Raw genomic sequence first — 72,089 nt, forward strand, 5'->3', positions numbered from 1 at the left:
AACACAACAAGGGATTTGATGAATTCTCCTTATATATATATATATATATAATTATTATTATTATTAAAGAATCTTATTCATATAGCAGCTGGAAGTCGAGGACGCTGCCGAGGTCTCACAGATCTGAGGAAGCTTTTCTTCTTTGATCTGCAGAAAGATTGTCCTTATTGATTATAAAATGTAGGAGAAAAAGTTCACACATCTTCAGAGACAGANTTATTATTAAAGAATCTTATTCATAAAGCAGCTGGAAGTCGAGGACGCTGCCGAGGTCTCACAGATCTGAGGAAGCTTTTCTTCTTTGATCTGCAGAAAGATTGTCCTTATTGATTATAAAATGTAGGAGAAAAAGTTCACACATCTTCAGAGACAGACAGCATTCAGCTTTACAGTCGAGTCAAGTGGCTTCAGACCTGAAAGATGTGGATGTTTCTCTCTGCTCATTCTTATTTACAGATATTTTCTTTAAGTGCTGAGTATTTTCTATAAAACCACAGAGGTCCATATTCTTGGTGTTTTGGTCTGAAGGGAAACCTTGAAATGAAATATAGATTTTAATAAAACAGGAATAAGGTCCAAACAACATCTAATGACCACCGACTCTGTCTAAATAACACTGGTCACAAATATTACAGGGGATGCATAAAACAAAGAGATCTCCAATTTATTTGAATTATTTGGAGTTTCATATTCTATTTATCCCGTGAACTGTTCAGTTGTAATTTTGTTTCTGATCATGACGATGTAAAAAGCCCTCTCCATATAAATACATGACTGAAGAAGAAATGCTAAAGAATTTATTCATTTATTTGTTGACTTGTTGGCTTTAAAATAGTCAACTTAAAGTGTGTCTACGCTTGCTGAAATCAGCTTATAAAATAGAAATAATATATACATATATTTTTAATTGATCAATTTAAATATTAGAGTGGAAAAACCTCCAAAAAAATAAATGAATAATACTAGGACATGATGTCAGTGGAAGCTACAGCCCTGAGAAGATGTACAAGTCAAAAATATTCGAGGAGTTTAGGAGAATATGAATATTTCATGTCAATATCAGAAATCACTTAGAAAAAACACTTTAAGTTTTAAGTTTCTATAACTTGTGACACTTACATTACTATAGAGTTAAACAATCAGATGAGGAAATACCTCATAACATAAAAAGCTGAAACACTTTTAAGTTAAACTAAATGAAAACATGGCCACCTTTTAATGTTTTTACCATTTACCTCATGTAAAGAGTAATGTTAAATACAATGTCAGTATTTATAAAAATTAACTGTAGCCTTCTTTAAATGACTATAAACTACCAAATTCCTAATAGAGAATATGACCATAACAATGTTTATCTTCTGACCATTTTAACTGGATACCAAAGAATATTTTACAACTCTCTACAAAAAACCATTAACCTCCACACCTATTATTAAATAATATTAAAACAAATTATCCATTTATCCATCCATCTTATAAGAGTTAGACACAGTATTTAGCATTAATCAAACAGAGAGTTAATCATTATAGAACACCATTAACACGCCATAACTATAGACACATAATGTCAAGTATATTATGAGAATTAAAAATGCTTCATTAAGTCACTATGGGGATATTATGATCATTTAAGACATTAAAGGGTGGTCTGTATAAAAAAAAACTGCAGGGTAAGTAAATACATTTGTGAATAATCAGAGGCACCATTTACTAATACAATGATATCAAATGATACATTATAAAAGTTTAAAACTCCATCAGTGTCAAAAATTCATCTTAAATTCATAAACAACCTCAGACACATTAGAAGTTGGTGTCAGAACTGTCTCATGAGATCATTTAACGTTTCATGAAGTCAATAAAAAGTAGCAAAGATATATAATCAATCTAACACTGTAGAGGTACCACACAGTCTCTGTAATATTATCCCAGGCTATTCTGACTGCCTGGCAGTATAATTCACCTTCATCTGATTATAAACTACCACAAACACATTCTTAGTCCTTATAGGGACATAATGATATACTACCATGATTAAAATCATTTAACAGTAGCATTAAAGTTGATTTAATACTGAGATAAAGCAAGAAACCTGAAAGCACTGGAGGCAACATGTAGTCCCTGCAGGAATACAGTATCACTGGCTTTGTTATCATAAAGCATGTTATGAGAATTAAAACAGCTTTCAAATTTATCAGTAACTCACTGGACGGGATGTAAGAGATATTCTAAATCTACTACGGAGACAACATTAGAAAGACCATAAAGTGACTTATTTATAGATATTATAACCATAATTACGCGTAATATATTCACCTAAAACTCTCCAGAAACTTCCCCACAACCATTAGAGTCCCATTCAGGAATATTATGATACTGTAAGAGTTTAAAAAAGCCTCTTTAAATCACCATAAAGTTACTGAACAGTAAAACATTATAAATCTGTATGACAACATAATATAGAGGCAGCAGGATGTTCCTTTAGTGAGATATTTTAAGAGTTAAAACGTATTTTAGCAGAATTAACCCTTTGAAACCTGGGCAATTTGGCTTGATTTCTTTCAAAAGTGGGAAGAAGGCAATGAGCATTAACAAAAAAATTACCCAAAACTCTGCAACAAAAAAAAACAAAAAAAAGGGGGGGTAGCAATTGTAAAGATTTACAAGAAAAATTACTAAAACTACTAAAATTGTAGCGTGTAGCTATACACAAACAATCTGTAACATAATTTTACATTTTATAATTTGAATAATCATAAATATATCTTTCTGAGCAATTTTACAATTTTTGGGATTGTTCTAAAACTAAGCTTCTCTCTCCCTCTTTCTTTTTAAAAACAATTTTCAGATCGTTTGTCCTTTCCGCGTTTTACCAGTTTCTTGCTCATCTCCTTTTTTTCATGGTTTTGAAAGAAATCAAGCCGATCTGCTCATAGTTTTCAAAGGTCTGTTGGCGAAAGGCATCTGCAGCACAAGAAAACTGATGTCGATCCAGCTTTCAAAGGGTTACTTCACCTAACACTTATTATAAATTACCACAGAGATATTTAAGTCAGAATATTATTTTTAAAAACTGTTTAAAATGTCATGATAAAGTCATTAAACAGAAGCTGAGACGCGTAAGTGTACAACAATGTAGTGTTAACATCTGAAAACAGCAGAGGCAACAGGATGTCCCTTCAGGAATGTATTATGACAGATAAAAAATTTTTCGTAGAATTAATTCACCTTAAACTCATTAGACAGTGAGTCACTGTGGATAACAGTTTAAAAAGTATTAAGTTTCCATTTAACAGTAGAGATACATAACTCTGTATGAAAAAATCCAAAAATGTAGTATTCCAGAGACACTATTTTGCAAAATATAATAAATAATAATGATGATAATTTAAAGGCCTTTCAGCTGTAACTAGTTCACACCTAACTTATTACCTATTAAACAGCCGGAAAAGCGAACATCATCAGCGCCACATTAACCGCACAAAGCTAAAGCTGTTGTCTCCGGTGTTTCCGGTCCCGGCAGGTTACCTCTGTCACCGGCCGCAGCGGCAGCTCTGAGCCCGGGGGTGAAGCTCCGGTGTGGTCCCGGTCCCTCCCGCTGCTGAACGGTTCACCGGAGAGCAAAAAGCGATGAGTCGTTTTTAATCCGCCGCCGGAAAACTACAAAGAGCACGTGAGGTGACGCGACGCTGCAGGTCAGCAGGTGATTGGCTGCTCGGACTGTTCACGCTGAACTCAGCGGCGCCGTTTAAAGGTGCATCATTATCAATCCTTTAAGCAGGAGAATATATGCAGCTGTTTGCTCAGAAAATACAGTCAGAAGTGGAAAAAACGTTTCATGTTATTAAAATTCTGTTGAGAAAAAAAATGAAGTATTTAGACGAATGATTAAAGTTTAAAAAAAAATTGGAAATTATTGAATAATCTGCTTTTTTTTCCTGTTTTCCCTTCCTCACTAAGATCACTCGTTTCTTTCCTCTGTGGCTTGTGACTTGTAGTCTCATTCCAGTAATTTATCTGAATTTGCAGGTTGAAATAAAAAGGGGGAAAATAATTTCAAGCAAATAAAATCTTTCGAAAGTCAATAGTTTGACTTTAGAAAAAAAAATCGAAATGTTTAGTTAATCTAAACTTTCGTTAGAATTAAAGAGACATATATAGAAATTAAACAACTGTATACATTTTGTAATATATTTTCATAAAAATAGCAAAGTAGGTTTGGTTAAGAATAAACAAAACAGAAAGAGCCTAAAATTGTGTTGTATTGTATAATTATTGTTACTGTTGTATTGTGTGTTGTTGAGTTACATTCAACACCATGAAATTTTTTGTTTTAACTATATGCTCTACAAGCAATAAACATAAGCTACTGTTTGTTTTTGAGTCATAAATTATTATAATTTACGTCACACAAAAAACAAAAAAGAGAAGCAAACACCAAACAAAAACAACAACAACGAAATCACTGTAAAAACTAAACTAGCAGAAACATAATTAAATTGGATCTTTAAATAAAAAAAAGATATTCACATTTAGTAAAGTAAACAAATTAAGCTTTCTATTTGTAAAACAAGAAACAAAAGGATTTGTCCTGAGGTTAAAGCTGAAGGGTGGAAGAGGTGTTAAAAAAAGACTTAATGTAAAGAAAACAGCTCTGACTATTTCATAGAGTTTAACACTTAAAATAACTCACGAGGGTTAACAGCAGGAATTTAACAGCAAAACATTCATGAATGAAACTTTATCTAAAGTCAGCATCGAGTTACAGAATGTAATTGCAGCGTTCATTCAGATTTGTGCGTCACTGAAAATGAAACTGAGACAGGAGACCATACGCAGGCACGCACGCACGTACGTATGTATGCACGCACACACCTTAAACAGACAGGTGATGGAATAAGTTAGGTCAAAGGGGAAAAAATCCAAAATCTTTTGTCCCGGACAGCCAGTTTAACCTTAAACAACCTAATTCTCCCTGTAAAGTTTTTAAATGTAAATAGCCTTGACTGTAATTTTGACAACTTTGATTTTACCTTTTAAATAAAAAAAAAATCTAGAAAACGGACTGCATTGAAAAAGGTAAGAAAATATAACTATTAGTCTTAAGTTGTTTTGTTATGTATAACTTATTGTTAAATTAACTTCAAATGTAGTTACATTTAGGCTACTGAATTATGTAAGGTTGTTGCAACTTAAAAATGACAAGTTTAATTGCCATGATCTTTCTAAGTTTTAGCAACTTCAGTAAATCTGGTTTACTGACTTCTATCTGCACTCTGATGGCTGCAAAACAGTCTTTTTTTGTATAAACATGTCAGCGAAACAGAACTTGCAGATCTAACTTCATCATTAGCAAAATCCTCTTCATCATGATCAAGTTTGACTAACTTGATTTACTGAAGTTGTTTTCACGTAGAAAGAACAAAGCGACTCCACATTCTAAGTTTCAACTTCGCAAAATTGCCTAAACAAGCAAAAATATAAGAAAACTTAACATTTAGATCTGAATTACACTTACGATTAATAGTTATATTTAGCAATCTTTTCCAAGGCAACCAGTTTCCTTTTTTAATTTATTTTTTCTTAAGTAAGATAAACTTGTATTTTACAGCGTAAAACACAAGTTTATATCACATCACATCAGCTGATCAATAAAAGTGATCCTTATTCGACCAGTTTTCATCATTGATATGTTGTGGAAATATTAAACGAGATAATGAATGTATTTCAGTATTTGAACAAAGTAAATTCACCAGAAATTGAAGCTCGTCTGTTACTTTAAAGGAATTTGTGCCTCCGCGTTCCTGTTTGGGTCAAACCTCATAAACCAAACAGCAGCAGCAGCAGAAAGTAGGTCCAAACCATTTTCTCCACTTACCTCTGTAATGTCAATTGCCATTGTTGGCTGCTGTGTCCGCGGCGCTCCGCCCCTCCATGTGTTGGAGTCTGAGTCCGGCGGGATAAGGGCAACTCGTCTCCTCCTGCAGCCGATCAGCTGGACTTCTTCCCAGGGAGACGCAAGAAGCAAGACGCCGGAGGGAGGGAGGGGGACGCAGGCAGAGAGCCGCCGGACAGACCCGACCTCCACATCCAGCCAGAGCACGGGGTGTCCGCACCATGTCCTTCAGCCCAAAGCACTCAACCCCCTTCTCAGTCACCGACATTTTGAGCCCGATGGAGGACAGCTACAGGAGGTTTGGAGGTGTGGATCCCGCCGCGGGGAGTCTCGGGTCCCAGCTGGGCGCCTACCGGCAGCCGCAGGTCTCCCAGCCCGGTATGCAGCACCATCAGCACCACCACCACCACCAGGCGCAGCAGCAGCATCAGCCGCCTCATCTCCATCACCATCACCACCACCATCACCATCACCACCTGTCCTCCTCTTCATCCTCATCCTCCTCCTCTTCCTCAGCTTCGGCCACCGCAGCAGCAGCCGCCGCCGCTCTGGGACCCGGCGGGCCCTATCATGTGCCCCACGGGGTGCCGCAGTTCTCCGGGGCCGTCGGAGGGTTCTGCAATGGCGGCATCGGGAACGTGGGAGACCTGCCGTCCTACCAGGAGACGGTGAGGAGCGGAGGTGCGGCAGCGGCGTGGTACAGCAACCCGGAGCCCAGATACCCGACAAGTAAGAGAAACTTTAATTAAAAGTTTGCTTTTTTTTTCAAGTCGGAAAAGTTTTAAATGTAGTGCTCCGGCCTGCTGCTTTTGAGTGTCTTTTCTAACAATAAATAAAAATGCAATGGCCTGTTAGTGTTTCTTTTATGGTCCCTAAATTTATTCTATTATTGATCTCTATTAGGACTTTCTATAGGCCTTCTCAGAATCCAGTTTTGTAACTTTAAAACACTTAATTCTTTAAAAGATTATGGTTATTTTATGTTTTTGTGGCGCTCAAACAAGATTTAGTAAAAACAACAGCATTTTTAAATTCCATTTACTCTTTATAGTGCTCCATAATGTTTAACTGTTGTAAAAAAAAAAAAAAAAAAAACAAAAAAAAAAACTGTTGTAAGTCTTCCATCTCTTAATATAAGCATTAATGTAGGCCTGTTAAAATAATAAGAAGCTCATATTTTTGCTTTGATAACAGAATATAAACCTAAAATTAAGTATGAGATGATTTAGCACAGCGCAAGAGGTTTACTTGTTTTCCACTGAACTTTTCGGCTGATTTTTTTTTTTTTTTTATTTTTTTTAGATTTACTGATTTATTTTTAAATCTTTAGTTGCAAGATATTATTATTTCAGGATGTGATTAATGATTTTTCTTGAGTTAAATTAAGCAGTGAGCTCTTTTGTCTGTCCTTTTTAAAAATTAAAATGTTGATTTTTTCTTCGCTAAGTTTCCAGATTTATGGGCCCCTCCGCCGGGATGAACATGTCCGGGATGGTGGGCAGTTTGGCCGGGATGGACTCCACCGCCAAGTCCATGGTAACGCTGCACGCGGCGCCGCGGAGGAAGCGGCGGGTGCTCTTCTCGCAGGCGCAGGTGTACGAGTTGGAGCGGCGCTTCAAACAACAGAAGTATCTCTCCGCCCCGGAGAGGGAGCATCTGGCTGGACTGATCCACCTCACCCCGAACCAGGTCAAGATCTGGTTCCAGAACCACCGGTACAAGCTGAAGCGACAGGCCAAGGACAAGGCAGCTCAGCCGCTGCAGGACGGAAGCGGCGGCGGAGGGAGCGGTGGAGGTCTGTGCGCAACGACGCATCGCTCCACCTCAGTGTCCCCGGTTCTCTCCAAGAACGGTAAAAGCTGCCGGAACGACTCCAGCGGCTCCAACCAGACCGGAAACCGACAGAGCAGCTCGGGGGAGACGATGACAGCGACCCCGCAGCAGCAGCAGGTGAACCAGCTGTCGTCCACGGAGGAGCTGGAGGATTTGTCTCCAAGTCCGCCGATGGGACTGCACGGTCAGATCAATATGACGCAGACGGACGCGGCGCTAATCGAGTACACAAACAGCATGATCGGCTCCAATTTACTGTACGGGAGAACTTGGTAGGGTTACCGGGCAGAGGCAGACGGGAGCGGGCCTGTTGAGCATCATTCCCGTGTTGGATTTTTGGAAGAACCCGCTGGAGGACACAAAAAGCACCAGACTGTTTTTTTCCTTTCTTTCCGTGCGTTAATGTTTTGCTTCCTTTACGCACGCAGGGACTCAAAAGACACTCGGTGGTTTTGAGCAATAAGGTGCAAAAATAAACTGTATATTAGAGCCTTGGTCTGAATGTTAATTATGTATTTTCACCCTATTCAAAACAAATGTTTGTTAAGTCTTTTTTTTTTTTTGTAACTGACAGGTGTGACTGCTGCTGCATTTAAACCATAAAATCTAATTTGTGGAGATTCAGGATGAGGCACGCGCACTGTGCTTCCAACGACAAATTAAATTATTGCAGGTTTATATATAAAGTGAATACAAAATGAAGCAATAGAAGAATAACCCTCGGGCGGAGATATGTGGCCGTTTACTCGTTTCGGAATTAAACGAACTCAGAAATATTTTCATTGGAATAAAATCAGCAAATATTCTTTGTCACAATTTGTTTCAGGAATTGAATAAATCATATTTTCAGTTTGGACATTTCGATGTTTTTTTTTGTTTGTGGAGACGCAAAATCCTTTAGTTGTTAATGTTTTAAAATGTATTTTGAGCAACGGCAATTTTTGTGGGTATAAACGGTGGTTTACTGCGCCACTTTGACGCTTCAATTGCAATTGCAGTTAAATTGCAGTTAAATCCAAAAATATCACTTTAAAAATAAGTGATTTTTAAAAGTGTTTTTGCTGATTAATCAGAGTCAAATATAAGAGTCAATTTGAAAAAAAAGTATTAGGAGATAATTCCCGTTTGACAAATATAATCCCAACGTCACTGCTATTCTTTTATTCCACGTTTTTGTTGCTTTTTTTTTTCAACACATTAACCCATTTGGAGAGATTTGTCCCAAAAATAAGCACAGCAGGACACTTTGTCCTTGACTCACTTGTATTTTACAAGTTTTACAGGCTGCTTGTCTTAAAAATCACAAGTTACATAATAACGTTTTTTTTTTTTTGTGTAAGCAGAATAAAAAGGAAAAAAATTGTACAAGAAGACAATAAAATGAAAAAAAAAATTGACATGTCTGCCCCAAAAATAGTCACCCGCCCTAAAAGTCCCAAAGTCCAACATTACTTTGAGTCTAATTCCAGTTGTATCGTCTGGATGGAGGAGGAGGAGGGTAACCTCTGCCAGAGCTGTAGCCCTGAAACACACACAAGTAACACAGTTACAACAAGTCCTGCATTAAAGAGACACGGTTTGAATAACAGAACAGCTAACAATAAATAATTAATATAATAACCGGCACACTCGCATTTGGAAACAAATGTAACTGAATTAATGTTCTTTATTTCTATTTAATCTTATTTCCTTCAAATGATTCAAATAGAATATGTTTGAACTTTAAAAGAAGGTTTTTATGTTGGATTTAAAAAAAACAAACCACATAAACAAAAACAAAACTTGAATTTACTGACTAATAGACTTTCAAGAAAACAAATGACCACATTAAGTGTGTTATTTTTATGCTTCCATCAAAGCTTTTCATGTCGTGTGTTGAGTTAGTTTCAAGGATCAATAGGAATTCAAAACAATAACAACAAAAACAAACCTTTTGTCAAACAAAGCAACAAACTACTTTTGTGAATGTTTTTCTTCATTGTGATGAGCAATTCTCCACTGATACATTTCATTTCCTACAGTCAAGTCTGTAGGAAATTCAGATTATTTGTTGTTGAATTATGAGATTTTTTTTTTTTGTAAGTATCACAAACTGAATTCCATTCACGTCCATCAGTGTGAGGTGAAACCTCAGAGACAAAAATCTAAATCTGGAGTAATAAATCTCTGCATGATCAATGACCAAGTTACATATGTGAACTGACCCTTTAAAGCTGCCGTACCACCGTTTAAGACCACTGTTCCACCACAAACAGGCTTCAGCTTTATCCACATAAACCAAACCAAAGAGAAATGTTTTAATGTGATCCTGAATCTCCTCTCGCCAGTTCATTTGAAAGTTTTATACGAAGCAGAAAACTTTGAGGAAACCGCTGACACAACTTCTAAGTACAAATGTTAAAACTAGTTCTACAAAACGAAAAGTAGCAGTTGACCAATCAGAGGACAGCAGGATGTGTGTTGATTCTAACTGTTGAGTTGTTTCGGTGAGTTTTAGCGTCTCATTAAGGTCAGATGCTGTTTGAAACACACTGAAAAGTGAAAATTTTGTTTAGATTTAAGAAAACTGCATCAAGAAAACCTTTAATGGCAATGGAGCAGAAATTATTAGTTGATAATTTGTAAAATGACAGAAAGTTAATCAGAAGTAATGTTTTGATAATTGTTTGAGTCATTTATGAAGCAAAAATGCAGAACAGTTCATGCTTTGATACCGTTTTACGTGATTGTTTTGAATTGAGCATCTTTTAGGTTTTAAACCGTCATTTGGCAAAAACAAGCATTTTTTTATATTCTGCTGACATTTAACTGACTGAAGCGATGAATCATAAAAGTAATCAACGGATGAAATAATGACAAAAATAACATGCAGCGTAAATATAGCAAAAAGAATCAAACTTCTTACGAAGTTTAAAACCAACTTTACATGATGCTCTTTTAAAGAACGAAAATCAAAATGACAAGAAATGGATTAAAAGTTAAGACTGAAAAAATTACTTTAAAAATCCACACTAGCAACAAAGACACATTATCTCAAAGGGCTTTCATTTGTTTCTTAACAAGTTAAGGGAACTGGGAGGACTGGTTCAGCATCATCAGTCAGCAACAGCCAATCAGATTTCAGCTCTGAAACAAAAGCTGCGCAGATACCAAACTTCAGCTCTTTACAACTTTTATCAATAAGACGACAGGAAATGAAAGTTCAAAGATCTGAATTTTTGTGATTAACTTTATTTTAGTTTTTAATTACGGCCTGCTCCCAACAATGTCATGTTGAACATGAAACTGTAACTCCGCCCACAGCTCGTCAGCACAGACGTGATGCTTTTGAAGCGACTCGTAGTGAAATATCACCAACAGATCTGAAGTGTTTACCTGATGCAGTTGTCCCCGGTTGTCCCTGCGATCATCTCTGCGATCGTCCCTGCGATCGCGCCAGTCGTCTCTACGATTATCGAAGCGCTGCTGGTAGCTGCCTGCCGCCGCCCCTCCCTGTGCGCGGCTCATGTTCTGCTGGTACGCCGACTGCTGTGCTTGCGTGGCCCGATCCCAACCGTGACCCCTGCTGCCCCCGTACGCCGGTTGCTGCTGCTGCCTGGAGACACGAACACATCAAACCTGTTTTAGTACACTCCTGACAAGGTCGCAAATCAAAACGCGTATTTTAAGAGCTGCGTTTTTGTCTGAAGTGGAAACAAAGACCTTGGAAAAAGAAGAAGTACCTGCAGCGGAAATTTAAACACCCCTGAATATGTTAAATCAGTTCGACACTGACTTGAAAGTATAAAATAAAACTATATAATGTGAGATTTTCAGGTAACCACAGAAATACTTTCCCACAGATGGTTATTTCAGAGAGAATGGGGCCATTAGAAAGTGTTACAGCATGCTGACATAATTCACTTGCAATTTATTTCTGATAAATATGGGCTTTTACTCGAGAAGTGACACACGCTATTGGCTGGACACTTCTAACCAACATGGATTAATAGAACCAAGAGTGGACGAATCAGAAAGGACATTTTTTTGGCTTATGCCAAAATAAAAACCTCCCCAGTGCTTACATTTTTTGACATGCCTCTCCCATTGTGCTCCAACCCCTCCTCACTCCTAAATAACAAACGATTGGATTTAAAAAAACTAAACAAAATATCGCTCAAACTGAGCAAAGTTATCATTTAAATCAGGAAAGCACAAAGTAAAGCGGTATCAACTTTCCCTACTTGAATCGTCTTTAACATTTCCCATCCTTAACGCTCTTAATCTCACACACACACACACACACACAGACACACAAAACAAAAACAAGTCTGATTTCAACACTTGTGAAGTTTAGATGGTCATTTTAGGGGGAATTTCCCACCAACTGATAAAACGCTGGACCTTGTGATCCAAACAGCGAGGTGGTGTTTAACTCAGCTTTGAAGTGACCTCCCTAAAATCCCCATCGACAGGCGTTTACTGAGGGATCGAGCTCTCGAAGAGATAAAACAGCCTCTCCTCTCAGATGACTTTGCAAAGATGCACATGAAAGAACAGAGTATGAAATGAACCATATTCACATATGGCTCGGATCGCCCTCATCCCTGAAAATGAGGCTGGCCGCATTGCGTCCGTGGGACCGAGCGCAGACTCGGCACGCCACGGCCCTCCAAACCCACCGCCGGACAATGTGTCAATGCAACAGTGATATTAAAAGTCTCCTCTTAGTAACAATGAAGAGAGAAACAACTAAGAGCAGCAGCTCCCATCCCTCATTACTGAACCATGTCACACTCTGGCCAGCGCCAGACTTAACCGATAATCCCCTCTCCTCCAAGTTCCTCCTGCGTTTCATTCGGTCCGGTCCTGAGTAGTTAAAGAAACTGTTTTCAGTCCCCGCTAATAACTACTGACCTGAGGTGACACCGAGCCACAATGGGCCTGAAAAAGTTGAACTAGAGAACCTGATTAGGACTTTCGAGAGGGGTCTGGAGCCAGAATCAATAGCCGGACTGTTGCGGCGCAGGGAACGACGCAGCCTCCAACAGCATTAGTGATGCCTCATTAAGTTGCACAAACCTCCTCGAGAGAAATTTGTTTTAGAGCGACTGGGAGAAATCTTAATTCAGCAGCAGCAGCAGCAGTGGCGGCAGCGTAGCCACTCGATGGAGGAAAGCAGAGTGAAATCTACAATAACCACAAACCTTGACATCTTAAATACACTGTGACTGGAAAAAGGAAAGACACAGAGTGAAGTTTGAGGGAAAGGATGTGGAAATGTCCTGCAAAGTTACATTTAAAAAAGGCACAATATCAAACCAACATTCAATGGAGGGGTTGATAAAGTCCTTGGTTGACAACATTACAAAGACTTACTCATATTTCAGAGTTAAAAGATAAAAAATAGTATATTTCCCCCTTTATTAAAAACTGTGTTTATATCCAATGTAGAAATGCCAGAATGCTAACCATGAACTTCCAGCAATAATCAGAAAATTAAGCAGATAAGGCAGCCTACTCACCTTGGGTACTGTGGCTGGTGGAAGGAGGGAGGCCCTCCCAGCAAACTGTTTTGTCTGGAATCTGCGGAGAACAAAAGACGACATGTTCAGAAGTGGTTCTGCTGAGCGAAGTTTGAAGTTTAGGAAGCAGCAGTGAGGAAAAAGACTGACCATGGATGAAAATTTTTCCACAATTTGACCTTTTAATACACTATTAAACCAGCAGTACCAGAAGGTCGTTCTTCTTTTGTATTTCTCCTCAAACTTTAACATGAGATTCACTTTAAACACTCAACAGGATCATAAGAAAAGGAGAAACACTTCACATTCACATCATCAGAGTCAACTTTTTAGAGTTAAACTGTGATGAAACCTGAGAAAATCCTACAGTTTCACTGTTTAGAAGCCAGAACTTGAAGGATTTGACATTAAACATGGATACTAATTAACCCAATTCAGGCCAGCTTTAACCTTGGAGATTAAAAAAAGAAAAGAAAAAGAAAAATACAAACTATTTCATTTCTGTCATGGATTCAGAACGAATCAGTTGTCATGATAAAATTAAGCTCTTTCAAACATCGAATTGCGGCGGCTCTGGAGGGTGGAGGTGGAGGGTGGGAGACGAGGGAAAGCGGGAGCGCCACATTTGCATTTTTTGTTCAGAAAATGAAATAAGCATTCAGCCGGCAGCATTGTGGACACCTCAAGTACCCTGGTTCCATCGCTGCAAGCCCTTCACAAAGACACACTTAAAAAAAAAAAAGAAAAAAAAAGAAAAAAAGAAAAAAAAAAAGGAGCTAACAGCTTCTTCCAGATTCACTGTTGCCAAGGCGATGACCAGCTGCGAGCCGCGGACTTGTTTGTTTATAGGGGCAGGCCTGCTGAGTGGCTCAGCTCAGGGTGGGTGAAGGGTGCCATGAAAAGGAACCCGAGGCTCAGAGTTACAAACCTAGGAAGGAGCCGGTGTAAAAATTAGGATTTAGCCGATCGGAGTTAACAGAAGCCGATACTGAGTGTAGATATTATCAGGCTGGGTGGTATGACCAAAAATTAATTTAACAATAATTTCACGTATTTACAACTAGGGATGTGACTTATTGTTTTCTTGATTGAATTATTTGTTTAGAGCTGAAAAAATTAGATTAGTCGATAAGTCGTAGACAGAAAGTAAATGGTTTGCTTTCCCTTAGTTCCTGACATATACACATAATATTACAGTGATGGATGTTCGTATTAAATGTGGCCAAAGTTTCAAATAATGATGTAAACCATTCTGAATACTCGGTTTCATAAGTTTTTTCTCTAATAAACATTTTTTTATGTTTTTATTAACAGTCTTGTATCCTCCTCAGCTGCCCTGCTGTGTGGAGTTCCTCAGGGGTCGCTCCTTGGACCAACCCTCTTTTCAGTGTACCTGCTTCCTCTGGGTCATTTGTTCAGCCACTTCTGAGACGTGTCACATCACTGTTTTGCCGATAAAACTCAGATCTATTTCTCCGCCAAACCCGAAAACCAAAGACTGGATGTTTTATAATTTCCTCCACTTAAACCCTGAAAAAAACAAAATACTTTCTATTGGTCCTGATATGTTTACCTCAGCAGCTGATCGGTTCATTGGTCCACTACACTCTAAAATCAAACCTGTGGTTCGGCATCTTGGTATCATCTTTGATCAGTAAACGAGTTTTGACCATCATGTCACTAAGCTTGTGTAGTCCTGTTTCCTTCAGTTACGAAATATCGCAAAAATCAGATGTATGTTGTCCTCCAGGGATCTTGAATTATTAATCCAAATAGACCGGGAAACACTGACCAATGAGAGCTGACTGGGCTTTTTCGGGAGGGGGACTTACAGAGACAGGCGCTTAAATGGAGTGTCTCAGACTGATGGCAACGACAGGTGTTCGAGCAAACACAGTATGTAGAAAATAATGTGTTTTCTGAATCTTGAAGCATGTAAACATGTTCTACTAGAAAGCCAAAATACAAGTATGACCCTGAAAAGGAGCATAATCGTTCCCCTTAGAGTAAATATTCTGTTCTCAGCTTGCTTCTGGTTCTTCTGCAGTCAGGTTTCAATATAAAAGCAGCACTAATTTTAAAGAAAACCTGCAAACTAAAATGCTAATTAATGCTCATTTCCATTCACTAATGAGAATATTAGGAGTTGAGTGTATTGACATAAATAGTTGGGGGAGCTAATTCCTCTATCGGGGCCATTGAATCACTGCAGGAGAAGAGGACCCAGCAAGATGAGGTCAATTATGAACTCCAAACGCCAAAGCTCTAACTATGAAAAACAACAATGGAAACATGAAGAAAATAGGACTTTTTCATTGGTTTCATGTATTACTGTGAAGAAGGTCAGTCTCCTCATCGCTCCACACAGATCTGAGCTATTCTGTGACGGTTGAAGGGCATGCTTCCAATGCATCATCGTTTATTCACCAGGTCTGTTTCCATTTTGTTTTCAACAGAAATACACAAACTTTCCCACCTCAGCTAAGTGTTTGAGTGTTTTCTTTGAATTTCTGTCTTTTTCACTTGGTTTCTCAAACAGGTGGATGGAAACGCATTTAACAACAGTCAGCTAAACATCTTATGGTTTTGGACTTTTGGGTAAAGAAGATGTGAAAATGTCACACTGGACTCTGGGAACATTTGATAGACCAAACAATTAACTGATTAATCTAGAAGATAACTGGCATATTAACCGATAATAAAATTGATCAGTTGAAAACCTAAATCTGTTGTTCTTTTTCAATTCATTTGTTCTGTGCATAAAACATCTTTTGTTCAACCAACAGTAAATAACTCAAAGAGACTCAATTTGTTGTCATGCACAACAAAGCTGATCATTTGAAAAAACTGGACCAACGCACCGGAGAAAAATTCCTCTGAACATGCTTACAGGAGAGAAAATCATGACTGTCCTGACTATTTTCAGGTTTTTCATCCAGCTGGGAACCAAAACTGAATCTGCTTGATTGATTCTTTGTGATGTGATTGAACTGAAGGTCATTTTTTTTTACATTAATATAATTTCATTTATTACATGTGACACATTTCTAGGATTTTTCCAAAACTTTTAATGATTTTTTATTGCTCCATGACTTTTCCAGGCCTGGATATTGTGATTGTAAAATTCCATGACTTTTTCAGGTTTTCCATGACCGTGGGAACACTGAATGACATCCCTATCAGCCTTAGCTGTACTTTGTGTGAGGTGCTAATTAGCTAATGTTGGTTTGCTACACTAAGATGGTGAATATGGCAAAGATTATCATGCAAAACTAATTAGCACAAAGCACTGTCGTCTCAAAGTGTAACCTCTAAGAGTTGCTAGCATGGCTAAAAACCCTTAGACTTGTTTTTTTCGTATTGTCCAGCTTTGGTCAACACTTTTCCTGTTTGAAGTCAATCTTATAAAGCTAAAACAGCTCATTTTGACATGCGTACTGACATTCAAAAACTGCAAATGCTGAACCCAAAGCAACACGTTTCCAACCTAATTTGTTTTCAATAAATGAAAGTTTGAACATCTACTGTAGACCATCATGGGACACAAAAATGTGCCACTGAAACTTGTTTTAAGACTAGGTTTTATTTCCATTTCAATATCTGAACCCAAAAGAAAAAAACTCTGGGCTACATTATTATCCTATTATCTAAAACCATTACAAATAACTAAAGAAAAACGTAAAGTAAAATGTCCTATGTGAAAGGAACCTGGATCACATCGAATTTTTGATTCTTATAAAATGTAAAATATCAGAAGAGTCTTAGTCACTCAAGGGAGACTTAAGTATTGTGGAAGCCATGAAAGTAATTAAAATGGAAGAAAATATTCAATTAATCTGTTTTATGACCTGATAACTGATAAAAGGAAAGTGAAGCAGGAAATATTCCAGCCGTCCTCTATAACAAAAAAGTAGCAAACACACAATTACCAACCAGCAGGCAGACTGCTGTCAGCACATTATCATTTTGTTTTTGTCATTCAGTTTTCATGTTTGATGATCTCTTCCACCAACAAACTTTAAGTGGACCACCCAGTTGGACTCCAATTATAACTCCACAACACTCTGGTCTTCTTTTCGTCATCGCCAGCGATGACTCAAAAGAGAGAATTACAAGTGGACACCTGTCAATCTTCTTAATTAACAATGATCTGAAAGTGTATAGACCTCCAGTCTGTGCCGGACAAAAGCCAACAAAGGATTACGCTTTAAATCCTTAAAACACGCTGTGTCCACTGTATTAACGTGGGGATTACAACCGCGCTAAACAACTAAACGTCTCTCTCCACCTCTTTTCAATTAGTTGAACGACTATTTGACTCAGCTCCCACACAGCTGGTTCAGGTCCAACAACAGAAGCAGAACAGTAACTTTTCTGCACACAGACGGATTCACAAAACTTCGTCTGCCACTGTTGCTTCACAAACCCAATATACGTTTTAGAAAAGATTAAAACCTCTGAATGAAAGACAGCTGAGGGAGCTATGGCAAAATCAGAGGAATTCTCTTGTATCAACATATACCAATAATCATTTGGACCATATGATACCCAACCTCCTGTTTAAATTAAAAAATCGGTCAAAATTCTAACAAGCTACACTTCTTAACTGTGTTGAAGCTGTACATGAGTTCTGTCTGAAATAAGCAAAATGTTGATTTAAATCAGGAACTGCTAAGTCAAATAATAAACCCCAAAGATCTAGAATTCAACACTATGGACCCATTTTGTTCAGAACTCAAAAAACCTTGATGCATCAAGCCTTATAAATCACAAAAAACAACAACAAAAGATGATGTACAATGCATTTAACGTTGTTTGACTCACAATTTATATACAACGAAACTATTCATACATGTTAAGTTTGTAAGCTTCAAACTTCTATCACCTATTTCTTCATTTCTGATCACATCCTTGGAGTCAATAAAACTTGATTTGTTGTCAATTCCTGTAATAAGTCCTAACCTCCTTCAGTAAATGTTTGAGTTTAAGTCCTGATGCGCCATTTTTAAGCTGAATCTCTGAGGTTGCAGAGTAGGGCTGAAATGGTATGAGATTTTCATTGTATGATAACAGTCTTACAAAATATTGTGGTTTCACAATAATACAGAATTATTATTATTATCTGTCAAAATGACCCTTAAAGGAATGAAAACAGAAGGGCTAGTTTTGGCTGAACAAATGTTTTATCACTATAATCAAGACTTAAAACTATTTTTTAAAATTAAAGTATGCATAAGAAGTTTGAAAATAATTTTAATAAAGGTACCAGTATATTGCTACAACCCTACTGCAGAGCTTGTTTCTGAGGCTTCAGTAAAAGAATAAGAAAAGAAATGACGAACATAACATGGACTGTTTCAAAGTTTAAAAATGTTAAGATAATGCTTTATAAAACATATCTGAGACTTTCTTCCTGACAACAGAGCAAAGTTTTGTGAAAATGCAGAGAACAAGACTCCTGTCATCACCAAGGTCACGTGTATGCGAGTTCTAGTTACTGAAGTTGGTCCATCAGCCAGAGTGAGAAGCCATTTATGTGCGATTGTTATTCTCAAGTGGTTGGGGAGTCTGGAGGCTTATCAGCCACTGCGGCCGCTGGATCAATCCGTTACTTTGCTGCCCTGGTTAAAATTTGGTGTCACTGTGTGTCAAAGACAATAATGGCCACCAGCAGAGACTCCCTGGCTGGTTATTAAACACCAGCTGGTCCGGCCGCGGCGCACAAAGCCCTGCAGCATGTTGCAGAGGCAGCGTGTTGACACATCACTGCAGGAGGTAGCAGCGCCGTCAAAGGGGGAAGTTAACTTTGGTTTCAACCCTCTTCAGAGCGCATCACACACCAAATCAAACGGGATCCTCCCGGATGCTTTTATCAGAGGGGCCACTGTGTCCAGCCGAGACACTCGACAGTCTCATTACCAGCCCAGGGCCCCACAACGCTAATCAGCAACCTCCCCCTTCTCCCACAAAAAAAAAAAAAGAAAAAATCACAAAAGCCCGGAGCAGCAAAGCCTGCAGTGATTACTGGCCCAGCAGAGGATTGGCTCTGAGAAAGTGTAATCTGGACAAAAGCAAGTCTCCGGCCTCCTGCTGCAGAATTAGACCACTTGCCTGGATAATAACATTCTTAGGGATGCCAATATTATGGAAGGTTAAATCCAGATTTTCCCATTAATGTTAAACAGAAACTAATAATAAAAATATTAAAACAAGTTGAATAATTCCAGCTTCTGATAGTTAAAGTCTTATTTTTAGATCAAAGTTGAGCATATGATGGTCATTGTTCGAGGGAAAAGATTTTCAACTTTAAACATCTGAAATGATGCAGATACCAAATCTAATATCAGTTGGCAATGTCATTGAGGCACCTAGTAGTTATCATAAACCTGATATGATAAAAATCACCTGAATCAGGCTGTGAATCACAGACGAGCCACTCTGAACATTTACAAAGATTCCTATTTATTAAAGTAATAATTTTCCCAACGATGATGGAAAAAATATAGAGATTAAAAAAAAAAAAAAAAGACGAATATCCTGGACCGCTAATTAGCAAGTTTAACATTAAGAACGAGCGGCAGAGGCCAGGGGAGGTGCTACCGCAATCCGGAGGAGCCAAAACCCCCCATTTGCATCAAGTGCCACCAGAATAGCTGTGACTCCCCCGCACGCCATCAGTGGGCAGATGAGATTATTCATCTACTTGCAAATTGGCACATCAAAGTCAAACTGGAGAAGAGCTGGCAGAGGACCACGGGGCCGAGGCCGAGCACATGCCGTGATTAGGAGAAAGAGATTTTGCTTCCACATGTAATGACGTTCAACTGTCCCTCACATGATAAACGGAGAGCAGGAATTTAATCATATACACCAAGTTTATTTGCATCTTAAAGCCAAAATTAACCATCTTTTATGTGGTTGTAGGAGCAGAGTTGAGTATAAATCATAGACTGTATAAAAATAACGGACGTAGCCACCGTGACTTTGTGGACTCCCATTTTGAAGCCTCTAGTTCTGCATCGTGGCTGTCACCATCTTGCATTTTTGGAGCCGGAAGTGACCATATTTAGACGAGAGGGTGGAGCTAACCATAACACTAGTTGCTAGCTTGGCTACCACAGTGCTTAAGTTAACTGTAATAATGAAATGCAAAAAACAGGCTTAAAAATATCAAAACAAAATGTATTTACCAAAAAAAACACCAAAAAACAGAACACCCAACTCCTTAGTTAGTTAGAGATTTACATTACCTGACGAAGGTTGTTGCCGTAGTAGCGATTTGTCAACAGACAGCACCCCCCCGTCACTCAGTCTGGCAACGCTCTAAGGTATATGTAACTTTAAGTCTTGAAAACATATAAAAGGATGAAAAATTCACCCTTTATTGACTCGGAGACAGCCTTGTTTCGTTCACAGTATGAGCGACACACCAGCAGGCTACAAAACATTTTCATTGGAAGTCAGTAACATAAAGTGTAAAACTGACGCCCGACACTTGTCGCTGCGGACGGGCGTGACGCACTACGTACAAATAAAAGTTGAGCTGGCTTCAACGATGATATGCTTTGTTTTTAGCTGTGGCACTGTGTTATCTCGCTTAGTTAGCTGACACGATGCTGGCTGTCTGTGGCTCTCGGCGTACACAGCGATGACACGGAGCGATACATTTGGTGTTGAAATGGGGCTCCGACACTGATCATAAGCGTATTTTTCCGACAAAATACAAATTTAGCTGACGTTCAGTCGAGATGCTTTGTGGCAAGCAGCAGGCACACACAAGCCCGTGACGACGTAACTATGGTAACAAGCGTATGACCAACACTTAAATGGAGATGCATTAAGTGGCCATTCAAGGATCTGCAATTTTGGGCACTTCCATGTTGGCTTCATTTTTTAGCCCGAGAGGTCTATAAATGCAGTCAATTGTAGCAGTAACTTCCTCAACACATGCTACAACGACAGAGAAAGCTGAGTTCTCCTGATCACAAAGCCATACTGGCTGTGGCTTCATGTACCAGGGTGCATTGCGCATGAGCTTTGTGGTCAAAAACATAGCATTAGGGACACACTTTGTCCTATCTTAACAGCCCAATCAGTTGATTTTGATGGTTAATATTGGGTCCAAACATATACATATACATATATATATATATATATATATATACACTAGGGCTGCACCTAATGATTATTTTCTTATCGATTAATCTATCGATTATTTTTTTATTGATCTAACTATTATTTTTTTATTAATCGATTAATTTACTGAAAATAACATTTTAAAACGCCGCAGGGCATTATTCCCCCCCCGAAAAAATAGCCCAGTCTTAACTGGTAATCTGTGTTTTACAGTCTGATATAAAGTCTCTCCAAAATAAAATTAATGCAAGAGCTTGTTCTACTCAAGTAAAATGAATGTAGTGCAATCTACATTTAGCAATCAAACAGCAAAATGAATAAATCAATATAAAATTCACTTTTAGGAGAAGACAGTTATTCTTTGTTAAAGTAACAAACCTCAAATCTAGCAGTCCAACAAAACACCTTACAGTAAAATTAATGCAATTTGAATAACACTATAACTTTTCTCTAACAGAAATAATTATAACTAGTAGATTCTTTCTGCATCTGCAATACTCCAGCCTTAACTGGGCCTTAAGGCATACCGCTGACTGCTGATATGAGTGCTGTATTTTCATATTTATAAGCACATATTCCTCTCATTTATGAAGTTATGCAAGCTCCTGCACAGCTGACAAACTCATCCTGAAATGTTTCAAAATAAAATGCATTGTATCAGCAACTGATGGCATTCTGTCCACAGAGACACAGTCAGATAGCTTTTGTTTTGAAAGGGAAGCAAGGAAGTTGAGGTAAAACAAACATCTTTGTGAGAATCTCTCTCTGTGACAGAGAGAGACTTTAAACCACAGTATAAAGTGGAACAGAGTCAACTAACGTGAGCGTCATGCGTAAAAAAAACGGAAAACCACCATTTCTCTAGTTGTGCTTCAGCTGACACGCAGCTCAGATGCGCCTGACAAGCGCTGCTCAGGCGAGCAGTGTGCAGGCTCTGACTTGATACACAAGCGGTGAAACAAAAACAACATGATCAGCGCTGCTCACGCTGTCATGGTGGGCGCTGTGTGAAATGGTGCAACGCGTTGACGCACGTTGCATGAAGACTACTTCGATTACATCGACGCCTCGAGTCCAGAGTGCAGCGCTGTAATGCCAGCAGGCTGACATGACAAAACATGGTAAAGTTCAGGAAAAAGATAGTGAAATATTGAAAAGGAACAAAGGGAATGCACAGAAACCACAAACATGCAAAATGTATAACATTGTAACATTTCTCATGTGTGATTCAAAAAGGAAAAAAATACTTTCACAAGCTTCACGGTGAAGTCCCTTGAAGGACAGGTGGGAGAACATTTTCAAAAGGAAGATATTCTTCAAAGAGATGTTTTAGCTGAATTTAGTAGGACTGACATAATAAAGAGGGTTGTAATAATAACAATGAAGAAAATAAAACTGCATTGTTCAGTACAAGGCTGAAGCTGCAAATCCAGCAATTTATACAGTTTCAAAGATCACCCATGACCTTGGAAGGAGCAGTTTGACAAGGTCCACTTGATTTTTAAACAAAACTTTAAAATATCTTTTTAGTTAAGTTCTCTTTGGTACCAGAAAAAAAGTTTTTTTTAATGAAATGGCAGAGTGCTGAGTGATTATTTGTAAGTACTGACATTGTTTACATTTTTCACTCCACTGTAGCTGAACATTTTAAAGATTTCGGGTCTTTTAATTATGATCGAGAATAAGTGTGTTTTCCTGGTCTTAAATGCTGCAGTGCAGGGAACTGATCCAACTGTCCTGAGTTAAGTGGACATCTTTATCTGACAACACATCCACTAATAAATTTTCTCAATTTATCAAATTCTTCTTGTGTAAAATATCCTCTACAGACACCAACAGTCATTGTCCGTCCCTCACTGTATCTGTCTTCCCTCTGTCTCCAGTAAAACACAACAGGCGATTTATACAAGAATGAGGCATTATGATCTCAAAAAAGTAAAGGTTAAAACTGCCTCCTCCAACCATGGAGTTGGAGTTTACATCCATGTCTGTCCACACTTATGATATATATGTAGTGAGGTTTGAAGGAATTGAATAAAAGCTATTAAGTGTATTTTTGCTTCACATACATCTTAAGATGAGCAGCACAGAAGATCGACTCAATCGCCACAGTTTAAAGGCAGGCATCTAAAATCAACATGGGGAAATCCTAGCCTGCCAAAATATTTTGGACTGAACATAATGGTCTTGCTTTCTAGCTTTTTTCCCTCTTCCCTATTTATTTTCTTTTTTCTATTTATTATTATTTTTTTGTTTTATTTTTTACTCATCTTTATTACTATTAAGATTCGTTTAACGACTTTACACTTTTCAATTTCAACTCTGTGCTTCTTTTGTGGGATATGTACTGCCGGTGGGGAGTTCATAAACAATAATAATTGTTGATTGAATGAATGACTGTAAATGGAGCTTTGTGGTTATGTGGAAAACCATTAATCAAATTTAGGAAAAAAACATGGGAAAATCCTCTAACAAATAGGCAACAGAGTCCTAACCCATTGCCATTAGAGCAGAGGAGTATGCCTTCTGTGTTTTTTCTTTTTCTGGTGTGTCATGTTCAATGTCACAGATGGGCTGGACAACAGGTTAGTAAACAGTAGAATGCAGCATGGAGGCCAGTGAAAATGTTTAAGTGGTTATATCTATTTCATATCTCTTATTTATTCAGTTTCTCTTTCAAACTCAACGTCGATTAATTCTAACAATATTTGAGTGCTGCTTGAATGGAGATGGAGAGTATTTTGTGGCAGCCACTAGTTGCCTCGTGCTGGGAAATGAGTTCAACCATGTGTGCAAGTTAACATTTACACCACTTCTGAAGAAATTCCCTCAAGGTTTTCCTAATAGGACAGATGGACGGACTGACAAGCTGAAAACATGCCTCCAGCCACAGCTGTCACTGACACAAATGCATAAAAACATTCAGGGGGAAACTTTTTCTCTCACTATTAGACTTATTATTAGACTAGTCACTACAAATACTGTCAAAAGAGCCAAAATTAGTCTTATATTCCTTCTTTATTGATGCAGTTCTGGAAATAACATGCTTTATCTATTTCCAAATTGAGCTCTGCGGACATTTTGAGAATGGGTAAAATGAAATTATAGACTCGACAATTCATCATCACCGCATCATTAGTTAGCAGACTGGGAAAATATGATCTAAATTTGGGACTTAAAGCTTACCTCACCTGGTACATTAATTTCAGTAAAGACGCTGATCACCACACTGATCATTCCAGCCAGCCACAAGTCGACTAGACCCACAGGTCAGCTGTAAGATTATGGTTTGCTTGCTAACACTTACTCTTGCTTGTTAGGCGACGATTAGCTTATTTCATCTGTTAGTTTTGTGATGAGCTTGTGCTGTCCGAGGCTGTCTGGGTGGGTAAGACCTGTATGTCTTACAGAATAGGAGAATTGACTTCTTTACCTCAACAACACCAAGACAGTCTATTTTACATTATTCAACCACAGAAGCAGCTTTGTTTTCTGCTGGGGGTGGCTTTGGTCACAGCCCATGATTTGAGTTGCTTTCTTCTGTAACATTTGGTAGCTTCGTTGCAGCAACCAACAGCAGCACGACAGGTGCAGGACTGCCTGGCCTCAGCCAGGTATTCTAACGCAGCACGTGCACGTGAGTGTGAAAAGCAGTGTAAGTCAGTGTTCGTGACGGAAATAGAGATGAAACGAGTTCTTACGTTGGAAAGGCTGGTGGTGTGGAGGACGGTAGTTTCCTTGTTGGTAGCTGCCCGGCGGTGGGGTGTTGCTGTACTGTCCTCCGCCATGTTGGTTTCTGTTCAGACTATGACTGAGGGAAGAAAGAGAAGACGACATGCTGTAAGAATCTCATTAACAGCTAAAGATTTGTCACATTTTTATCTTATTACCTTGATCTTGTTTTTATCCTTATCCACACCAGAATTCTCGTCAGAGCGCAAAAGCCTCTTAATATGTTTTAAGTCACATCTTGAAAATGTAGCAGCGTTTTAACAAACTTATTAAACAGGTGCTTATTTGATGTGATTGCTTTTTAGTTTTGCTATTATTTTTGCATATTCAGTTTCCATTTTATTTTTGTATTGCTGTAATTGTCAGATTTTGATTTCATTGCAGTCCTTAAATGGTTTTGTTTCGGTTAAACCATGTAAAGCACTTTGCAACTTCGTTTTGAAAAATGTTGTACAAATAGTTTATTACTACTACTACTACTAATCCATAAATACAATTATTTTATGGCCTAAATAGTGAGAATGATTTTTATCTAGGGATACTGCTATTTAAGATACTGTTGAAAAAATGATATTAAAGATATTTTTAGATTTTTCATGGACGCTGACAACCTGGAATAAATACGTTAGAGAAGATCTTTCAAGTAATACACAATTGTAAACCTTCTTCTGGAACTTAAAACTACTATAAAACGTGTTTTAGGTTACTGATATTTTTTATTAATTTAAGGACACAGTCCTGCAGATTTATATGACTTGAAGGAAGGCTGTGGGTCTGCAGGTAGAGTGGGTCATCCATTAACTGATAGGTTGGCAGTTTGATCCCCAGTCAATGGTGTGTATGTGTGAATGGATATAACTGCAGCCCATGTAGATTATAATACCTTCAAAAATATGTATCAATTTTTTCTACTGTAGCTGTTTTCAAACATGAACCTCCATTGTATCAAAGATGTACAACAGTCCACTACTGGCTTCATGCCTCAGACTGGACTGAACACAAACCCCTCAGTCAATGACTCTAAAATCAAAGCTAATGAAGATCCTTTTCTACAATTGTCTCCAGGTTTTTCTGCTAACCATCCTCCGAGCACCTGCCTGTGTGGCCCCATCAAGGCACATAACAGCCTGAATTACTGAATTAACGACTTGGTTTAGCAGCAAAAAGAAGAAAAAAATTGGAATACATTCTGTTTCTTCAAATCCGTGCATAATTAATTCCCAAACACGCCACAGTCGGACCCAGCCAGATGTTCAATTATTCACATTTCCTTAATGATAATATCAATGTGTGGAGGAGAGAGCTTAGATCATAATCAAGGATGGCTGGTTAATGGGGAGTGTTAGGGGGGGATACAAACATTTAAACACATTTTCCATTTTAAAATACTGTACTCTTCTCCCAAATCTGAATACTGAGTCACGGCAGAATCAGCATTCATTGTTTATCAGTCGTTACTATAAAATTATATCATCACATCCTGCAGGGATGGTTTACAAGCAGGTGTGTGTTTCTGCCCATTTATTAAGCTGTGGAAAATGGAAAAATAACAAGGGATTTAGAATCTACTATTGTTTGTCTGTGAGTATTTCATAAGAGTAATATGATGTTTTACACTGAAATGTAAATGGACAAACGAATAACTTTTAAATCTGCTTTTGGTGGATATTTCCTTTTGACATATAGAAATTGCACAGGCCTTAAAATCTAACTGCCTGTCTGCATATGAATTATATGAAAATTTACTGAGAGCAATTGTATTGTTTTTGTGTTATTTTCATGTTCTTCACCTTTAAAAAAGAGAAACTTTAATCCAAATTTCTCTTTCACTGGTCAGAAAGCAAATATAAAAACAGGAATCTTTCTATCAATAATGATTTCATAATTTCATCAGACCCTGTTGAGGGAGATGTGACTTATTCTATAATTTAACCAATTTAATGAATAGTAACAGAGAATCTTACCTCAGAGCCCGGAAGCCGGACTGGTCCAGGTGAGCCTGCTGTCTGTTTGGGTTGAAGCCCAGCTGGGGTCTCCATGGTTCCCTGTTGCCTTTCTCCCAGTCCCCTGGCTTCAGGACCTTATTGGGGATCCTGACAAAAAAAAGATTTTAGTGAGAAAATACAGAGAGAAAATAGCCATAAATGAACAGATACATAATAAGTACTCTGATTATAAAAGATAATGAAAATATTCAGATCATTGCCCCACACGTAGCAAGTGTTTTTGCACGATTGTTAATTCAATCATTTTTAACAGAAGACTTAGTGTATTTTGGAGAAACCTTAACCCAAATGAGCATTTTAAAGACCAGTTAGTTTCAACCAAGTAATTTGACTGGACATGTGACATTCCACAAGTGCTGCTACAGAGTGTAACACCACTGGGACCCTCAACTATGCACATTATATAACAGACATCAGAGAACTAGCAGCATGAAAACCCCGACGGCATCAACTAACATCACCTGTCTTTTCTAAAAAGTTGCATATGAACACACCGCTTAAATTACAGTCAAGAGCCAGCAAGCACATACGTTCTGCAATTGCGTCAAAGTAAATACCCCTGAATACCAGCAGACAGTGGCAGTTTGTAACTGGCCAACTAGTGTCTTGACGCTTTCAGCTGAAAAGCTCAGTGACTAAAGAAAAACAGTCTTACCTTATATAACACGGTTGTTTCCACCTCACTCTCTCCTGACTTTGTATACTTTCCTTACTTCTGTTTCTCTTTTTGTGTGCTGGGCTGAAGTGTCAGAGTGATTTCACTGTCGCTGATTCATTATGTTAAATTGGCAGAAAGAAAGCCCAGTAATTCTGATGAGGGCCAGTGATGCAGGACACACAGCAGCAACTAGGGCGACAGATGCTCACCGACAGCCCAACATTTACCAACAGCCGACCGCTGGCTTGGTGTGTCAGGGCCTTTACAGATGTTCTAAACCACTTAACGTCAATTATATTTAATGGTTTATTAGCTTACATTGACAGTCGTCATAACAAACCTTGGATTTGGCCTGAATTTCGGTATAGCAGCAGTCCCTCTTGTATGACATAGGGAAAAAAATCCTCTGCTGACATTGTCCAAAGGAAGTGATGTAAAAAAAGTCCTTTACAGTAAGAGTCTTAACTGCATTTCAAAGCAAAAGCCACTGAGCAAAACTGGACTCACCACTGACAACAGTGAATTTTTGTGATTGTCTGGTGATATTTTATATTCATGGTCGACAAATCCCATGAAAAAAACAACAGTGAATGTATTTAATGACAAGTATTGCTTGTGTATCTAGGCCTGATGTATTTTGCCATAGAGCTCCATTGTTGTCCAAAAACTATAAAAACAGTCAATGAGCCTCGCTGTTACACTGGGAAACATGTTCCTTCATTACCATGAACACACACTGTAGTTTATTTTGACTCAGTCCTACAAACTCCGCCCTGTGGCCTCCAATACTCACAAGAGCAACAAATGTGGATTATTCTGCCGCTGAAAATACTCCCAATCAAATGTACTATATATATATATAACTATATATTTGTTGTTATTTTTTGTTGAACTTGGTTTTAACAATAGGAAAACCATAAAATATAACTAGCCTTTAAAAATGAGAAGTGCAAAATTAAAAACTCTATCCAGAAAAGACATAAGCTTTAATATTTTGTAAGGTATTCCTGAGTTAAAGTTTAGTAAAGCAAAAAGCCTCACTTGGCTCCGGAAAGGAGGACCGCCTTAAACACAAAGCCATCTGCATATTGGGGATCCTTGAACTTCACTCTGGAAAGGAGAAGAAAAATCACTTTCAATTGAGGACAAACAGAGTTCCATTAGCTCACATTTTTACTAAAAAGGGACATTTTTAAGAGCAGAAACCTCCCCTTCAACACTGAGATCCTGAGGTTGTGATGTTTGATGTTCAAAGCTTATACTTGTGATGGAGTATTGTCATTTCCAACCTGCCACGGCTACTTCACCCTGTCATTTTCTACATGTTCCTGGACGTCTTTTCTCTCTCAGAAAAAGGCTGCACACTTGTATTATTCTAATGAAGGTGGGTGTTTAGGTACACAGCTCAACACTGTGATGGCTCTAAAAATAATCTGCTTTGGAGCTGCGCTGCAAATATCTGGATGGAAGCGAATCACAGTGACAAAATATACAAGACAGGGGGAAAACATGAAGATATCTGCCTGAGATGGTTTGTTTACATAAAGTATATGTATGTGTATATGTACACAGAATACTAAGTACTGCTGTCAGTTGTGACTCCTGCACTGTGATTTTAAACTACATACAAAGGTTTGTTGTGTTTATTTCTAACTTTTCACTTTGTTTCAGATTGCAGCTTTTCTTCACACAGAAGGGGTGGACAAAATAATGGGAACACCTTAGCATGTATTACAGTTTAAAGGAGCAGTGTTTAGGATTTATTAACATCCAGCGGTGAGACTGCAGAGTGCAGGTGGTTGAAACTTTTCCCATGTGCCAAGTGTGAACTCCCGATTAGAGATTCTTTACTGTTCACTGTTCAGGAGGTTTTTACCAGGAGCTGAATTATCTGCTGAGGTCAGTCCTCTCCAAAACAAATGGACCAGGTGATTTAAACTGGTAAAAACACTAAATAAAGCAGTTTTAATGAAACAATCAGTGTTTCTCTCATGCTGTTTGGTTGGTCGCAGACGGGGCGCTAGTCCATCAACTGGTAATGTATGCCCACTTTTTTTTTCCTCTGATAACTTAAGATCCAGATGTTCTGTGCCTATTAGCTCATCTGGTAGAGCGGGCACCCCATATACTGAGGCTGTGCGTTTGCCACATTGGCTGTGGGTTTGATTCCAACCTGCGGCCGTTTGGTCCATGTCATCCCTTCTCTCTCCCCTTTTCACATTAAAACTATCCTACCTAATGAAGGAAGAAAGCCAAAAGGAAAATTTAACTGAGTTTAACTGAGAGCCAAATTATGCACAGAGGGGGCTTCCTCTCCACAACAAACAGAACAGGTGAATAAAGATAAAAACCCCATGACGTGTTCTTATGACGCCCTTATCGAAGAGGGGTTGTTAACTATGGTGGCATGGCGGGCTCTGTGGGAGAGGACCCACTCCGAATGTAGATTTTTTTAAAAAAAGCTCACTAAAATGTGATGAAATGAAGTCCATTCTTATTTTCAGGAGTTATACACTAAAGATATACGTATACTTATGATACTAAATTCCATTTCTGCCAGTTAATCCCACTAAATCCTGCACACTGGTCCTTTAATACAACACCTCCACTGCAAACTACAGCTAAGAAATCACTACAGAATTCAACCAACAATAATGCAGTTAAAGCAAAACCGAGTGTTTCAAGCAGTACTTAAACAATCAGTCAACTCATCAATGAGTTGATCAAGGGGAAACTTTGATGATGATTTCAGGCATTTCTCAAGCAAAAATGCCTAACTCTCTGGTTCCAGCTTCTCCAGTTCTGTGATTTTTCTCCCTTTTATTAACATGTTAATCTGAAAATATTTGAGATTCAGACTGCTGGTCTAACATAACAAGATATTTGAAGAAATCATCTTGACCCCAAAGGGTTATATAATTAATTGAAAAATAATGATGAACAGATAGAAGTTTCAGTTAGAATTTTGCTGTTTGGCTACTGCATCTGACGATTACATTTACAGGTGTTCCTCTTATTGTGTTCACATCCTCTCATATTTGACTTCAGCTCTGTCTTTGTTGCATTATCCATCATCTGAACATTTACACTCCAATCGCTCTTTATTCCAGTCATACAAATATATGCAGAGCCAGAGTTCAAGTACAAGCATTTGGAAAAATAGCAGCATGACTTTCAATATAATTTATGTATAAATACAGAGGAGCGGGCCTGTGAAGCTGCTCTAGTATCTGAGCACGTACCAAAATCCAACACAGCCCACCCCTCTTTTTTTTTTTTTTACATTCATATCAATTTACAATGTTTATGAAGTGCATTCTAATGTCAAATACCTCAACCTGGAACAAAAATACTCCAAATATGACCCATTTTTATGCTCTCTGTGTTTATTCCTTTTGTTAGCAGACAGTTAATGTTGATGACGGACGGTTCCTTACCCGATCGCAGTGTTCTGTGAAATATCACGCAGCATTGGGATGGGTGACATCACTGACCTGAAGCATAAATATCATAAAGACAAGTAAATAAATAAGCACGTCAGAGTTGTCATTCTTGGACAGCTCTTCCTTCAGAACACTGTTTTCAAACATTAAAACGTTCAGACAACATTTACATTAAAGTGATAATAAAGCGGTGTTTTCTTACTTATCTGGTAGAATTGGGTCGTCATCAAGATTTAATGTACCTTGGATTCCGTGGCACAGCTCTGCGGGGATCTCAGTGCCCTAAAGGAGGTAAAGGTGGAGTTTGTATCAAGTGATAAATGGTGATTTGATGTAGGGTGTCCGTGCAGCAGCCACGGAGAAACAGCATTTACTGACCCAGTCATATTAGTTACTAAACTCTGTATTATTAGATTCTGGAAGTAAACCTAAAGGCATTTTTGTCCTGCCACCAACAACGGCATTCTTACACTTTTGCCATGAAACTCCTTGATTACATTTATGTTCCCCAGAGGATGAACTCCTCCCATTTTGGATTTTTGATAATCTGTCAGCACGGCATATAAAATATCTATAATCTCCCAACATGCCTACAGAGGAGGTGTTTCAGTCCTCTTCACTGGCCCTATAGGTGTGTAACAGTGACCTGAATTTTATTTTTATGACCCACGTCTATTTTCTAGATTCAAATTATCAGTCTGAGACCCTTCAGTTGACGGAGATGCTTAACCTTCTTACTGTCAAGGTTACAGTCTCTTTTATCACCACACGCAGATATGATGTTTTCGCCTGCACTCAATTCCCAAAGTCTGTTTCCACTGCATTCTCACATTTTGCTTTCATCACTACACAATCTTTTCCACCTCAGAAAACTTGTCTGTGATATTTTTGATTTTATGTGTTTTTATGCATGGATTGAAAAGGTAAAACCTTGATCATTTTAGCAAATCTATGACATGTTCTCTAATGCCATCATCAGGACAAACTTGAGATATTTTGCTCTATTAGTAAGTCTATCAAACAGATGGATCATCAATATGTTTTTGGATCATTGTATTTTTACTTTCGGTTTTATGCTGTGCATGTCTATGCACTATTATTGACTGTGAGGCACTTTGTAACTGCTGTTTTGAAGAATGTTATATAAATAAAGTTTATTATTATCGTCATTAATTCTTTTAACATTTGATTAGTTGGCTTTATATGTATGTCATAGACAATGTTTGCAGTTTTGCATGCTTATGTATTCTTTTGCTTCACTGTTTAGGAGTGCTCATGAAGAATATTTCTCCCAGTGAGTTAAATATGCGTCTGAACAACAATTGCTTTGGTTTACAAATGCATAATCAACAAGACTAAATCCAACCCAGACAACACCTGCAGAGCCACACAAACACATCTGCAGCACAATGACACAGCAAGTAGTGCAGAAAGTTTGATCCACAAAACCACAGAAGAAGACTATTATTATTATTACAGAGCAGCTGACTGTCAGCTGCATGATGAACTACACCACAGCAAAGATAATCAATATTCATCTAAAGAAGCAATTTAACAACATAACTACAAGAACCAAGTTTCTATATCATCATTTTACTGTGAAGCACTTCAGATGCTGCATGTTGTTGTTGTGCTCCCCATCAGTGGTGGAAGAAGTATGCAGATCTTTTACTAAAGTGAAAGTGGCATCAACCACTTGAAGCTTTGAGCAAAACTTAAATTATTTTTAAAGACATACAGATGTCAAGTTTTCAGTTTGATTTAATTTAGTCTGAACTTCTTGTGACTTATCCAGCTGTGGGTTTTGTTACCTCGTGAGATTCTGTCCGGTAGAGTTCATGGATGAAGTCAAAGAGTGGGTGAGATTTCCCGAGAAACAACAAGTCGCTTCCCAGACTGTTTCTTTTCACTGCAACAGAGAACAGATTGAAGCTGTGATCAGGGAGGGAAAACCAGTGAGTACTGGGCAGACTGGAGCTCTAAAAGTGCACAGGACTGGATGGTGGAGGAGATGAATAGAGAGATAATGGGATGGAGACAGTAATGACAAAACAATACAACAGGCTTTGATGACAGAATGAAAGAAGATACTGGATAAGGGACTATGAGTTAATTAAAAAACAGAGATTAAACTGTCTTTTGTTGAATAAAAGAAGAACTTTACAATGAAATGAAATAAAATTGTTCTCTTAACTGTTGTCACAACAGCTGGTACTACCACTGGGTATTGGCTCTGATTTCCTGAATCAATTCAATTTGAATTTTCAAAGTTGTGATTTAATTCCCAATTTGCTTTCATTCGATTCAACTCAATATCGATTTGATTTGGGATATTTCGGTTATAATACTAATTTGGCTTGGAAAAAGAGATTCTCAGAAAACTAATACTGTAAATTGCACAGGGAATTACTTAAATAAAGAATAAATACAGAACAGGATGAGAATTAAATATTTTGTAACTAAATGTTGCTTCTAGAGCAGCAACGGTAACATTAAAACAGCAATGTCACTGTATAAAATCATGATCCTACTGGAAACAAATCAAAAATGTCTATGAAATAAATAATGTTCCTGACATCACAATACTGAGTGAAGATTTAGACAGAATCAAGAACACAGACATCAGTTATTCTCCTGTCCTCTGTGCTTTTTTTTAAATATACTTTAAAAGTCCAGTTTCAGTCAGACTAACACATTTGTGAATGTACTGTGTGTTTTATATGTCAAGCCTTATGACTCACAAAATCGAGAAACAGAAGATTAGTTTCACAACAAGAAATGCAAAGTGTTCACACTGGGTGGTTTGACTCACCTTCCTCGGTTGTGAGGTCAGGGTAGACATCAGCCAGAGCCGCCCTCAGCCGTCGTTCATCCACAAAAGGCAACAAGGCCACCCCTTCAAAACAAAGCACATACAAAGGGAATTTATCGTCTAGTAACAACAGTGTGCCACCCACAGACTGAAATAAATATGCATAAGGGCAAGAAGAAAACAGGCGCTGGTAATCTAATATTTTTCATTGGATTTTAAACAATTTTAACAATTTTTGGCTTTTTACATCAGTGAAACTGACAAGTTTAGTGAGAAACAAAAAAAGAGAGTAGTAAAAAAAAAGGCATTCTTCTTGACTTCAGGAAATTGTATCCCTAAATTTGTAAAGTAAACATAAGCCTTGAGAAAAATATGTAAGATAATTGATTTATCCCCAGGGAGAAATTTCAAGTCATAGCAGCAGTACATGACGGAACCATGCAGTAAGAAGGACTGTACAAACAAATGTCAAAAGTTGGAACGTAAAAGTAAAAAGTAAGCCCCTTAAGCACATGTATGCATACAGGCTGCATTAAGGTGTGCAAAAATGTAATTTTTAAATTCAAAGTCAACTCAGTAGTCAATTCTGCCATATATACTGGACATAGACAAGATTTAAATGCCATTTCTCTCAGACCCCCAGTGTAAACATGCCAGTACACAAAAAAGAGTTAAAAAAAAAAAAAAAAAAAGTACTAAATAAAAGTAACAAAATTACAAGTTAAAAAGAGCAAAGTGTGCCTTGCCAGAACTTACAAAAAACCACATTCTGTGAGGGCACTGATTACCTTAACTGTGTCCCTCGAAGAGAGGGAACAGGTGTTTATTCCCAATAATGATATAAATCTGCAGGACCAAGACTGATGAAACTATCTCCACCACACCTTTAAAAGCTGAAAGTGACTCACCCTGCCAGGCGTATTTCTTGCCGTTGAGATCAATGGCAAAGTCGTCCGGGTAGAAGTCGATGATGGAGGAATCCTGTGTCAAAAGAAGTGTTTAAAATAAAGCAAAGAGACTTGAAAGACTGCAACTTGTATAAAGATGCGGCAGCTTATTCAGTCAAGGGTCAAGTGAAAACTATTGTGCTCTGAAACAGTCTGCATTTCAAAAATTTCATTCTGTGTCTTTATTTCCTATAGAGCTGTTGTGTTTTTGCAGAATTATTTTAAGCAAACCTATCTTGACTTTGACATTTTTATAGCCTTCTGAGTTGACACAAAACCTCCTAAACTCTCTTTGCACCTCCCTCTGGACTCAGCTCTTACCGGACTGCTCATGAGGTTCCGCCATGTTGAAGGCAGGAAGTTGCCGCTGGCGGCAGGAAACACTCCCATCAGCTGCTCCAGTGGCTTAAACTGCACAAGACAAATACACAGAAGTTATGTACACTCTTATTTAAATCCAGCAAGTCTTGTCTTTCATTTTCTTTAATTGAACTCCATTGAGGGTCATTCATGTCCAGTGATGGGAGAGGGGTGCCTAGATTTATTGGATAATATTCAAAGATGTGTTTCAGGAGTTATGCTTTTTTAATTAAAATCTTAATCCTAATGGTCAGTATCAATATTTAAAAACTTTATTTATAACTTTTATTGTAATGGCCTTTACACACAAAGAGCATGACAAATGAATGATATGGAAATGCGAGATAGTCGCCCGAGTTGTTACGAAGCAAGCAGCGTACATGTCAAGGGCTTTTATTGTGAAAGGTAAGAACAGAAGGAGTGGATCTGGTATGTATTGCCTGTCAAAGTTGAAAGAAGTAATAAAGTTTGCTGTCTTGGTTCAGACTACAGAGCCATCATATTGTAGTTTTGATGGTATAGGCACAAAGTGATTGGTTGAGTACATCATTCATGGTGTGAAAGCTCAGAAAAACTGGCCTTGTTCCAAAAAGTAAATAAGGAAATAAAAAAACTTTTTCCATATGTAATGCTCAAGATCTGAAAATAAACTGAAGTAAAAGTACTCATGACAATAACAAATGTTTGAGTGATATAATGACATACGAATTAATCGTATAAAAGAACACGCCCCCGGTGTGTAAAGGCCTTTAGAAATCGAAATCTGCTGTGGTGTTTTAGTGAATTTCTATAATAACACCTCCACATGGTGTAGATGACATAAAAAAGTGACCTACAGTCGCAGTGACTTTACTGGCATTTGATTAAAGCAACATTCAACATCTTTTTGTTGGAGTGCGATCACAGACAAAACAGAGACAACAAGAAGAAGAGAAAGAAGTTTTTAATCCATTCTTACCGGTTTAGTGTCCTTCTCAAACTCAGTGAACATCTCTTTGATATCTTTGAAGTCGGAGGCAAATGGAGCGTAGTGGAACGGGAAGTACCACTTCCAGGAGGCACAGCCCTGCAGATTGAAACAGAATCAATCACATACTTTAGTATGAGTTTACATGTCAGATGAACTCCCAAATAGGCTATATAAACCAACCACAGAACCTGTGTATTTAGATTTAATTGAGGCCAAAACCTACAATTGTCTTTATAAATGAATGATTTGTAGGTTATTTACAAGTGGTTTACTCTTTAGTCTATTACATAAATTTCAGAAAATAGAAAAAAGGATGTCTTCAAACTGTTTTTTTCCAACAGTCCAAAGATATTAAATTTATTATGATATAAACTAAAAACTAAAAACTACATTCTTACATTTGAGAAGCTGCTTGGCGTTTTTGTTTAAGACTTTTTGTTTAATAAGTGATGATTAATTACTTGTCAGCAAATTATCTGTTCAATTTATTATCTCTTAGAACCAACAGTTAACTTTGATGGCTGGTTTTGATTTGATGCTCTTCCCTTTGTGCTACAGAACATTTTAATTATTAGACTTGTAGGACTTTCTGGACTGATGAGGACAAAATGAGAAAAAAACGCACATAAAGATGATGAGAAAATCAAAAGAAAAAAGCTTTTCTTTGCCCTTTTTCCAACAAAAGATCCACTGCAGCACAAAGCTTAAAATCCAATCTGATCACACCAACGTGGCTATGCTGACATTTAGAAGCCTTCACATGCCTGAATCCTGATCAGACAGAGAATGTTTTAAACTATATGTATGAAACTGCCTTCAGACTTGGAAGTCAGTGGTGTGTGAGGGCTGACTGTTGTTGCTCTTAGGAATAGATCCTCTGTGCTGTGAATTAGGGCTAAGCAATCAACCGCATTCAAGCTGACATCCTGATGAATTGGAACACAATTTTCAAAACGCAAAAGCTGCGATAAAAAAATAAATAAATAAATAAAAAAAACAGAAGCAACAACAAAAAGCAGGTTGGACACACCTGGACCTGTGGGCTCCATGTGCACACATGGAAATGAAAGTAGGTGAAGACAACGTGTAAAATGCCACACAAGCTTTGATCGTGCACTACTATCGTATGAAAATGGCCAAGGCCAGATCTATGTGCAATCCACATGTTTACATATAAAATGCTTTGCTGTGGCAAGTGTGTGTTCAAGCAAGAGAGAGAGTTACACAATGTGCTACAAGCAGACAGCCGTTGGCGATTGGAGCAGAGTGTGTGTGCTTCTCGACCATGGTCTGGAACCAACAGCAGGAAATGTTAATAACATGTTCACAATGAGGCAGAACAAGTCTTGAACTCATAATATTGTACTGTGATTGAAGGTTTTTACAATACAATAGCTAAATAAAAATATTATTCATATCAATTCATCCCTTTTCATCATAACACACAGGCCTGGCCCTCATGAAAAAGCTGTTTGCATGTTGATTATATCCAATGTTGTGCTTGTCATACTATAGAATGATTCATTGCTTGTGTGAAGAGTAATACAGCAGAGAAGGAACTTTAAAAAAAATGCATACTGAATCACATTAAAAAATAAATAAATAAATCATCTAGCCTTCCTGTGAACACTGCAGCATCTAGGCACAAACTATTCTTCAACACTTGCTGAAATACTCTCACACCTCATACACACCTCTGTGTTTTCAAATGTTTACATGGGAGCAGAGACGAGGAAGAAGAGCAATAGAAAGAAGTAACCCTGCAGATCCAGCATTTGGACCACTTACCATCTCGCACCAAAGAACGACCTTCACTTCCCACAATCCACCTCTGAGAAAACAAGGCCCTCTGATAAATCCACCAATCCTCACATCTCAGCCAATCTCACCGCTCTATTATTAAAGATGGTCATTCAAATGATAATATGGGACTTTACCATAATAAAAGCTTGAGGAGGCTCGAACCTCAGCATTCAAATAATCGCACAGATCATTTATGTTAATGCGAACAAATGTTTTGTCTCGAGGAGAAATTCATTTGTGACCTTGGCCGGTTGGGTCAAAGACCACAAACCACCACAATAAAAAAAAAAAAAAAAAAATTACATTTACTGTTTCGTAACAAGGGACACAAGGAAAAAGCTCACTGTATTATCCAAGTAATTAAAGTAGCATAATGAGAAGCTTCACCACACTCTCGTCTCTTCATCTTGATTCAATCATATTAAAAACACTTTGTTGCCCAGTTTTACCAACCAATAACCAATATATTTATTATTAACTAATCTATTAATTATTTTTCTGATTAATGGTTGGTCTATAAAATTAGAGGGTGATGGTCAGCTCAAATGTCCAAAACCCAAAAGTTATTTTTTTATGTCGATTTCCATGATATGTAAACCAGGAAAAACAGCAAATCATCACAAATGTTCTACAAGAAATTTATGAAGAACGACTAATTATTAAATAGTTGGCAATTAATTCTCAATCTATCGACTAATTAACTAACCGTTTCAGCACTAGTTACAATTGATGAAGCAAATCACCCTGTAGTTAAAAAGAAAATCAAGCAAAGTGCGCTTAGACCGACTGATTTGGAAAAAAAACGAATGAAATGAGTTACTGAAAGTTTTACACATTAAGTTTTGTCTGATATAATGCCAAAAAAATATAACACAAGTTATTACGCTTTGCCTACTTTTTTTCTGTCTGATTTTACTTATCTTTATGTATGTATGTACACACATTAGATATTTTATAATTATTAAGCAGATCTGGGCTGGCGATTAAAGACAACATAACATTCAAGACTTGGCACGATGGAAAAAGTCCTTATTTGATTTGTATCAGTTAAATTCATCAAGATCTATTTAGATCAAACTAATGTCAATATCTCATAAGTGCCTTTCACTTTGTGTGATGAAACCTACATTTATTTTTGCTCCACAAGTAAGCAACACTGTTTTCACTGAATCTAAAAACATGCCTATATTATTATTTATAATATATGCATGTAATATATTACAATATTTTGTCCAGACTGAAAAAAATTAGAAACACTTCTTAGTGTAATCTAATAGAATTCAACATCAGTGGAAACAGCCTCCAAAATGACCATTAAGTTGAATTAACAACAAATATGAAATGAAAATGAAAAACAAACATTTTAACCTATTGGACAACATTTGGGCCTAATAATAAACTGCCAACTGTAAACACATAATGAAAGTTTAAGATCAAAAAGGCAGTCAAGGAAATTAAAACTGCACTCTTTCAAATGACGAACCACAGCCAACACATGAATATTCACAGGTAAAAGGTACAAGCATTAAGGCTGATATTAGGATTGTACAAATAAATATTGCATAATTTCACTGAAAATGTCCATTATTCTGAAAAATGGATTTATTCAGTTAGTTAAAAAACTAAAATTTTTTGAAAAGAAATTAATAAATGACAAAAAAATGAAAGCAATATAAAAACATACAAAACACTGCCTCCATCAGGGTTTCAGACCTAAAGTCTGAGATACAGAACAAATCTTTAAAATCTTTTGGGTAAAACCAGCTCTGCCTTCCCTTATCATTTGGCGAGGTGTGCGTGACTGGAACTCTGCGCCGACGGCGGACAGAACCGTGAATGTGTGGCAGCAGAGAGCAGACACGTCCCCATCCGCCGAGGGCCCGCTAATGAATTCATCCAGAACGGCCCCCTGAGAGGGGCTTTGGATTGGCGAACATGTGGAGTCAACACAGAGCGTGCATATAGACAGCTCACAATCAGCCCGGACAAATCCCCGCGGCTCAGCCCAAAGATGCCCCGGCTCTCCTGGAGAGGGCCCACAGCTGATCATTTCATTTCAAGATAAAGATCAATATTTTACAACAATAAAATGATTTAGTGTATAATCACACAGCAAACAATAAAGTGGAGACACTGATATCTCTGCTGTGTGGAGGTTTATTTGTTGAGACACTCGACAGTAAGCACTTCTTGACTTTCAATGAAAAACCTGTCGCTCTGTTGAAATCGCTGGATGCCTAATAGGTGTCTTTGCTTCCTGTCAAATGATCACTTGTTAAACGGAATGACTCTAAACCCTTTGCAACATGATTTTGGATCTGACTACAGAGTTATTTTATGTTAGAGTACCTCATCAAAATAATCAAACAACTGTCCAATTAACAATTTTATGAGAAGAAAGAACACAGATCTTTAGACAGTTTAACAGACATGCAGAGTGTTGAAAATTTTAAGGCAGCTGCATCATTCATCAGTCAGAAAAAAAATGTGTTTGCATTTAGACCTTCCTTCCCTATAAAATAGTTTTTAAAGTTAATTTGGATCAATTTTACCAGAATTATTTGGGATCTTGACAGAATTTGAAACTGTTACTGAGAAACAGGATTGGAAAAGTTCATCAAACACGTGGTACTTTTTTTTATCAAGTAGGGCCACATGCAGTTGAATTAGTTTGAAGTGGAGGTAGAAATGTTGGTCTTGTGAAGCGAAATGAAAGTGAGGGGTCACCTGAATCACAAGAATAGTTCAAAGGACGCTGTTTTAGGCCACGCTTAGTAAAGAAATATGTAGTTTCTTAACAGATTAGAAACATTCCAAATTAAACACTGCCATTAAGACAGTTCAGGATGTGGCACTATTTTAGTGTATGCACACATCACATACAGTGATTTCAGTGTTACCTGGTAGTAGTAGCGCAGCACCCAGCAGAGACCCTCCACGTACGACCGAACCACCTTCTTTCTGAAATCCTCATCTGTCACGTCCACGTCAAACTTGGTCTTGTAATATCTCTGCTTCCAGCCGTCCTCCCACAACCTGCAGTACACATGCACATAATTCAGTTTGCATTAAATACAACACTTTACTGAGCCAAATTATACAGCGTTCAGCTATCAATCAACCTTTTGACAAAATCACGATGTACGCTCACAAAGTGCAGTTCAATGCACCCACTATAATTTACGCGAGCCACATCATGTCATGTACTACTCCCAAAACAGAACCAATATTAAAAACAACCCAACTAGGGGCGATGGTGGCTTAGTGGATTAAGCAGGTGCCCCATGAATAAATGCACTGTCTGTGCCGCAGCAGTCGCGGGTTCAAGTCCAGCTCGCGGCCCTATGCTGCAAGTCATCCTCTCTATCCCCCTTTCACACTGCCGATCTGTCCTATCTAATAAAGGCAAAAATGCCAAAAAAAACAACCCTACTAAATTTTTCAACAGATTTGTGACAAAAGTCATGAGGGAAATCTGCTCTACTGCAAAACAGCTGATCCAAAATTCTGACATGGCTGGATCAGACATCATCTTTTACTCTAAAAGTAGTACTACCACAGTGAAGAAGTACTCTATCACAAGCAAATGTATGGCATTCAAAATCTTGCTTAAGTAAAAGTATGCAAGTATTAACATCAAAAAAGTAAAAGTACTCATTATATAAAATGAGAAAAAAAAGGAAAAAAGTGTCAGAATAATTTATGTACTTCAGGTTTCGCACACATTCATTTATTTGTGACGGCTCACCACAATCAAAACATCTGCAGCCACAAACTGCTTTTACATTTTTGGAGCTGGACCGTTCATTAGGAGCGCTATTGGAATATATACAGTATATCTGTTGTGAATTTCACCACACTCTTGGAGCGCACAGTGAACTCTGGACACAGACTGAGCAGCAGAACACCAGGCCCAGTGAAAGAGAAAGCTAATCATTAACTTAATCGATCTGATCTGATTAGCTCGGACCAGTTCGACTGATCAATTATCCACCCTGTGACTCAAACTCCTCAAATTGAAAGTGAAAAAAAGAGCTCATGACATGTTCCACCTGTGCTGCATTCACAGACTTGCAAAAATGTCAAAATGTAGAGTGTGGACACAGAGTTGCGTGCAGTTGGCATGCATTCATAAAGGAGGAATTACTGACTGCAGCTCCAGCAACAGCCCTACAGCCAGCTAAAATCCCCTGAATGAGGTGAAACGATCTGCAGAGAAGGGCAGGGTGAACTTGATGCTGCTAAAATGGAGAGAAGTTTACCACAGTTCATTTACACATACTACCCACATTGTCATGGTACAAAGCTAGTTGAAAAAAGGCAAAGTATCCCTAAAGAAATGTACTTGTGTAAATGAACTTACATTCCATCACCGGTCATGACCTCTACAATTTTAGGACTGAGAGGAAGTCTTTTTTTAAGTTTGAGAGGAAGTCTGAGCCTCAGTTGACTGAGATTGCACAGAAAAAGAACAACTGCCCGACTTGAAGCAGTGTGCTTCTGGGGACGTTTTGGTCCCCAGATTTTGCTGAGGAGTGAGTGCTCTTGACTTCCACGCTGCAGCACAGACGGAGAGAGAGACCGCACCGTGGGGGGAAGAAGTGGTGAATTTACAGCTCACAGTAAGGTAGGAGGATACAGTCTCTTGATATTTAGTGTCGGCAAAAAATGTGGTTATGCATTTGCGATCCACCATTAGTGCTTTAAGCTTCTGTATAGTGTCTGCTCAGCTTAATGCCCACAGCATTGTTTGTTCCCAGACACATAGTATACCTCAGTTTCTAATAGGGGATGAAGAGTTTGTTGATTTCTCGTATTTGCACTGGTAATTTGCATGATAAACGCATCACAAAAGACTGAGATATTACAGTCATAGATTTTGAGTTAGTTAAAATTACTTTTCACTTTTAATTCAAAAAGCAATGTGTTGTATTTTAGCAGTGACTGAAAGCACTGAAAGCAGCAGAAAGGCAGAGCTGTGTGCACTTTTATATGTGTTTATTGTGAATAAAATTGTTTTCACAATATTCAACATTATCACAGTTTCCTCATATAGTGCATTTTTATGTCTCATCTATCATAAATTTGATTTCTCGCGGCAATCAACTATTTTAATGCATTGGTTTTATCATTACTGTTTTACATCACATTTTCTATTGTTTGTGACCTTGAAATGGAAATGTATTCCACTGCTGAACATGAGTGGAAGTGACTCTCGAATGAGACGATCAGATGTTTGTAGAGTAAATGTACCTAAACGATACATTTGCTTATTAAAGTGCTGCTCTGTTCATCTATAGGCTGAAAAAAACTGTTTTAACTTCCTCCCTGCTGCTGGAATAGTTTAATGGCTTTGACTTCTTGGTAGAATTGAGGTGGCGATGCTGCTCTGCACACATAATCAAGGCCGTCCAGCATCTGTGTGGTGGATCCTTGGAGCGGCCCGCGGGGAGCGCCGACTCCTGAGAGGAAAGCCTCCATGAATACCAATTTAGCCCGATGGATTTAGCAGCTTTGATGAGTGCGTCACAGAGGAATTTACTGGAATATTCCTGCTTTCCATATTAATCACGTGCAGAGGGAAGTGGGAGCTGTTCAGCAGAGGGCTGAGGGTGTGTGTGTGTGTGTGTGTGTGTGTGTAGGGAGAGTCAAACAGCTTGTGCTGCAGCACTGAGGCATTAATGAGTGAATCTCTCTGGTTGTGTTTGTTAACACAATCTTCGCTGACAGAGCTAGTCTGTTAAGATTTATTTTAAAAGGGATTTACTGACTACATGCACACTATTTGGTGGACACTTCTAGTTAATGCATACTGCTTTACCAGCAGGGACTCTGTCAGCATCAAAAGAGTTTATTTTTGGCTAAACTAGTGAGGCTGGTAAATTTAAAAAGTTACAATTTGAAACAAATTAATTTTATCAGTCAACCAATTTCAAATACTAATTACACAGTGCAACATTATGTCTCTATAATCTACAAATGTGAAACATTAAAACATTAAAGCAACAAAAGATTTTTAGTATCTTTGAGTTGGTTTTTTTTTTTTTATTTACATAAAAAGTGTAAAGTTTATATGGGGCCTAGCGGGACATTCAGCGTGAGTGCAGCACTCATGTAATGTAGTAAACAAGCGAACAGTGCTACCAAAGGAAGAGCAGTGTCTCTTTTCCTCTGGTACAAGCAGCTGCGGACATGCAGGCAGCGGCACAAAGAGTAGCATGAAAGTCAAGAGCCTCACTCCATAGCAGAATCTCGGGATCAAACTGCTTCAGAAAGCTGCTCACCACATCATGACGGTTGAATAGTTAGCATATGTAGAGCCCATTTGATTGGTTTATGTCCAGAGATAGAACATGGTGGTCAGAAAAGAAAGTTTTAGAGCAGGTAAAGCTGTTGTGCAACTGAAGCCTTCAAAGCTGGGTTCGATTGACTGAAGCTGCGTATGAGGCGGTACAGAAATGTAAGACTGCAGTTGTTCATTTTACAGGGGACCTCCTCCAGTGTTAAACATCAGAGTGTGATACAGGTGTTGAGGAGTCATCCTACATGTTTTAAAAGTAGTACAAAGCCTTCAGCGTCCCCAGAGGGAGCTGTGTGAAGTCTGTTAAATGTCCTTAAATGAAGACACTTGAGTCAGCGCTGGTCAGGTCTGAAGACTGCAAGTTTGAAAAGTAAAACTAGGATTACTGCCTCACAGTTGTATGCCTTCACAAATTGGTCATTTTATAGTTACATTTTACTTCCATGTCTGTGAAAACATGGATGCTTCACACACAACTTCCCCCCGGCAGCACAGGAGTTCTATACAACCAGCCGTTTCAAGATGGACACCCAAGATAAGTGTCACCAGTTCTGTATCTGACCAAATGTCTCCCTTTCCGTTTCTCAGATATGATGTTGAAATATTGCCAACATCATATCTGAGAAACGGATAACATGATGAAGTCACAGTGAAGTTAACCTTTTGAACATACCCTCATTTGGTAATTTTATCCTACTAGACACTTGTGTGAAATTTTGAAAAAACAATGTATAATTTCTTAAATACAGTAAGAAACCTCCCCGAAAAACAAAACATATTTTGAGTTCACATTGACCTTGACCTTTGACCTTCAACCTACAAATTCCATTAAGTCAACTCTTCGTTCCAAGTAGACTTTTGTGCTAAATTTGAGAAAAGGTTCCCTCAAGGTGTTCTTGGGATATCGCGTTTATGAGGATGAGAGGGATGAAGTCACAGTGACCTTTGACCATCAGGTCATTGTTGAGTCAAAGTGGACAATAGTGCCAAATTTGATTAAATTTCCTCAAGGCACTCTTTAGATATCATGTTTACAAGAATGGGATGAATGGACGGAAGAATAAACAGCCGACTGTGATCTCCGCCCAGCTTGTGCAGGTTTACCTGACGTTGTCTTCAGGCTCCGGCTCGCTGTCACTGTCCTCAGCCTTTCTCTTCATCCCCCTGTTGTCTGCGCTGCCGCTGGGCCCTGCAGACTAGGCAAAAACCAAAACAGAAAATACACAAATCAGAAACCAAAGCAGAAAATTAAAAAGAAACAACTCATATCTCATTTTTTAATCAGTACAACAGTCTCAACAAACATGATAGCAAACGTCATATCTCCATCAAAGTTTATTTTCCTCCAGTATGCGAGGCAGCTCATTGGATTTAGAGTGGGTAATGACTAATAAATCTAAATCTACCATCTACAATTTACAAGTTGAAGATATCTTGAATGCTTGAATCTTGAACGCACATGACTTGCTTCTCATTCAGCAGCAGTGTTTAAGTGTTTTAACTGACAAAAGCCTGGAGAGGCCTTGAGTCTGTGAAATCAAACATCATCAGAATCACTCAACAAAAAAAACCAACATTTTTAACATTTACTTTTCAATGTATCGTAAACATAACACTGACAACTGAATAACGTAATGAACATTATACTGGTGAATTAAGTATTAGGAGGATATTACAGAATACCAAATGATAGAAAAAAGACTGTAAACTGAACTGAAGGAGAGATTTGTTTAGGAGAAACTCGAGAATACAATTTATAGGATTCCGATGTGCTGAATAAGAGTCTGATTTTTCCATCCTATTTTGTGGTTTATATGTTGATTTTGTTATTATTTATGTCCCGTTCTCACTCAAAAGCTAAAAACCAATTACCAACTACTGTTCAAGCAGTATAATTTCATTTTTTTTTTGTTAATGAAAGTCTCTTTTGTTTGAGGTTAAAATGATTCAGTTGTAATTTTGGTTGTTGATTCTTTGAATTCACTGGTCTTTTCTTTACATCCATGTCTGATTAAAACAGTAAATATTTTAGCCCTATAAACGGTGACATGCAATGATGCGCCACTACAAAACAATGTCCGTCTCCACCGGAGCAGCGCTAAAACGTTGATCCAATTGAGTCGGCACTAAGTTTGAAAGAGAGGCTGAAAAAGTAAGAGATATATATAAAGAGAAGTTTTCACAGACCTCTGTCCGTACTGCTTTCGTTTTACTTTTTTGCCAGCATGTCACACAGCTCTGCTCCACTTATGGCTGATGTTTTGTACATGTTCACTTTTTAATTGAAAAAAAATCAGTTTGTCATATCAGCAGAAATCAGCATGTTGGATGATTCCAACATTTAATTTTAAAGCCAATATCTGCCGATGCTAATGAGGTGCTGATATTATTGTGAATACCTAAATGTTTGGTATTTTTGCTCCAAAAGTGACTCCAACAATTAATTGTTGATTGCTAAATTGATTTATCAACTACTCATTACAACTCTAAACATTTTCTATTGTGATTTTCCAAACTAAAATCCTAACAAAAACATTCCATGCTGGAAAGATGAACATGCTCATTGATAATATCTTAAATTTAAATCCATATTTATACATTATAAATAAAAAAAGATATTATAGCATCAATTAGAAATTACTTTTCAAGATTATGACTTGTATTAGAGAGTGATGTTTGTTTCTTGCAACATCATAAAAACTACCAAATGTTTGAAAGATCTTTTTACTGCTAACAAGACAAACATGACCTCTCAGCACTGCTGTCTGTGTGTGTGTGTGTGTGTTTTTATGTTTGAAGGAAACTGATAGAAAGAAAAAAAATCATTACAACAGCTACGTAGCCTTCCTTTTTTTCTGAAGCTTTTGTGCTCATTTCATTCATGTGCTAATGTATGGCCGCCTATTGTTGGTCGATATATTTAAAGCTGCACACGGGCAGGAAATTTAACAGCTTGACAGATGTGTTAAATAGAGACGTGACCATGAACTGAAGAACAAGACAGCATCCACATTCAAACAGACTGCTGCTCAGTGCCAACAGCCACAATACAACTTCAACTGTCCACAAAGAAAAGGTGATGCGGTTTAAAAATGACTTGAGTGCGAGTTTAACCTGCATAGATGCATAGGTGTGTTTTTTTTTTTTTAAACGACTAAATTTTCATAGTTTGCTACAGGAAGTATGATCCTCTGATTTTGGACATATGGTGTTCATCAAAGACTTTTAGAAGAGAAGGTCAGAAGAGTGTTAAGTATTGATGATAATGGCTTATGTAGTGACTGAGAAGTAAAAAAATATTAAAATGTCAAATAAGCTTAAAAATATCGCAAAGACCAAGAAGATTGAAGACAAGACTTAATATATCACTAACTTTACCTGATGGATAATGTTGTCAAAATGATCCCCACTGGTATCCTCAGAGGAACAGAGCCAGACAATAATTCTAGTCTTGCAATAATTATTATCAATATTTCTTTTTAAGGATCTCCCATTGAAAGGAGGAATATACGTGAGGTAGCCTGGGAACCTGACGAATCTGTGAGCTAATGTTTTATTTGCTCTAGCAGATCTGTCTGTTCTCTCTCCTGTTTAGACAGATTTCCAGCCGACCTTGTTTTCTTTGGGGCAATCACAACCATGATTGGGGTGGACTGGATACAGTGACAGACAACTGTAATGACGCCATTATTGGCGCGTGCACCTTTGCACAAACCAAGAGAACACAGTGAATGGCATGAACCTCACTTAGTGAGGAGGAGCGCTGGTGAGGAAATTTCTGAGACAACCAAGATGGCTGCAGCTGATATGGAGCTTTCTCTTTATATATTTTTTCAAATGTTGATAAACACTCGTTTACAGATACATTGATGCAACATGGTGACAGCTCATCTCTGCATGCTGTAGTCCATTCACATTTGTCTGTTGCTCAGCACTACGTCATGCTTTGATTGATTGTAAATCTGTGTCCAGAGAAATTAGAGAAATATTTGAGGATCTTGTGAACCAACTCACTATCAATACCTTTGAAATAACAGTTACAACGAGGACTGAATTACTTACACTATTTGAGTCTACCTGCCTATTCAAGTGTTTTAAGGTTTTAATCATCATACATTCATCCAGGAGTTGACTCTTCTCTCCCTGACAAAGTTTGTTTTGTTGTATTTTATAAATATATTACAATAAAACCAAAGCAACGCTGTTTATGTTGTTATGTGCACATGTCCACTTTCCATTTTACAATTTTATTTAACACTTACATTGCTACCGTTCCTTATCGACGCCTTCAGGGATTGAGCAGCATCCTTGAGGAAAAAAAACAAACAGCACGTCATCATCATGGCTGCACTCCTAAGATAAAATTTCAGCACCATGTTGTATTACAAAACATCCCCTTTTCCTGAAAAGATGCACACATATACAAAATACCAGTGTATCATCTTGGTTATGTTTTATTATCAAAATTCTAGTCAATATACTTTAGGATTGCTTAATCATATTTCTTATAGATTATTCTCCTCAGTGTAAGGATACGAGATATCAGTTTTGTCAACACTACAAACTGTGACTAAACTCTATAATCACATAAGTTAAATAGTAAATTACTATAACAATATAAAATCCTATAAAGTTTTGTTTGAATTGTCAAACTAATTTTAAGACCTGGAATTTGTCAGAATAGTTTCCCAGGTTTTAAGGTGTCTTAAACAAACACCCTGTCGTACCCTGTTGTGCTGCATCCTCATGTCAAAGGCCTGGTGCCGGGCGTTCTGGACGGCCTCAGGTCGATCTCTTCTCCCCAGAGCCTGAGGGGCAAACTGGCCCGTGGTCAGGTAAGCGGGGCCCCGCTGCTCTGCCTGCGATACCAGAGGAAAACTCAAAATGTCATTCCATGAAAAATTCAGTATACGAACAATGACAGTCCATACACACCGTCTTTGCTAAAACATATAAAACTCAGACTTAAGCTTTTGCTTTTTTAGTAAACATCAAGATCAGTGTTAGTGTTTGGACTATTACTGAGATGATGGACCGGAAACTTAACCCTGTGGCAGTAGAAGGGTGGGGTTCAGGCCTGCATTCATACTGAGAAATTATCACCTACTACTAATGATCAGAAACGTATGCTAACATCAGCTGATTGAGCAGAAATTGAGAATGTAAAAACTCGAATAAGCTCTAGTTTGCATCAGTACTGCAGTTTGTTTTCTACATGCACAACTATCTAGTCCTGTCAAGTTTCATAAGGTAGTTTGCCAGCTAGTAAAAAACAAATCAAATGAAAACAAAAATTTAAAAAAACATAGATATCGGTATCATCATTAACATCAGCCATCTGTTTTACTCACCTTCATCCTCTTTCGTTTCTCTTTCATTCTTCTCTTAAAGCTTTCCTAAAAGAAAGAATACGTGAAGATGTCAATCACAGAAAGTAATTAATGTTAGAATAGAAATATGTATTACTGTGGTAAAGTATTCTGACTGTAGTTTTTGTCTCTTAGGACATTTAAACCTCAATACTGTTTTCCATAACCTTATTTTGTAAAATATTAATTAAGTTCTTGAATGTTAACTGTTGTCTAAATACAATAAGCACTACAAGATCTTTAAATAATCTTAAGTTAAATTAAAAAATATATATATTTCAGGAACTATTAGAGAATAAATACCAAATAATTGAACACAAATATTTGGTTCCCATCACCCTATGCTATAGAAACGATCTTTTTGATCCAAATTAATACTCTCCATTTGCTGAACAATCACTGAGTGAAGTTTAAAAAATTCTTACATCGTCCTCTTTGCGTTTCTTGAAGATGTTGTCTTCAGCCACGCCCACCGCCTGCATGATCATCTCGACTCGCTCCAGGTTGACATAGCCGTTCTGTGTCAGGTAGCCCTACAGACAAACACAGGCCTGGTTATTGTCATAGTACCAGGGCTGCTTTAAAGAAAAAATAATACACAACTGGAAACACTGAATGATACAAACTCGTGATGATACTCACTCCAGTTTTGTGCACAACGTCTTTGTAGATGTTGACCAGCCGATCTATTGCTCCCTCTCTGTAAGAAACAAAAGCAACACCGGCGAATACTTAAAGAGGAGTCATTGATGTAAATTTAAATGAGTCGGGATTGGACACTAAACTGACACCAAATGCTGATTTATCTCAAACCGAAGCAGGATATTTGGCTGCCCTCTCAGCCACTCTGGCAGGAAACCAACAAACATTTAAATAAGACTACAGAAAAGTAGTGAAACAGAACAATAGGAGCCTAAGCTTCGCCACCAGTTTTCAGTTTCATCAGTGTTGGAGGTTAAAGTGAAGTGATGGCACATTACAATTACTGTGAAAGTGAGTAATGAGGCTGCTGACAGTAAAGAAAACACCTGCACCGTCTAAAGCAACACAACTGTCCAACAATTACCCCAGATTTGGTTAAGCTTAAAGAAAGCAGAAGTCTGAAAGAAACCTGGAATAAATGAGTTGGCAGGCAGAGTAAAAAAAAAAAAAGAAAAAATCATACACCTGCATATGTATATTAACTACAACTTTGTTCCACTTAAGGACTTGAATTTAGACAACTGTTTCTGAGTTTTTAAAGGATAAACAGATACAACCGCTACCACCAGTGTCTAATTCTTTCATCATTAGAAAGTTGTCCTGAAGCTTACCTGATCTCTAGGGACGGCAGGTGCGGCAGAAAGTCGTTACCAACAAAGAAGCACATGAAGACCCAGTCATCAACACTTCTCTCAAAGTCAAAGGTAAATGGCAGGCTGGCCATGGTCAGCTCTCGGGCCAAGTACTGAAAATATGGAGGGAAAGCAGAATTAATTAAGGTTATCTGGTAGGTGCTTTCATTTTTTATGTCCAAAATTCTTTTAACCATCGTAGTTCAAACAAATCCATAATTATATCAGAGAAAACTAGGTGTTATTAATCATAATATCTGTCTAAATGTTTTTATTTTTGAGGGGCATGATATAGAGAAACTGCAAAATTAGTACATTGATGTATTTGAATGATTGGCATATATTCTACAGCTGTCAAAATCAATGACATTAAAAAAACCCTCTCAAATGGGACATAATCAGGTTCTTAGCCAGAGCAGAATCAGTGTTTTATATGGTCCCAGTCACTGACGAGTTATAAGACAAAAAAAAACAAAAAAAGTTCTGCACTGAAGTCAAGCAAACTGAAGAGCAACAATAATAATTAACAGTTAAACAAATATTTTTGTACTGCTTAAGGTATAAATTTAACACTGTTGAAGATCATGTTCCCCTAAGTGACAATGAATACAATGAGCAACATGTATAGAAAACATTGTGCATGACACTGAGACATTTAAACAAATCCGCTAACACGTGTGTGAAATAAATAATGTCCTTATAAGGCAATGACATGCGTCATTCATTAGGGTTTAATGGAGATCAGACGCTATAGGGAAAATCTTACCTCCCGCAGCACACAGAGTCTGATAAATATGAACTCCTGTTCAGCTGCTGGCATCGTGTCTGCAAACTCATCGTGCTGAAAGAGAGGAAGAACACAGAGAACCCAAGTCTTTTTTAAGGAACATTTCTGGATACACACACACAGAAATATGTTAAAACATTAACAAATCATACGTGACAAGAATATCATCATCATCACATTAACAAGAGCAAAATTCACTTCAGATTAAGATTAAAAAGATAAACTGACACGAATTTCTTAATTTTCCATTAATGTTGCTGTGATCACTAAAATTTCCATATTACCGCACAGAACATGCTGACTTCTGCTGTTTCACACTCGTATGGAAAATGGACTACATAATCTGTCAAATTTACAGAAAATGAAAATATATCATAAAGCATCTTTGTGGTGTTTCTTTTTCTCCACATTTGCTTTGTAGTTTGTCTCTTTAGCTAAGGCAAATTTCTATCCGTAGTTCTGGTATTTAACAAAAAATTCTATCATCATAAAACATTTCCTATAACAGTAATTCCAAAACTCATCAGACATATTTTCAACACATTTTCTATATATATTCTAAATTTTGACAGAAAACTCCAGAAGTCCAAGCGGAGCTCACCTGTCCTTGTTTCTCCCTGGCCATCCCCTCACAATCTTTGATTTCATGACCCAGCTGTCCACAGAGAGCGCAGGGACGAGGCTTGTTGGGTTTGAACTCCTCTCTGATGATGGTGAAGTTTGGCTCGTGGGTGGCCAGGCCCAGCATGATCAGGTCAGCTGATCATCAGTCACCACACAGAAGAAAAAGGTGTTATTTAACTTCCTAAGTAGTCGCAAACAATTAAACAAGCGCACTACTGGCTGAAAACATTAATTTATTATTTAACTTGGATTTTAATTCTCACCATCAGCTCCACACAGGCAGTGGTGTGTGTTGGGGTCGTGGTTGGGTTGAGCTGTCAAAGTGAAGAACAGACGTGTCTACAGTCACCAGTGTTTGATACTGACTTTGATATTCAACAAAATATTCATCTTTCTGTGTTTATCAGTCTGCTGTGAATGTGTGATATTGACTTGTCTCATCTTGTGTGCTTTGTATGATTTTGCACATGTTAGATGCATTTTGTATTTGCTAGTAAGGTTGCATTTTGTGGTCTTTTGATTGTTTAGTCCTGTTGTTAAGTTATTACCGGTGGTATGGTATTTGTTCATTTTTTTACTTTTTGGTTGTTTATGATGTTACCTGCAACAATATGTATATTAATGTAGTAATTTGTGTCATTTATTAAAGTTAGTTAGCTGTACCTCTTTGTCTCCTGATGAAGTCCATTATTTTGTGTTCACCTTCACCGGGAACACTGGCATCAGACAGGAAGACCTGGAACAAAAAAAAGGACCAAAAGGTTACCAACTATCAACACTGTCCATATCAACATACGACCAAGGTGCAACATGTCAGCTGCCAAAAAGTGGTAAACTAAAACATAAAGCAATAAATGGCAGTTTTTGGCAATTTTACCATTGATATTTCTTGATTAATGTATCTACTGTTTTATTTTTTTAAAAAGTCATAATCTGTGAGAAACTTCCGTCAAAAATTAAAAGCCTGAGCACCAAAGTTACACGCACCGTGACGTTCTTCCATCCTGGATCATTGCTGAGTCTGTCTGCAACATAGTATCGAAGACACTGTGCCAGGTTGTCCATAAACTCTGTTCCCTGGAGACAAAACAAGTTAAATCTTGTTACTCTCTGATATAAGTCAAATATATGTCACTTAATTTACACTTGAAAAAAAATAACAACAAAAAGACACACACACATCGAGGAACATGTGCACTCTTTCACAAGTGTGCCAAGCTTACATCATAAAAAAACAAAAAGCAAAATACAAATTAAACAGACAAACCAAAAAGCAGCTATAAACATTATAAACACAGCACTAAAGACACCAGACTATCTGGTATTAAGCATAAAATACTGGAAAAGGACTCAGTTCTTATCCAACTTACTGGAGTGATGCAGTTGCTGTCAAACCTCTCTTTAATCTCCTCAGGTGGAAGATAACCTCCTGCAGAGAAAGATGCAGAGTGAGGTTACATGGAGCATGAAGGGTTAACATCAAAAGACAGACATTAAACTCTGGATGTGTGTGATTATGTATCAGAGGACTACACCACTTCAACTGTAAATTAATAGATCATCATCACCTCTTGAGACTGAGGGTAGTTCAGGACGTTAAATTTTGTACAACTGTTGCTAGCTTGAGTTAAGGGTGCATTTTCTCCCTCAGACAAGTGTAAACAATACTTTACATGATACAAAACTGCGCACTAATATCTCTGCACAGAGATAAAGGAACGTGCAATGGGGCTCCTTTTTGAGATGGTAATGTCCATCTCAAAAAAGAGAAAAGTAGTGCACCAGGTGTGTTTTTGAATCCTGGATCTGCTTTTGAAGAACCAAAATATAACCAAACATCAGCTCTTTTTTTCCTCATTTGCCGTTCTCACAGTCATGATTTTCTGTCCTGGAGTTCAGAGACAATATTGTCCTGTCAGGAGAAAAATGTCATGCAGTGATTCCCTTGGGTTAAATGCTTTGGCCTGGCAGGCCCGTGAACCAGTTGTCACATCAGCATAAATTAGATCAACTAGACAGCACTTATTTAAGAAAGAAAAAATGTGTTTGTCTGTTACTCCTGTGCTTCCTATCTTCCCAAAAAATTAACAAAGAAAAGGAGCCGATGCCAGGAATTGACTTTTCATTCAAATAACTTAGGACTAATGTGTCAACTGCATGCCAATATAATTAGAGCACACTAGACCTAACTGCCTCCTAAGTTACCATATGAGCAGTTGCTGACAAGCACTGTAGAATTTAAAAGGCTATTTTTAAACTTTCATTGAAACTTAAACTTCACTTTCAGCAAACTTCACAGAGAGAAATGAGGGGAAAACAGCATCACCGATCTGTTTAACCAAATATTCTCTGGTGTAGCCCATCTTAAAAAACAAACTTAACCTTACTTCCCCTGTTCAACTGGCTTTAGCAGTTTAAACAGTCAACTGTCCTCCTGTTATAACAGAACCACAGACAATTGCCACATTCATGGACTCACAGCGTTGTGCTGCTGCAGAATGGATGTAAGGGAAACACTGGAATGGGTATTTGGCAACATTATTTATGGCATTTAAAAAAATTGGGGGGCCTGCCGGATGGTCCTGTTGGCCAAGCGGCCAGAAATGCGTATACAATAATAAAGGAAATACTGTCATGTAATGTTCTGTACCATCTAAGGTTTAAGTATATTCTCTATATGTGAAGGTTTTTTGAAAAAAAAAAGGGCCACACACCTCTCTGGATGATCTCCTCCCTGATGCGGTGCTTCTCTTCCACCAACTCTGCTCCTTCTTTGGAAGCACGAAACCGCCGAGATCGCTGCTGGTTCATCTTGGCCCGTGGAGCCTGATGGAGTAAAACAAGACGTTATTTCTACTATACAGCAGCTGATTTCAGGTTATTGTTATCTTTATTTTGGATAGATAAATACTCAGAGAAGGGGGTGAACATTTGATTTTACAAAAAATATCTGACGTAGCACATAAAGTCTAATAAATATTTGATTCTCTTGCAGATGTTTAAATAGCTAGGTTTCAGTTTTTGGTGTGACAGCTATGCTCTCATCCAAACTTTGCTCTGGCTGCAGGTTTTCATTGTTGAAAGTTACTTACCACTCCATCGATGGCCATGTAGAGAACTCTCCTGGGCCGCACGATGTTGAACAGGCGGTCGATGTACTCGAAAATGGCGACCATCATCTCATCTTCATTTTTGGGAGCGGGTCTGTGGACAGCAGAGGTCAGAACATGAAGTATGCAGAGGGTGTGTGGGTTTACTATGGTTTCGTGTTTCAGCCCTTATTTTAGTAATTTAAGTGGGGATGCGTCATACCAAACTTAATTTTAAAAAGTTCCCCTGTCGAATAGAGAAACTCGCTTTTTTTGTAGAGTACACTTAAAACATTTAAAAAATGGGACACAATCCCACAAACCAACACTCAAATTTGCAACTTTTCAACCTTTTGATGCTACATGAAAAACACCCAACTTTGATTATAGAAACAAAATGCTCGATTTATGTTCACCAAAGTCCCCGCGTCAATATCAACGCAAACTAGGACTGCAACTACTGATTTTTTTCAAAATCAATTAATTAGTCTATTATTTTTGGATTAAGGGTCAGAAAATACTTAACAAATTTTACTACTTAAATATTTACAAAAATATCAAAAGGAGACAAAAGCAGTAAATTGCAACATGAGAAAAGCTAACATGAATCTAACAAAAGAGCACATCATCGTGACCTTTCAAGGTCATTTTTTTAAACAACACCCCGCTTGGCTGTTTAATGATGTGCTTAATTTACGAAAAAAAAACTGGCTTTTTTTGTCATACCAGAGAGAACTACAGGTCAAACCAAGGCAAGGGTAGGCAAAATTATTTATATAGCACATTTTATATCCAAAGGCAACCAAACCTTAATTTCATAAACATAAATGTAATCCATAAAATAAATTGCAAACAGAAAATGTAATGGGTTAAATAAGTGTTAAATGTCCAAACTGCAGAGAGAAGGGTTCCTACTTGTCTTCTGGATGTGTGCATGGGTGAATGATCCCGTTCATGTCCAGGTACAAATTGTCAAATTCCACCTCGTTGGGATTTGGCTTGGTTGTATCAACAGGAACACGGACTCCATTACATTCTTTTCCCTGTGAAGATTTAAAAAAAAAAAAAAAAAGAAAAATCGAGTTACCTTGTTTATAGGCATCACAGGTTTCCCTAGAAAACAATTTGGCAAAGACCTAAATGACTGACACACTCATTATAGACCAAAACATTGAATTCCCTCTGAGTATCAATTTTGCAATATTATGTTATTTTTTTCGGTGTTGGATGTAGTGGTTTTAGGTGTGGGAAAGCCTACAAATATATCGTATTTTATTTCAGGTCATTACAGGCAATATTTTGGTCAATATTTTCTAACAATGTGGATGTTTTAACATCTTTCAGTAGTGGAAGAAGAATTCATGACTTTTATTTAAGTAAGAATACTACACTGTGAAAATCCTCCACCAAAAGTTAAAGTTCTGCTTTCATAATCTTACTTCTGTGGGTATTTTCAACAAAATGAACATTAAGTATGAAAAACTGAAGTACTAATGTTTCATTGAATGGCTGTAGATCTTTCAGGTGTTGCTCATTTTGACTCACGAGAATTTGTGAGAGAACCACATATCAGAAAAATACTCCTGTTTACAGCTTTGAGGCGACGCATTTGCCTGCTGATGGGAGAGGAGTTTTAAAGGGTTTATTTAGCTGAAGAAGAAGGAGGATTTTGTCAACACGCAAATCCTTCACTTTTTCACAAGCACTCAAAATCGACACATTTTGGAGATACGTGGTTTTCCCTGGAAGGTAAGGGGATGAAAAACTGTAATTTGTAAAGTAGCTAAAGCTGTCAGACAAAACAGTTTAGTATAAAGTACAATATTCCCCTAGAGTATAAAGCTGTACGTAAAGTAACAGTACCGTAACTTAGTATGTATACTTAAAGTTACAGTCGTGAGTAACGTTATCGGTTAAATAACTTCTTTACCGGTACACTACACTGACGTCGTCCTTGGAGTAAATATGCTTTCATATGGCGCCACATTTAAAACTGTCTTATTTTAACGTCTTTTAACTATTGGATTGAAGTCAAAAATATTATTATCGCAACAGAGCCGTTTTGTTTACATTCGCAGTGAGTAGTACACAACATTCGGTTATTTTCCGTCTTGTTGGTGACGAACCTAAACCTTCAAAACAAGAAAAACATGCACCTACGACAAGGCATAAATGTACGAGAACGCTAAAAACCGACTGAAAACGTTTAAAATAAGTTACATTTGGAAACACAACACACGTTAAATCTTCCCGCTAACGTTAACGTGACATGTAAACGGCCCCGGTTGCTAGCTAACATGCTATTAGCCACTTACCTTCTCCTCAACACAATGCACAATGATTGACGCATATTTTCGGCTAAGCCAACGGAAAAACGCCGGGACTCCCATCTCCGGAAATCAATCGATTATCTGTCAGCTTGTAAAAAATGTGAACTCGTAGGGAAACAGTTAAAATAGCTGAATTAAAACACGAGACTTGTTGCAAACTATTCCAACACTTCTGCTACATGCTGTTAGCCATGGCTGTTATGTACTGTTTCCTGTTCATGCCGGCTACTTCCGGAGTATTCCCGACAGCCACGTGGGCCCACAGCGACCCCAGTGACCGTAAACAGTACTGCAGGAGGCAGCAGTCTGCTTCATCAGTTTTTGAAGGTGTTTTTGACCGCTGGAGTAAGTCCTCAGATCACAAGAGGGAAGCGGGAATGTGCTGGCTACAAGGGTTGGCACACAGCTATTTTCTAGTCTTATGAAGGTAACAGTAAAAAAAAATATGTGTCGTTGTTTCTTAAGTAGCAATGATGTGTGGAAGATGAAGAAACCTCCGCGGACACTGACTTGGTTGCATAATAATCAATTTATTACAACAAAGTTCAGCATCCACCAGGCACCATGGTCTGCCTGGGAGAGGATTCAGGACCAATGTGAATCTCTCTATAGGTACAGGCATCAATACATTTGTCAGTAAAGCAACTTCTCACCTGCTGTGATCAATCACAAGACCCCATAAATATGTCCTTTTATGAAAGGAGCCTTATTCCATGTTACCTTTAGCTTGGTGCCAGTATTCTGCACACTTGGCTTCCAGGCCTAACCATCCCTAGACCTTTGACCTCGCGGCCTCCTTGCCTAACCGAAATAAGAACCTTAAGAAACGGAGCATAATACACCACAAATGCAATGTAAGAATGTTTGCTTTCTTTACCTGCACTCATCTGCTATGTTCAAACCAATATCTGAAAGTCACTTACTTTTTGATGAAGATGACGTTTCAGTTTTATAGCCTGGAATTGAAATAAAATAAAATAAGATATCTTTGGACTAAAGACATTATGAAACTGATAGAGGTGTTGGAAATGTGACACTTCTGGTAACTAGATGAGTGATAGTTTCTGGCTAGAATACTTTCATCACAAAGTCGAGTCAAATGTGAGCAGGGTTGGTTGACACACCAATTTGGAAATTGGAAAATGATCAGTTGTAACTCACTGTATTTTAAAAAATTTAAAAAAAATAATAATAATTCAATATGATTTTCAATGCTATATAGCAAAAGTAGTTCAACATTCCTATTGATAAATTATTTTAAAATGTTTTTACATGGGCAGAGATTCAACCAAATGTTTTTTTGGTTATTGTTTGAATTAAATGTTCAAGTAGTTTCTATAGGTTGCTTCATTTTTTGTTACCACAGCATTGTAACATTGTGCCAATGTGTGCCAATCAAGCTCCTGACTGGGCTGGTGCACAAATGCACAGCGTGACTTTAATCAAAAGTCACCTAATTTTGGGAAACGTGTGTACATAAAAATGTCACAGCTGAGACCTTTACCTTTCATTTACTTGTTCTGATTGGAATATTCTAACATAAATTGTGCCTCAGAAATATGGTAGTGTAGCCTCTAACTCCCCTTCTTATACCTCACAGTGTATATACTCTAATACAAATAAAAGACATTCACTGATGTTGTTACTTGTGTAAAAAATAACCAATATAAGTATAAGAAAATATTTCCCTGTAACTGTTATCCAATTATATATTATATCATTAGATTATGCTGTATTAATGTAATGGATTTTTCTGTTGTATTTGGTTGACGTGGAGCTCATTTTGAACTATGAACTGATTATATCATTATGAATTGATCTGCAGTTTTTTCTTCATTAATTGATAGATTGTTTTTGCTTTGTAAACATTCTGAAAATAGTGGGGAAAATGTCGTCACAATTACCCCAAAATGACACCTTTGGAACATTATTTTTTCCAGTGAACAGTCTAAACCAAAACATTAATAACTACACACTGGCATTGTTAAAATTATGAACACATAAACAGTATAGCCATACAGTAAATAAACATACTATCTTCATTATAAGCAACTTAATAAAGCACACAATTAGCATAGCGTAATATTATTTTTTAAATATATTTTAATAAGAATAAAGTTTTTTATATAGCACTTACTAAAACAAGCGTAATGTTCTTTACACTTGAAATCACAAAAGACACACACAGGAAACACAACTCAAAAGAAAAATAAAAGAACAACAGACAAGAAAACAATCAAAATAAAAAAATATAACACGGAGAAAAAATTTGAAAGTGCTTGAAATCAAAATCCAAACAGAGCAGTGTAAGACCTAAGTGCATTTTCAGAAGTAAGGCACAATATATTCATAAATTAAAAAGAAATTATAGAGATGCATCTTGTACTTAAAAGCAGCAAAACATATAAAAGAAGCTAAGCAGGTGCATCAGGAGTGGTCAAGTAACCACAGGTTAGTAGACCTTCCTTCAAAAGTTAAAAAAAACAAAAACAAGAATTTTACATAGAAAACTCAAACAAATGCAAATGAAATGAAGGAAAACACAAAATAACAAAGCGATTCAGCGTAGTGTAGATAATATTATCACATTTGAAATACAAGTAGCCATCTCTCCATTTCAGTATATTTAAATGCACCAACCCACCAAATGTCACCAAGTGTGTGAGCCTTGCAGACTCGTGTTCACATTCCCTGTAATTGTATTGTGGTTGAATCTCCATCATCCACAGACTGATGTTACATAATGTTCCTTTAATGGGGACTCTCTGAACAGATGCCCTCTCGCTTCCCAACCCAGCAGCACCACATTTAAGGTGAATTAGATTTTTTTTCTTCTCCTCATCTCTCTGGCTCATGCAGGGGGGGCAGGGTGGGAGGGGGGAGGGCCATTAGCCTCCCCTCTTCAGGCAGGGCGGGTCTGACATCAACACTGCAGTATTATTACTGCAAAGAGCTGCTGATGGAAAACACTTGGCCTGTTCCGACGGGCCATTTCCATAAACATTTACGCTAGAGTTGCAGGTAATAGGATGAAGCCATCATTTCAGTGTTTGTGGAGGGAAACAGAGGAGATGAGGGGAAATCTGATGCAAATCCCAGATGGGACAGAAACCTCTCTCAGACAGAGGTGTTGCAGCTCAGGAATGTGACATGGAAACACATTTTGATGCATTCACTAAATTCATGTAAAAGTACATGCTGATCCTGGGCTCTGGCTTGCTGTAGACTAATTTCTATTAAGGGATTGTTATTAACAGGTGGAAACTGAATTTTCCAAAATAAATTCACCCTCAGTTTTAGGATTCCAGGGGTCAGAACTGGATGCGGTAAACAGCTGTCTTTTTCAAACAGGATGAAATCCACAAAAAGTATGCAGATTGAGTCATTTTCTCTGAGTTTTTTTGTTGTTGTATGTGAGCTGATTTTTCAGCACTATTTGCTGAATTAATTTTCTCCAACATGCAGATGACTAAAGATGGAGAGCGCCATCATCTGGTGGGCCATCACCATTATAACCAGCGTGAAGCTGCTCAGCAGCTCTCAGCCTCAGCCTTTCTCTGTGTGTGTGAATGTGTGAGAGCGTGTGTGTGTGTGTGTATTTGTGTGCACACGCACAATTATTTTTTTTTAATTTGTCATTTTTAATCTGCCTTGTTTCAGCTGTTTGATAAGCAAAGCTACTAACATAAACTATACACATATTTGAATGTGTTTTTCATCAGTTTAGGACATGAAAACAGATATAAAACAATAAAAATGTCTTGAGGAAAGGATGAATAAAATGTCAAAATCTGTGTCTTCTGCAATCAGTTTCAGTAACTTTTCACTACACAACAGTACAAATGTAGTGCTTGTTCTATTTCCATTTTATGCCACTTTATACTTCTACACCACATCGCAGAGGCTAGTACTGTGACTCCCCTACATTTATTTGATAACTTTGTTTACTTAGCAAATTTATAGTATTAATTCAAAATATAAATCAATTAATAAATGACAGTGTAGTATTATTTATAAAACTATCTAAGAGTAAAGTAATAAAAATCACCTCCACTTGGTCTCAATTATTTTTAAAAAGTCTATCACAAATACTTTAAATATTTTTAGCACCCAAGATGGAGGAATATGATTGCTAGTTTTGCACTTCAAGACTAAAGATATTATTTTTATTATGACATATGATAAAGAAAAGCAACAGCAGAAACCAGAGAATAACTGGCAACAGCCCTCGGAGTTACTGTCGGGGTGCAACCAAATTATTGTTTGGTTAGTTGTTTGATAGTTCTGAAAACACACTTTAAAATTAATTCAACTTTGCCTTTTGCATCAAGTTATCTTTGTGAGAGTAGAATTTCCTGAAATGCAAATACAGGTCAAGACTGCAGACTGAGGCTGATAGCGTTCTGTCTGACAACCTCCATCCACCCTGTTTAATATGCAGTGCACTTTTATTCAGTATTTACAGTGCGGGTCCCTGCTCTGTCTCTCTTTCAGCTAAGGGGTCACTGGCTTGAAAAATGTTGAAGAGCCTTGGCCTTAATGATTATTTATTATCAAAATTGTTGCTGCTTATTTTATGTTGAAAGAATTGAATGATACGTTGTTTTCATCATTTTTTTCTCATAGATATACTGTCAACATTATAACTTAGACATGTCAGACATGCATGCATGTGCGCGCACACACACACACACACACACACACACACACACACACACACACACACACACACACACACATACACACACACACACACACACACACACACACACACACACACACACACACACATCATGTATTCATCAAAAACTTAAAGTTTTTCTGACAAAACATAGGTTCACATAGATTCTTTCCAGGTGTTCACATCTGCAAGTCACTTTCTCTCTGTTGGCACAAATTTGGACTGAGATTATGTTATTTTAGCTGCCATTATCCCATAAGAAATGAATGCATTAGGACCAATTCAGCTTTGTTTTAATGTCAAAAACTCCCCAAATTTCAGGAGTTAGCTCTCACCTCATGTTCATATCAGTCTAGAAATGCTGGTTGGATGGGATATAGATAATCATTAAATAGATATAGATGCAATTTCTTGGATTGAACAGGTCATAGTTTAGGATTAAAGTATAATCTCTAGAGTTATGTCAATAAAATGTACAGTGATTTTATTATAATTACTCTAGTGAGGAGTGATGATGATGACATCTGTGCAAATCTAACAGAGCAGAACATTGATTCGCAGCACATGAAGCAGATAGTGGAGATAATCCTTCTTCTTTTTCTCTCTCTCTCTCTCACACACACACACACACACACACAAACACACAGTGAGGAATTAAACACACGCACACGCAAAAGAGAAAAAGTTTCTGAGGATGAATTCTAACACAAAGACGTGTGTTAAGTATTCAAACAACAACAATTTAAGTTTTTAATTTGTTTTACTCAGCCACCAGGATCCTCAGCAATTTACACACCAGATATGAATCGGTTTGATTAATAAGAAGCTTAATAAAAGAGCCCGTTGAGGGAAAAGGATCTCTTTTTCCATATCAGTCCAATTCAAACTGTACTGCAGTTTCATGCAAACAAAGCTGCTGGCTAAACGCATTAGCACGTCTTCCTCCCCACGCCTTTTGATTAGCTGATCCCTTTAGCCTGCACATGAAAAGCTCAGCAGGAATTCACATGGTATAATACAGCAATTTGTGTCTCCAAGGTTGTGATGTGTCCTCGGTGGTTTGCTGAATGTCTTCACATCTGAGCCTCTTTGAATCGGTTTCTGCCCATTGTGCTGCGGGAATAAAGACCTGCCAGGGTTCAGTTTATTTATCCCTCCTATGAAATGCACACACACATGCATTTTACTTCTCATTTCTCCCTCCTTTCAGCTGAGCTCTATAAAACACTGCGATGTGTCTTTGTGGGAATGCTTCCAGGTGTCGTGTAAGTGACAGTGTGATAAAGTTGTTTGTTTGTTTGAGTGGAAAAACTTTGAATCCGAATGACTGAATGAGCTGAGTTCTGCAGTGAAAAAAACACTGCTCTAAAACAAGCTTAAAGCTGCTATAATCTATCTTTTCAATATTACCAACGGATCAAACTTAGCCTCTTTCCCGATGTGTACACCGTCAGTCCCACCTGGGTGGAAATGACTCTTCAGTAGCCACAGGTATTAAATGCCTCCAACTCTGATCAAAATTGACAAAAACACAACACCTGGGTAAATAAGCTAATTTCAGCTCCTTAACCTTCGTGATGCAATGACGCACCACTTTTAATTACTGCCCGTCTCCTCATCAACAGTAGTAAAGCATAGACCCAAATTAGTCTGCACTAAGTTTAAAAGAGAGACTGAATCAGAGATATATAATAAGAAGTAACCACCGTAAAGTTTTCACAGCTCTCTATCTGTGCTGCTGTCGACTGTTTAATTATTTACCAGCCTGTCTGTGACATCAAATCGACACACCAAAACAACCCACACATTCTCGTCTGCTGCAGAGCCGTGTACAAAGATCTGCTCTAATGGCAATGGGAAAGGACTCTATAGCCTATTTGAGCAGGTCTACCTGTGTTTCAAAAACCCTTGTCCACGCACTTATTTTGGTAGAAAGGGGGTATCACTGTGTGATGTGAAATGTGTCGCTCGTAGTGAAAAACCCACAGTGAATTATCACCAACTACACTAGCGCACAGGCAGCCTCCTTGACAACCAGGGACTGGTTGCCAAGGTTGCCTACAAAACAGGCGGCCTGTGCTCTTGCCTGTTTTGTAGGCTGCTGGCAATATTTTTATTTCTGTAATATAATATCCCCTTTCACATAAAATTACAACATACTTCTTGTTAAGTTCTGACTTTTTTCTCGTTTTTTCATCAGCTTTACTGGTGAATATAGATCATAGATATCACCATGGCAACTCTGATGATTCATTGTATGTCAGTGCAGAGGTAGTACCTTCTTTACAAAGCATGGTGAAGGTCAGGCTGATAGACTGCACATGGAAGGCCCCAATATTGTTGGAATTACAGCAATTACAGCGCTGATTCAGCACCTCACAATTTACATCCAATGTCACAGATCTGTATATGTTTTAAGTAGACTCACCATAATTGCCATCTAAGTTATGCTTGCATGCAAAGTACAGCTGAGGCTGAGGGGAATATTATCAATTTTACAGGGAGAACTGTCAAATATTATATATTAGCACCACACTGAGAAAAAAATGAGACTCAGAGAATAAAACCAAAATATGATGAGAATAAAGTTGCAATTTTGAGGATAAAAAAACAACATAAAATTGCTAGAATTTAAAAAAGAATTTAATGAGAAAGGAGTTAAACTGAAGAAAAAGTCATGATATCACAAGAATTAAGTTGTAATTTCACAAGAAAAAGATCTGATATTAAACGCATAAAGTTGAAATTTTACAAGAAAATGAAAAAGTGATTTTTCAATGTAATTCATCCTCAGGGGAGAATGAGTGTATACCAAACATCATGGCAATCTGTTCAGTACACATATTTTACTAGATATTTTACTACTTAAACAAAAACATCAGCCTCAGGGTGTAGCTACAGAAGCTCAAGGGATCAACAGAGCATTTCATCCTCTGGGGACCTTGAATATCCACACACAATTTAATGACAATCCCTCCAGTAGTTATTTTTCAGTCAGTCCTAAACACCTGTCAATCAAACACCAACTTCACTATTTTTTAATTTTCAGGTTCATTTCCTTTGTTGCTCATTTATTGATTGTCTGTTTGTTTACTTGGGTACACATGGGTAAAAACATCCTTGATCTCCATTATGGATGATGGAGGTCATGTTGACAGAGCAGTAGCAGCAGGTTTTCCCCGCCTCAATCAAAAACCTAAACAGTAATAGGATCAGTGGTGAACATGCTAATTGAAATGGCAGCACCGCTCTGCAGCTCTGATGATGTGAAACACTCTTGGCAGAGGTAAAGCGCTTTAATTGAGCTAAATTTGTCTCAATGAAGGCGCTCACTTAAAAGAGAGAGTCAGTCCTGGCAGCGACGAGGGGTTAGATGCAGCGACGAGGGGTGCTTACCTGCACATTAGAGCAGAAGGCATTTTAATAACAACACACACCCTCCCTCCTCCTCCTCCTCCCCGTTAGCATCTCACTGGAGTGGGACTCAATTATTGTTAATGGAAGTTCACCACACATTTTCAAATGGGAGCTCTCGTCTGCTGCAGATGGGCCGATCTGTACACTGAGGTGTTACACAAATGCAGATACAGTCTTACTGTTAAGTTGAACCTCAATAAACCCAAACAAACATGTTCCACTGTTGTCACCTTTATGTCCTCTCAGTCTACTTATTTTCTCACACTCAAGTACACAAACAACTTCAACAACCAGCGATTACCTGTGGTGGACCGTAACTGGTCATTTCCTTTTTTTTTTTACTTCTTTATATTTCAATTCCACTACAGTTCATAAGGAATATTCCATATTTGTTGCTTTAGTTGCTTTACAGATTCAGAAACACCACAAAATCTATCAATAGAAAGATAAACTTATATAAATAAGTGAACAAACAAACAAAAAATAAAAAAGTTATAATAAAAGATATTTAAGTAAAATACTCTAATGCATATACGAGGTAAAAGAAAGGATAACAACACAAAGTTAAAATGTGATGAAAATGTTACCCATAATAAAGTTATAGGAAGTACTAAAACTGCAAAAAAAAAAGACTTAAATGTATAAATAAATAGTCAATAGATAAATACATTTCAACTAAAAGCCAAACTAAACAGGTAGGTCTTGAGCTTGCTTTTAAAAAATATCACCCTCATCTGCGGCCTTGTCCTCAGTTTTGGGACTTTTTAAAGGCCACCGCCAGAAGACCTGAGGGTTCTAGAGGGCTCATATGATTAAAGCAAATCTGACTTCTTTGCTCTTGAGACAAGTCAGAAATCTTTGATGCCCCCCCCCCCCTTGGTATTACTCACAAGAAACTGAATATGGGTTGAAAATTATCAGTGATTTAAAGCTGGCATCGATTCAACCGACATCACTGATCATATTTTACCCAAACAACAGAGCAGCTCTGGCCTTGGAATACATAATACAATTAAACTGGGGACAGAAAAGGACACTTGCGGTAAGAGCTCTCATGAAATGCATCAGATGGTTTGTTTTTTTTTGTTTACCTGCGTTTGTTTGGACTCTACTTTTGTGCCTGTTTATCTAACACCGCGGTTTGTCTTCTCCAGATGTTTGGAAACAGATCTTAAAAAGCAAATATATATAGTCTTAAAACAGACCAGAATGCGCTTGAAACTGAGTGAAGTTAGATATGAAAGGGAGATACATACATGTTTATTGACTCGTATTCCTTATTTATTTTCTGTTCGCATGTCTGAATTTAAGCTATCATGCGATAATGTTTAGGTGCAAGCTTCCATAAAAGATAATGTGGCTGAGATGAGTCGGTCCATCACTTTGGTATACAGTTGATCATTTCAGCATTTACATTGGCATCACCGGCATTTCTTGCTGATATTCATGGTACCCAGAGGATGAATCCTGATGACTTAAGGTCTTTGCACATCTGAAACCTTGCATTGAATGCCATTACACACCAATTTCATGCAATTAATTCTACATCAATATATTTTTTTCAAACTGTTACAAACACAAAAATGACACGGCAAAAAGCGATCTAATGTTTTTTCGAGCCGAGGTGAATTTCTCGATTTCTGAGATTTCACAATAAATAAAGGCATCAATCAATCAAGTTGCACCTAAACTTGCGTTCTACGTTCATTTTGAAGAGCAACTGTATGCATTTAACGAGTGGAAACAACACATTTTCAGTGAAAATCAAAGTTTATTTTGAAAATACAATGCATGTAAAATGTGGAAATTGAAATGTGGTCCCTGACATGTAGGGCCACAGACCAAGCATTAGCATTTGATAAGTTGAAAAATGTGTTGGATGCCTCTTGTTAATTCAAGAGGGATTCTGTAATTTTTTTAAAGAAAGTTTAACCAGAATTTTGAGCTCTTGCAATGTAACGTCAGAAAAAAAATCCTAAAAATCCAACCTCTTATGTCTAAGCATTTTTAAGACTTTTGAAAGATCAATTTAAGACATGAAATGCCAATTAAGGCTATATTTTTAGATTAATTAATTCAATGCCTTTTAAGACATTATATGGATCCCTAAGAACCCTGAGTGGTTTGCTGCTATATTAATACTCTGACTGTCACATACAGAAGCATTAAAAAGAATGTGGTTATATAATCCTTATAGAGCCATCTAATGAAGCTATAAAATGTGTTGTTTCGACGAATTCACTTTTTTTCAGTGTTGAAATTTGGGTATTAGCCAACTGATGTTTATCTTTTGGTCTGTAGCTTTATAGTTTTATAAGAGATAAACATCCTTGCGGGGTCACCATAGAGTGGAATAACTGTCACTGTCAAATCATTGTTTTTAGCATAACATTATGATGATGCAGTTAGCAGTTAAGCTAAAGCACCACTAAAGGTAACAAAGTACAGTTTATGGCTGTTTCAGGCCAAACATGCAAGAATGAATAGTTTGCTATAGACCTTATCTGAATGTAAACAGTGATTCATTTGAAAATCTGATAGACTTAAAGACATTTGGAGACACAAAAATAATTTTCCACCGTTCTATAAAATTACATAGTTTCCACCGTACACAGGATAAGCCCTTTGAATTCAGTTGCCTGCATGACCTTTCCTGCGGTCTGGTAGTTAAAAGTTGCAAAGATGTCTCCTACAGTAAGAACTTTCTAGTTCATACCTCTCCTGCAAAGATGACACCTGCACATACAAGGTCTGTCCTCCTTGATGTAAAGTGATTAGAGTGTTATTGAGTTTATTTTCTCCAACTTCTCTGCTCTTTTTAAAAGTAGCTCTTAAAATTGACATTACAGTTATCGAAAACACATATTAACATCTTCAGAACACACAAACTACATGTTAAATCCTCCTCCAGCCCGCATGTTACTCTCAAGGACTTCTTGCCTCATGCTGCCACCTGATGGTGAACAGTCGCAGCAGCACCTGCAGCCATCAGGGCATCTGAGGACTCTTGCTTCACCAAGTGAAAACCTACAGCTCAATAAGAAGGATTCGGTGATGTTGAGTTGGTTTGTTTCATTCATCAGTGGGCTGGAAGTGAGTCCATTTGAGGAGAAGCTTAAATGAGACTTGCAGAAGCTGTACCTGCCACACTTTTAAGTCAAACTGCAGTTCGCCTTTTTTCTCACTGTCTTTAAACACTACATTCTTTCATACTTTAGAGTAAAAAAGGCAGTAAAAAATCTGATTTAAAAGCAAGAGAAATGTAAAAAAAACAAAAAAAAAAAACAACAAAAAATACCATAATTCTGTGTCTGCAGTTTAGCTCCCTTTTAAAATCTGGTGCACGTTTTATTTTATTTTCTAGCATGCCAAATTTCCCATCAGCAGAGAAACTGAGAGCTTTTTATTGAAATTTGAAAATGTTCAGTGCAGGCTAAAAATGTACCTAAAGCAGTAGTAAAACAGGTAGAAACTGATTTTATGTTCACAGTCAACTTTATGATTTGCCTTCGATCCACAAAAGACCAGGGATAACTTATTTCCCAATGTGGACAAACTGGTAAACCACTGATATGTTGTAGGTACATTTTCTAATAAATAAATCTATAAATACATAAATTAATTAACCTTTTTCTTTTTTAATTAGAAAAGAGACCATTAAATGGCAGAAAGATATGAAACTGTTGACCCGTTGGACGAAATGGAGATAGATAGATAGATAGATAGATAGATAGATAGATAGATAGATAAGTTTGACAGACAGACAGACAGACAAATAGATATACAGATGGCATTTGTCATATGTGTGCCTTTATCCTTCAACATTGCCATTCAATGGAGTTTTTCAGAAGCAGCCTTGTTTCAGTTCGAAGACAGGATGGCTTTTACACATTTTCTTGAGACTGTAAGAATATTTCCTCAACTTACAAGTCCATTTAATTTCTACCTTGTTTTCTTTCTTCCCTTTTCCTCCTTCTTATCTAAATTTATCTCTCTTTAAGTTTTCTGTTTTTTTCCTTTCTCCTTTCTGACATTTCATCTTTTTTTTTCGACTTCTGGTCTGAAAACATGAAAATCTTATCCAACAGTGGAGTGAGAACCGTTCTCTTTGAGTATTTCTGACATAGGACTTGTAAATTAGTATTTTTTTTATTGCGGCTTTTACTTTGGTTAAGGTTCATATTCCTTCACCTCTGAAGAGAAACTTTCTCTATTGGATGCATGACTGTTGTTGTTGGAAACAGAACTGTGTGAAGACTGTTTGTGCTTCCAGCCATTACAACTCAGTCTTTGGCTCTGCATCTCTATGTGGGTCTAAAAATGTTAAAACCAGCAAAACGCTGGTGTAAAAACTCACTAAACTTGTGACATCTTCCATCTGCAGTGACAGCGGCAGCTTGGATGTTTTGATCTGTGTTATTCGTCCAGCCCTCCGCCTCATGCTGCGACATTCAAACATTGCTGCGTGTCATTAGCCTGGGAGATCTTTGGCTGCCACATAAAAGCCGGCTGACCAGCAGCGGCAGCTCCCCGGGGGGGCGGCTGCTTACATCCCTGCGCCAGAGGACGTGCATAGGCCTGCGACCGCCGCTACGGCTTCTCTTGTTTCCTCCAAACAGGAGGCTGTTTAACAGCCGACTTTCAAATGACCTGGGTTGGCCTCGTTTGAAGTGAGGCAGAGAGGGGGCGGCTTACCAACAGCAGAGTCCCCGCGCCTCTCACATGGCTCATTACTCACACAGATCATACGGACAAAAGGCGGCAGGGAGGAGAAGTCACTAATGAGGAAAAGAGCAGATACTAAACGAGGAAATTACGAGCCTCCTCACCAGCTTTTCTGCTCCTCGTCTGTCACTCAGGGACACTGAGAGGAGATTCACCTGGGAGCAGGAAGACACCTGCCGGACCTGTAAATGCTGCGTAATACTGAGAATAAATTGCACCTCCAAAATGTACAGCTTTGCCACACTTGAGGGTGCAATGAAAAGCTGGCTAATGAGGTATCTGATTTAGTTCATGTACTTTTAAAGACATTCATAGTGTTGCACTCGCTTGTTAACTGAAATATTGACAGAAATAGTTGTATAAAGATTGAGAGGAGAGCGCTGAGAGACAACTTCGATCCCTGCTTTGTTTCTCACACAGCCAACCAATGAAAGCGTGAAGTGAGTGTGATTGTCAAACTGTCCAACACTAAAAATATACAGATGTGGTTGCACACAGTCTCTCGGGGAGGTTTCCAAAGCTATTTGACCAGCACTTCTAATAAAACACTTTATAATTAATAAGAGCACAAAAGTCTGCTTATGGTGGTACTAGTTATGGATAGGTCCAACAAGCAGGACTCTGACCCCACAGACCATGTCTTCATGTCCTATGTGGAACTAAAAGTAAACATTATTAGGATACTTTGTCATGTAAGTCTTAAAATTAAAAAGTTCTGACATTTCTGTCAAGAATGAGCTATTCATATATTCTTATTCTGTAAAAACACAAGTTTTTTTTTTTTTTAAAGTTATATGCATTTTTGGACTTTTTATTTAGAAAACCAAAAGGTTAATACTATTTTCCTATTTGGAATGCAAAACTTTGAAGCTCAATATCTTAAAACTGCACATGACGCAGATAAAAGTCTTAAGTGGTGAATTGTCAACCACGTTCACACTATACATTATTCAAAGTCGTCTGTCTTTTATTGGAGAGTTTTGAAGCTGTCATGGTTTTCAAACAACATGACTGACCAGTGATGGGGGGTCACACACACAAAAAAGGAATTCCAGATAAGCATGCCATGTGTGACACACAACCCTGGGTTAGGCAGGCGTTTACAGCATTGTGATTCAGTTATCAGGCTAATAACTCATAGAAACATTACATGCAATAGTCCAACTTCCACCTTCTCTCTCTGTCATTCTCTCTCATCACTCTCAAACACACACAGACCTTGAAAAGTGTTGCATCACTGCTTGTCTCTGTCGTTTCTTGTCCTATGTCTTTTGCTCTCACTGGTTATAGCTCGTGACAAAGTCCTTGACAGACCCAAATATTTTACGTTCT

At 37.8% G+C, this 72,089-nt stretch overlaps 2 protein-coding genes across 2 annotated transcripts; one reads left to right on the forward strand and one right to left on the reverse strand.

Annotated features, from left to right (window-relative positions):
- The first annotated feature begins 6,020 nt into the window (after positions 1 to 6,020).
- nkx2.4b (NK2 homeobox 4b) lies at positions 6,021 to 8,111 on the forward strand. The gene is made up of 2 exons (XM_042503817.1): positions 6,021 to 6,625; positions 7,344 to 8,111. The coding sequence occupies exons 1-2, from the start codon at positions 6,118 to 6,120 to the stop codon at positions 8,003 to 8,005; spliced, it is 1,170 nt and encodes a 389-aa protein (XP_042359751.1). The 5' UTR covers positions 6,021 to 6,117; the 3' UTR covers positions 8,006 to 8,111.
- A 763-nt stretch (positions 8,112 to 8,874) lies between these two features.
- On the reverse strand, positions 8,875 to 58,121 carry xrn2 (5'-3' exoribonuclease 2). The gene is made up of 31 exons (XM_042503818.1): positions 57,920 to 58,121; positions 56,520 to 56,647; positions 55,608 to 55,719; positions 55,230 to 55,341; positions 53,886 to 53,944; positions 53,503 to 53,592; positions 53,179 to 53,251; positions 52,779 to 52,829; positions 52,493 to 52,650; positions 51,871 to 51,945; positions 51,084 to 51,217; positions 50,413 to 50,470; positions 50,196 to 50,303; positions 49,753 to 49,797; positions 49,129 to 49,260; positions 48,664 to 48,708; positions 45,506 to 45,597; positions 41,001 to 41,136; positions 36,286 to 36,393; positions 35,289 to 35,378; positions 34,929 to 35,001; positions 34,021 to 34,104; positions 33,020 to 33,117; positions 31,411 to 31,490; positions 31,203 to 31,259; positions 28,807 to 28,875; positions 27,066 to 27,194; positions 25,071 to 25,180; positions 13,234 to 13,294; positions 11,105 to 11,324; positions 8,875 to 9,251 (listed from the first exon to the last, which is right to left on the reverse strand). Exons 1-31 carry the CDS (start codon positions 57,992 to 57,994, stop codon positions 9,189 to 9,191), a joined length of 2,925 nt encoding a protein of 974 aa, XP_042359752.1. The 5' UTR covers positions 57,995 to 58,121; the 3' UTR covers positions 8,875 to 9,188.
- Between the last annotated feature and the right edge of the window lie 13,968 nt (positions 58,122 to 72,089).

The sequence above is a fragment of the Plectropomus leopardus genome, chromosome 16 (genome assembly GCF_008729295.1).
Source record: "Plectropomus leopardus isolate mb chromosome 16, YSFRI_Pleo_2.0, whole genome shotgun sequence".
NCBI lineage: Eukaryota > Metazoa > Chordata > Actinopteri > Perciformes > Serranidae > Plectropomus > Plectropomus leopardus.

Bases quoted from the DNA above. Each gene is read 5' to 3' on its own strand.
- xrn2 (XM_042503818.1), bottom strand. From the start codon at position 57,994: ATGGGAGTCCCGGCGTTTTTCCGTTGGCTTAGCCGAAAATATGCGTCA. The intron at 56,648-57,919 runs GTAAGTGGCTAA...AAATCTTCACAG, and splicing joins TGCATTGTGTTGAGGAGAAG to GGAAAAGAATGTAATGGAGT. The intron at 48,709-49,128 runs GTACGACAGGGT...TTTTTCCTCAAG, and splicing joins TGAGGATGCAGCACAACAGG to GATGCTGCTCAATCCCTGAA.
- nkx2.4b (XM_042503817.1), top strand. From the start codon at position 6,118: ATGTCCTTCAGCCCAAAGCACTCAACCCCCTTCTCAGTCACCGACATT. The intron at 6,626-7,343 runs GTAAGAGAAACT...TTCTTCGCTAAG, and splicing joins GGAGCCCAGATACCCGACAA to TTTCCAGATTTATGGGCCCC.